This window comes from Canis aureus, chromosome 25, assembly GCF_053574225.1.
Source record: "Canis aureus isolate CA01 chromosome 25, VMU_Caureus_v.1.0, whole genome shotgun sequence".
Lineage (NCBI taxonomy): Eukaryota > Metazoa > Chordata > Mammalia > Carnivora > Canidae > Canis > Canis aureus.
The window spans coordinates 11,983,592-12,055,680 of NC_135635.1; the positions used below are offsets into that span (position 1 = coordinate 11,983,592).

General features: G+C 40.3%; 1 protein-coding gene and 1 long non-coding RNA gene across 3 annotated transcripts; one reads left to right on the top strand and one right to left on the bottom strand.

The window, feature by feature from the left end:
- Positions 1-5,579: 5,579 nt before the first annotated feature.
- LOC144297598 (uncharacterized) lies at positions 5,580-14,637 on the bottom strand. Its single transcript, XR_013364562.1, has 2 exons — positions 14,485-14,637; positions 5,580-5,835 (listed from the first exon to the last, which is right to left on the bottom strand). It is a non-coding gene; the product is annotated as an uncharacterized LOC144297598 (long non-coding RNA).
- Positions 14,638-18,025: 3,388 nt separating this feature from the next.
- Positions 18,026-56,204, top strand: LOC144297599 (uncharacterized). 2 transcript variants are annotated; one of them, XM_077871856.1, is made up of 4 exons: positions 18,026-18,899; positions 30,476-30,654; positions 38,090-38,269; positions 55,900-56,204. In XM_077871856.1, the coding sequence occupies exons 1-4, from the start codon at positions 18,766-18,768 to the stop codon at positions 55,944-55,946; spliced, it is 540 nt and encodes a 179-aa protein (XP_077727982.1). In that variant the 5' UTR covers positions 18,026-18,765; the 3' UTR covers positions 55,947-56,204. The 2 variants fall into 2 exon arrangements, with proteins under 2 accessions (XP_077727982.1, XP_077727983.1); XM_077871857.1 differs by having other exon boundaries at positions 38,090-38,144.
- Positions 56,205-72,089: the final 15,885 nt, after the last annotated feature.

The following is a 72,089-nucleotide window of genomic DNA, read 5'->3' on the forward strand; positions in this document are numbered from 1 at the left end:
GATGTAATCTACTTGTGTTAAAATAACTGCACAGGCTGGATTCAGAAGTTCTTTAGGTTTCTGGTTATCTGCTCAGAGTTGGCCTGCAGCCCCTCCTGGTCCTGCTTCCATTGGCTTGGGAATGCATCTGCCCACTGTGCACCTGGAGACTGCTTTTAACTCACTAGAGCCCACTGCTGCCTCTTGGTCAGTTTTGTCCCAAGAAATGTGACAAGTGGACCAGAACCAACCTACCATGTGTGATTAATATGTAGGAGTTGGCTCTTGGCTTGTCAGGTGGTGGGCTTTTGAGAATTTAAAAAGAATTTTTGATTATAATAAGGGTACTTTTCCAGTTTTTCCTTTTCTTCCATCAACATCTTGACCCTTAAATTATGTTTGACGTTAATACATATTTTGCATAAATCAGTATTAAAATATCTCTCTAGTGAGTTTCTAGCTATAGACACTTCCAGCCACAGCAGGCATTGTCGCAATCACTCGTTCAAATAACATACAGGAGGAAGTGAGGGAAGGCCTTGGGGGCTGGGGGTTGGGGGCTGGGGGAGGGGACCAGGGAAGGGGCCAGAGTTAGCTCTGTTACTGTAGCTTCCTGACATTACAGTAGCTATAAGAGCTGTTTTCTTTTCTTTTCTTTTCTTTTCTTTTCTTTTCTTTTCTTTTCTTTTCTTTTCTTTTTTCTTTTCTTTTCTTTTTTCTTTTCTTTTCTTTTCTTTTCTTTTCTTTCTTTTCTTTTCTTTTCTTCTTTTCTTTCTTTTCTTTTCTTTCTTTCTTTCTTTCTTTCTTTCTTTTTTCTTTTCTTTCTTTCTTTCTTTCTTTCTTTCTTTCTTTCTTTCTTTCTTTCTTTCTTTCTTTCTTTCTTTCTTTCTTTCTTTCTTTCTTTCTTTCTTTCTTTCTTTCTTTCTTTCTTTCTTTCTTTCTTTCTTTTTTATAAGAGCTGTTTCTGAGTCCTAGACATCTGCTATGCATTTTCTTGTCCAATCCTTGGAACTACTCTGTGAAGTCCCCTTCGACCACCCATTTAGAAGTAGAGAAAATGAGGCTTCAGGATTTTCTCAAGGCTATGCAACCCATAGATCTAGGGATTTAAATTCAAACCTGTCTGCAGAGTTTGAATTCTTAATCATCTTGATAGAGTACACATTTTTATGAGTTCATTGAAAAGATAACTGATAACTAATGACTGAAATTTGCCAATGATTCAGTATGCCTTCAATTAATTTTTAAGATTTTATTTATTTATTCATGAGAGACACAGAGATAGAGAGAGAGAAAGGCAGAGACACAGGCAGAGGGAGAAGCTGGCTCCATGCAGGGAGACAGATGTGGGACTCGATCTGGATACCAGGATCACGTCCTGAGCAGAAGGCAGATGCTCAACCACTGAACCACCCAGGCGTCCCTGCCTTCAATTAGTTTGTATTTTATCAATTACACATTGAGAAACACTTGAAAGATAGCAGTATTCCCACATCAAGAAGTAATTAAGGTCTAATTGCCTTGCCCTTAAGTCAGGTTAGCCCTGTGAGTTGTTGGCCAGTAGGATGCGGTGGAAATGGCACTGTGTGGTTTCCCAGCCAAAGCCATAGAAGCCCTGCTGCTTCCATCTGGTTCTTTGTCCTGCTCCCTTTTTTGGGTGCTACCTTTTGCCGCCCAACCACCAAACTGTAAGAAACTCAGACTACATGTGGAGTCCACCTGTGGGTGTTTTAGTTGATAGCCTCAGCTGAGCTCCTGGCTAAGACCCATTAGCAGGCAATCATGGAAGTGAACCATCTGGGATGTTCTAGCCCAATCAAGTCCCTAGTCGGCTGCAGCCATCCAGCATTCCCATTGATGCCATGCAGAGCAAGGAACCACCAGTCAACCCACAGAGTTATTGGAGAGCAATTTTGTTTCAAGCTCCCACATGTTGAGGTGGTGATCGTACAGCGGGTAGGTAGGTGACTGAAACACGCATTCTTTGTGATAATCTGCTTTGTGGGTTCTGCACGCTGTGACTGGTTGCGCTCATACTGATTCAAGGGCCCCTGGCAACCACTCTGTAGTTTCACAAGGGCTTAGGCCTGCTATTTGGGACCGTGGGAGAGATGGGTGGGAAGATTCCTACGGCGGCAGATCCCATGCCTATTGGCTACCTCCATATCCATCCTTGTCACAGAGAGTATTCTTAACTGTCTCATAAGGGAAGAAAAATATCAGGTGTCACTGAAAGTTGAGTTAAAATGCATGCACGCATGTGTGCATGCCCACACACAAACACTATTTAGATGATCTCAAATGAACACTGTATATCTGGGTGATATTTGAAAGAAGGGGCCATTTGGGTTTCTCTCTTCCAAAGACAGGCTGCAGGCTAAATGATGCATCAGTAAGTGCCTTTTGCAGCCATTCTTAATGGCCCTGGTTTACATGCCTGTAATTCTAACATGGGATTTCACAATGCAATAAACAAAGAAGGAAGTACAACCGTTTTATGATATTAAAATAGCGCAAATAATTGTTGTCTGGCAATCAGAATATTTTAAAAGATACTTGATTATAATGAGTGCTAGGTTTTAAATGTTTTTCTTCTCTCAGCCTTGGTTCACTTAGATAGGAAGTTTTAAAATTATTCTTTTTAAAACATGACCTAAACCTTCAGGCTTCAGTTTTAGGCTTATGGTTATCATGAGAGCTCCTATTTTTTTGAGTACCAATCCTTAGTCAACCTTGTGGGGTAATTATTGCCTCCGCTTTATAGATGGGAAGACTGAGGCTTAGAGTGTGTAAATCACTTGCCGGGGGTCACTCCGTTGATGTGTGCAGAACTGGGATTTGAACCACGTCTATCTGATTCCCAAGCCGTCTGCTCATGCTGTCCTATGATGACTGCGTCTCCTGTTGCCCTTCTAAAAAGCTTATGATTCAAAAGGCAATTTGTAATAAAGAGCCAGCCTCGAATTGAGGTTTTAAAAGCACTGCCTGCCCTTTCAGGTATAAAACATTTTGTTAGAAGCAATAACAGCATAATTATAGCAAATGTCTCCACCTTCCCTGTCGCCACTGCACACGGGTCTAGGTTACAAGTTCGAAATTTCACTGATTATTGGCGCATAATTGGCTTCATGTAGATGATAAATGTATTACTGATTGATTATCATGACTTGGTCATATTTGAAATGTCAAAGTAGAAAATTGAATTGTCATATTATCACATGTTCTCATTCAAGCACCAGATAAATATTACAAATGATGATTTTCCTCTGAGTACTATATAAAGAATTTATGGAATATTAATAATACTGTTATCCACAACCTTCATGCTTGGTGGATGACCCCAAACTGAAATCATGTTTGACTTTTGAGAAATAAACCTTAAGTATGATCTGCTTTACCCACTTCTCTGCTGCCTACAGCTTTATAGTGTAACTATTCTTAAGGACAATGCTCGCCTCCCTTAGAGAGAATTGGACATTTACGACCTGCTTGACAATGCTTTTTTTTTTTTTTCCTTCATCCTTTTACTACCTACCATGCTGCATGGCAGTCAGGATATCCTCTGAGGTGAAATCAGATCTTCAGAGAGAATGTAAGAGTTGCTCTGGGACAATCTAGTCTCAGTCCCCGATTCTACACACTGTGAAGACCCTGACCGCTTTCAAAAATGCTGCTGTAAACCATCTGGAGAAGCTAGTGTTTGCTGTAAGCCTTCCCATTTCCAAACAGGTGTAACCTCCCCGTTTTCACTGGGGCATTAGGGACCTCTTTTAAAAGACCAATTAAGGAGAGGAGTCTGGGAGGAAATCCTTTGAGATAATAGGCCAGGGCAACAGATCTTGGCCTGTGGGACTCACCCCTCTCCTCTGGGCCCTTGAGATTATTACGAGCATCTTCTAATTTCCCAGTGCACCAAGCATTGCTTGTAGACTGAATAATCCTTTGATTTAACTCCTTTTAGATATATGAATGTAGATACTGCTGTGCATAATAAAATAGAAGTTAATGTTAAGATAATACTGAATTTATGGTACCTTCAACAATATGCACTTTCTTAACAGATACTAAAAAAATAATGTGGTAGAAGATGCATGGATTTTTTTTGTTAAATTATCTGGAGTCATTGAGCAGGCCAAGGAATCATTTGTTCAACCACAGTTGCTCTGGAGAGATACAAGGGTGGCTAGGAGAAGGCTGTTGCTGCTTCCTGAATCCTGCTAGTTGATGAGGCAGTTGGGAAAACTTATATTCTAGGTTTTTATTATTATTATTATTATTATTATTATTATTATTATTATTATTATTTTATGATCCCTTTGGTCAGACTGAATGTAGAAGCTTCTTAAATGCTCCATGTCCTCTCAGGACTCTGTTTAATCATTCTTTCAGATACTGAAATTTTTAGGTCTCCATGGCATACAGCTTCAGTATTTTTCAAATCTTTATTTCATTTTACATAGTAGGTGCTCAATAAATGTTCATTAATATTGATGAAGCTGCTTTACTGTAAATACTCCAAATCATCATTGTTAATCACGTTTGTATTCAGGGTGGTATTTCTGAAGTGAATGGAGTATGTCTAGGTTAGGAAGAAAGGGAAATCAGTGCTTCATAAATGTTATTGAAAATGTGGGGTTTTTTTTGGCTCCTCCTTCTAATTTGAATTAGCCACCTGGCTTTTAGAAGTGGCTTCTTACAGACCTTGATTTAAATGTCTGGTACCCATTTTCCTTTCTTATACATCTGTGTGTTTGGAGTGGAAATGTCAAAAGGGTATGGATACTCTTTGACTCACAAATAGGCAGTAAACATGAACCCCGGGAAATAAGCATTTTGCAAACTACTATGTTTTCTCTTTGTGTCTGTACTTAATGATTCTTCAGTTATTAGTACCAAAATTCAACTAGTTCTGTAGTTAAGCTACATTATGAATAATCCAGCTTTGGTCAGCTAATTTAAGAGCCCAATAAACGTTTGTGTCTTGCTTTATGAGAAATGTCAGATACCTATCTTTGTAACAAATCTACTTGGAGCTGATGCAACTCTTGCTTGACTCCAAATGTCCTCTGGGTCAACTTGTAATTAGTACACAAATTTCATGCGGGGCAGTGCAAGGCAATATTCTCAAACATTAGTGAGCTTCAGAACCCCCCAGTGCAGAGTCAAACCCCACTTTCCTCAGTTATAGATTCATTTAGTTAGGGGGGTGGGGCCCAGGAAGCTACAAGAACCAGGCACCGGGGGTGATTTTGCTGCCTGTGTTTTGGTGTAAATGGCTGTGGGTGGGACAGGGAAATTGGGAACTGATGCTTTGGAACACGATTAGGATTTGGAGAGAAGGTAAGGCATCCAAGTGTGAGTGAAGTAGGGAGAAGAGCGTTGGAGGTAATAGAGTGTAGAGTTAGGAGAGTGGGCATCGAAGCCTGACAGCTCTGGTTCTGAGTTCCCCTGCTCCCCCGCTGGCAGCTTTTCAGACTTGAATGAGTTACTTCATCTGGCTTATCCCCAGTCTCCTCATCTCTAATGGCATCTATCTCTAAGGGTTGGTGTGAGGATTCAATGAGAATATGCAGTTAATGTGCTGGACATAGACTAGGGCCTTAACTGATATTAGCTTTTATTATGCATACATACACTTATTGTATTTCAATTTTCTTTTTCTCCCTGTAGTCACAGAATTCACATTTTGAGATTTTTTTTTTTTTTTTTTTTTTTGGTTTTATCAGTTCCCGAGTCTGATAGGTTTTTTTTTTTTTTTTTTTTTGTTCATGATAGTCACATGGAGAAGTAGGAAGTACCCAGAGTCTGGCGAAAGTCAGCAGAATTCTTTGGGAAGGTTGTAAAGTCTGTATTCTCCTGGAAAAAAAAAAAAAAAAAAAAAGAGATAAAACTCCTGAAAGTTTCCAGTTTAACATATTTTGAAAAGAGCCAGGGCTGAGCTGAAGGAAGATCTGGGGCAACGATTAGGAAAGACTGAATCTGAATTCCAGCTCTGCTGCTTTCCTGCTACATATATGTCATAATATAGTAACTTAGGACCCCCTCTGTGCCTCAGTGTCCTCATTAATAAGTCAAGAGGACTCTAAGAGCTTGTTTATGTGGAGCACTCTACATGCTTTAGATGTGGGTCTGCGTGCGTGTGTAGTGTAGCGGCTCTGGGGCAGAATTATTTGCACTCTGATCCCTCCTCTGTTACTAACTGCAGCTCTGGGCTACTTATGCCACATTTTCCCAGTGCAGTTTCTTCATCTATAAAATAGGGATAATTAGTAACAGGCCTACTCAATGGAGTATGTACTCATATACATTATGAGTGTATAAACAATTAATACTTGTGAACTGTTTAAAACAGCACCTGGCACACCTGAATCTTTTTTCTGAGTGAGACTGTCCCCCCAGATTCCTATTACACTTATTGAGAGATTAATTCATGCCAGCAAATTGCTCCTCTAGCACTGTCACAGTGAGCCTTCACCACAACCCTGCAGTGTGCTTTAACATCTCTACTTGAAGGCAACTTGCTGAAGATCACATATCTAGTAAGTGGCAATGACTGCTCCAAAGCATGTACTCTTGTCTTCTGTGTTTTACTGTCTCATACACCTTCGCTCTCTACTCTCCATTCCTTTCCCACCCCACCCAACCTCAATGCCTCCCTTCTTTTCAAAACTCTGTTCTTTCTGTGATCCATGTTGATCTGCCTTGGTTTGATCCCCTCAGGGTAGCTCTTTCCTCCATTAGACCTTCTGTTATTCCTAATTGTCTCATCTAGGTGTGTTTCTAAGAGTCTCTAAGTTCTTTGACAAAAGGGTCTACGACGTCTCCAACAGTATAGTTTTACCTCAGACATAGGGTGGTATTATTTGTTAAATTGAGTGTAATATGCACATGTATTCATTTTAGTTTCTACAGCTGCCATAATAGAATACTACAGACAGGGTGGCTTAAGCAACAGACATTTGTTTTGTCAAAGTTTGGAGGCTAGAGGTCCAACATCAAGGGATTGACAAGTTTGGTGTCTTCTGAGGCCTCTTTCCTGGGCTTGCAGTTGGCCACTTTCTCGCCGTGTCCTCACATGGTCTTTCCTCTGTGTGTGTGCATTCCTGATATTTCTCTGTACGCCCAAATTTTTCTCTTTTTATAATGGACTCCAGTTACATTGGATGCCCTAATGGCTTCATTTAACTCATTCACCTCTTTAAAAGGCCCTATCTCCAAATACAGTCACATTCAGAGATCCTGGGGGCCAGTGCTTGAACATTTGAGCTTTGGGGGAACGCTATTCAGCTCAGAATAGCATCTATCATTAAAATAACTCACAATTATACTGAATGTGAAATGTTGATAAAGATTTAGAACTTGAATAAATATGTCATATTATGTATGATATATCCTATGAGATGCATATCTCTGTGTATGAGAGATACAGTGAGAACATCTCATAAGATACACTGAGATAGTCTCAATGAATCAATAGGGAGATTTAATGAAAATTAATTTCAGAATTTACTAGGCTGATTACAATAATTTCCAGGTGTCCAACAGGTAAGCTGATGATAGCAATGTGGCTTGCCTAATCACAGCCCACTGGAAATTTTTAAATAACATTTATTTTATGCAATTAGCACATCTATTGTAGACCAATAAGGCCTAACCACCCACCCACATTGACTCCCTTCTTCCAGGTGTCACATCAGCAGGTGTGAATCAAATTAGTAATTTGTGATGGAAACTGAATGTAATCAATTATGCAATTTTGAGCTGTTCAAATTTAATTCCATTAAATTATATCATGAAACTGGTCCATCATGAAGTAGTGAAAATAAGATGGAAAGAAACATGAATAAGGGCCTTTCACTGGGAAATGCCGTGAGAGAGGTTATAAGAATATAGTCTTTTGGTTCTTTCTGACCTGGCTATGAGTCCTAGATCTGTCATGTAGTAGCTGTAAGACTTTGGGCAAGTGTCTGAACTTGAAGGCTCAGTTTCCTCACCTGTGAAGAGGGGCTAATAAATATCACTGCATAACTGTGTTGTGAGAATTAATGAAATGATGAAAGGAAAAAGCATGAAAGGAGCAGCATGAGAGCAAGGAAGGACCTTGTCTCTTTTCTTCACTGTTGTATCCCTGGTGTTTAGAACAGGCTGGAAAATGGAGGCACTGTATTTTAATAAATAAATATTTAAACAAACACATGCAAATACATAAATATTAAATAAACAAACATCTGTTTACTGAATGAATTAATGAATAAATGAATTAATAAGAAAAAACAAAGAACCCCACACACGGTATTAGTGATAATTTCCATAGACAAGGGCAATGGTTCTAAGTCCAACTACACACTAGAATCACTGGAGGAGCTGTTAGAAAATACTGGTGCAGGGGCCCCATACTTGTAGAACTTGATTTATTGGCTTGCATTCAGCCTCTAGCACTGGGATTTTTTCCCCCTATAACATGTGTCATCTTCTAATATTCTATTATGCAATCTTATGGAATTTACAGTATACCAAATATAATAATATAATAAGTTTTGCACTTATAGTTTATAGTCTCCTCCCTTGTTCGAAGGAGGCGCTTTGTGAGTCCAGAGATTTTTAAATTTTTATTTTAATTTTATTTAAAAATATTTTAAAAGATTTTAAAAATTTATTTTTGAGAGAGAGAGAGAGAGAGAGAGACCGAGTATGAGTGAGGAGAGGGGCACAGGAGGAGAGGGAGAGACTTCCACGCAGACTCTGTGCCCAGCATGGAGCCTAACACAGGGCTCCATCCTATGACTCTATGATCATGACCTGAGCCATAACCAAGAGTTGGACAATCCACTGACTGAGTCACACAGGTGCCCCTGTAGAGATTTTTTTCATGTTTTATATCTTGACATATCCTAGTGCTTAGGATATATTTGATATAATAGTAGATATGAATGATAAATTAATAAATGAGTGACCCAGGTATATTATCCAAATTATTTGGAAGTAGCTGAAGTTAATTATTATTATTTTTAAAGATTTTATTTATTTATTTTAGAGAAAGAGAGTGAGAGCTCGAGCTGGGGGAGGGGCAGAGGCAGAGAATCTCCAGCAGACTCTGTGCTGAGTGCAGGGCCTGACACGGGGCTTGATCTCATGACCCTGAAATCATGACCTGAGCCTAAATAAAAAAATTGGACGCTCAACCAACTGAGCCACCCAGGCACCCCTGAAGTTTATTTAAAAAAAATATATCGTAATCACTTTTAGTGCTCAAAAAGACACATGAATTCAATCAGTTGGTGGTAGGAGGTTGATTAGAAGGGCTATAATCAGAGCTGGTGCGTGCTGGAGAAAGGATCCCATACCACCTGGGATGAGTTCTTGGCGGAAGTTAGACAATGGAAAGCCCGGATAAGTCTGGAGGAAGTTCCAGAGAAGGAATACTTGTGCTTTGCTTCCTGGGTGAAGCCTGAGAAGACAGAAAGCCTCTTAGATTCAGGACCTTCTCTCTGCACCAACTGAATCGCAGTAGATTAAAAATGGTAGAGTGGTTTACTTAAAAAGTGAAGAGTTGACAGCCCACGATCATCAAGTTTCCTCATCCCTGAAGTAGTGTGGAAGAGTAGACAAAATTTTCTTGTCCTTGAGAGGGGTGCAGAAGTGGCACACTTCAGTGGACACTGAAGTTCAGTGGACACTGAACCTGAGAGCCCTGACATCTAAGTAAGAAGGATGCAGGTGAATCAGCATAGCCCAGCGTAGCTCTGATGTTCAGAGGGCAGAGGGGAGCCTGCATGGTTCAGAGCAGCTGCAGTGTGGTTAGTGACCCAAAGAGTAAAAACATCTGGCTAGATATGTTAGTAGTAGACACAACATAAGACCAAGTAGTAGACACAAGATATGACAAGATGCTGTCTACCAGTGGCACACAATGGCTACTCAAGTCCCCATGGTTGAAACAGTCTCTGGGTAACAAAAATTAAAAGGAGAGGGTGAGTAGTCTGAATTGATTGAGTTTTCCTGGAAGTTACTAGACAAAGCTTTCTGCTCCAGGTGAAATGGAGGTTTGAAGGCTATAAGGTAGGTGAATTATAGGGAAATAATTTTTCAAAAGTTCTGGTTTTGTACATCTGAATTTTTTAAAGAAGCTTTTATTTATTTATTCATGAGACACACACACAGAGGCAGAGACATAGGTAGAGGGAGAAGCAGGCTCCATGCAGGGAGCCCAACGTGGGACTCGATCCCAGGTCTCCAGGATCATGCCCTAGGCTTAAGGCAGATGCTCAACAGCTGAGCCACCCAGCCGTCCCCATCTGAACTTTTTTACTACAAAATTCATGCTCATACAGTAGCTATCTTATTACCTTTTATCATTATTGTATACTTGATTCATGTCTGTGTCGTGTTCAGTGACTTTACATCAAGCAGTTTCCACAGCCTCATTACTACCAGTAGAACACTCACATGGCTGACATGCATGGGTGGCTCATCAGGTGGCCCAACTCTGAAAATTCCTGCCAATATCTGGCCATGTGAGCTTCTTGAGATCTCACCCTTGTATGTCGTAGCCTCCAGATAGCAGCTTGTTGGGTGGTCTCTGTGCTGTGTCTCAATTTCTCAGTAAATTTATTGAGTCTATTTGATTTCTGTGGTCAACCCTTCCTCAAACTCCAGGATGGATTTGGAGGCTTTGGAGGCTTTAGGGAACTGAACTGGAGCCAAAATAATTCCAGGAGGATAGTGAGCTGGTCTCTCATGCAAACATAGATCTGACCTGAAAATCTTTTGGTTATTACAAGGTTCAACTCCTTAGAATGACATTTAGAGATCTACACATGCTCCTCTCTAAACATTCCTCAAATACACATGAAATTCTGTTATTTTCTGTGTATACCAGCCTCTTTCAGCTGCCTAAGCTGTCTTTCATATCTGCTCCTTTCAGAGCCTGAAACTCCCTATTTCACCTTTCTACTTCTATTCACTATTCAAGTACCCATTCCACCTTCTTTTTGAAAACTTTCCTAACTTCCGGGGGTGGTTAATTGCTTACTCTTTTGGGCTCTAGCCACATTCTTGTAAAATTTTATTTATTTATGATAGTCAGAGAGAGAGAGAGAGAGAGGCAGAGACACAGGCAGAGGGAGAAGCAGGCTTCATGCAGGGAGCCTGATGTGGGATTCGATCCTGGGTCTCCAGGATCGCGCCCTGGGCCAAAGGCAGGCGCCAAACCGCTGTGCCACCCAGGGATCCCTCTAGCCACATTTAGTACATACTCTCTCTACAGCACTTTCCACATTGTTCTTTATTTTTGTATCTTTTCCTCCACTAGTGTGTGATTTATTCAAGGGGAAGGATTGACCATGTGTCTAATTTATTTTGAATTATTTGCAGTGTGCCCTGCATCTTCCTACGTGTGTGTGTGTGTGTGTGTGTGTATAGAGAATCTCCTGGGAATCACATAGTCCCGAAGTCTTTCTATGGAATATGATTTCATCAGGTCTAGTACATTTTGAATTATCCTGAGCACAACCCCATTCCCACTTGAGTCCCATGAAGGAAGATCTTTATTCCTGAGATCCAAGTTTTTCCCAAAATGTGGTTTCTAGTCCAACTACATCAGCATCACCTGGGAACATGTTAGAAATGCAGATTCTAACCTGTTTCGTATAGAAGAAATTTGACTCAACATAATAAAGGCCATATGTGACATGCTCACAGCTAACATCATACTCAGTAGTGGAATATTGATAACTTTTCCACTAAGATTAGGAATAAAACAAGGCTGCTCACTCTCACCTCTCCTATTTGGAGAGACTGGAGAGACTGGAAGTCCTAGATAGAACAATCAGGCAAGAAAAGAAATAAAAAGCATCCAAATGACAAAGGAAAAAGTAAAATTGTTTCTTCAGATGACATGATCGATCTTCTATGTAGGAAACCCTAAAGACTTCACCAAAAAAAAAAAAAAAAAAAAACTGATCAAACTAATAAATAAATTCAGATAAGTTGCAGAATACAAAAATCAACATACAAAAATCAGTTGAGTTTCTGTAACTAACATCAGTCTATCTGAAAAAGAAAGAGGAGCACCTGGCTGACTCAATCAGTATGGCATGAGACTCTTGATCTCTGGGTCATGAGACCCATTGAGCCTACATTAAAAAATAAAATAAAATAGAAAACAATCCTATTCTCAACAGCAACCTAAACAATAAAATACTTAGGAATAAAAAAATACTTAGGGATATATTTAATCAAGGAGGTGAAAGATCTGTACCCTGAAAACAATAAAGCGCTGATGAAAATTACTGAGGAAAACACAAATAAATACTTTCTGTGTTCATGTTTTCATATTTATAGATGGGAAGCATTCATGTTGTTAAAATGTCCATAATATCTAATGTCATCTGTGGATTCGATGTGACTCCTATCAAAATTCCAATGACTTTAAAGAAATAAAAACAGATATGTTAAGGACCCCAAACAGCTAATGCAATCTTGAGAAAGAAGAACAAAGCTGGACATAGTATACTTCCTGCTATCAATCTCTATTACTAAGCTATAGTAATCAAAACAGTAAGATACTGGCATAAGAGCAGACACATAGATCAATGGAACAGAATCTAGAGCCCAGAAATAAACCCATGCATCTGTAGTCAACTAATATTTGACAAGGGAGCTAATGAAAAGATAGTTCCTTTGATAAATGGTGTTGGGAAAACTGCATATCCATATGCAAAAGAATAAAACTGGGCCCCAATCTTTAACTCGAAATGGGTTAAAGATTTAAATGTAAGATTTAAAACCACAAAACTGGTAGATGAAAACTTCGAGGAAAAACGCCTTGACTTTGGTCTTTTGAATGATTTTTTGGGCATCGTGTCAAGAGTACCTGCAACAAAAGCAAAAATAAACAATGGGACTATATCAAACCAAAAAGCTTCTGCACAGCAAAAGAAACAATCAAGTAAATGTAAAGGCAACCCAGAATGGAGAAAATATCTGCAAATCATATATCTGTTAAGGAATTAGTATCCAAAATATACAAGGAACTCATACAACTCAATAATAGTACACACTTTCTCTACAGCACTTTCCACATTTTATTCCTTAACAGGATTTAGTATCCAAAATATACAAGGAACTCATACAACTCAACAGCAAAAATACAAGTAATTTGATTAAAAAATGTGTAAAGGACTTGAATAGAGATTTCCAAAGAAGACATAGAAATGGCCAACAGGTACGCGAAAAGATGTTCAACATCACTCATCCTCAGGGAAAGGCAAATCGAAACCACAAGAGATGTCCCCTCACACATGCTAGAATGGCAATAATCAAAGAGACGAGAGGTAACAAATGCTCTCGAGGATGTGAAGACAAGGGTACCCTGTACACTGTTGGGGGGAATGTAAATCGGTGCAGCCGTTGTAGGAAAACAGTGCAGCGCTTCCTCAGGAAACTAAAACTAGAACTAGCATATGATCCAGCAATTCTACTTCTAGGCATGTATCTGAAGGAAATGAAATCACGGTCTCAAAAAAGATAATGCCTTTTGTGCTGAGTGAAGTAAGTCAGACGGAGGAAGGCAAATCCTATATGATCTCATATAGTGGGATATGTGGAATCTAAAGAAACGAGACTCATAGTAACAGAGTAGATTGGTGCTTGCCAGGGGTAGAGGATGGGGAAGGTTGGGAGAGATGGGGATCAAAGAGTATAAACTTCCATTTATAAGGTTAATAAGTTCTGGAGGGGGACTACAGCATGGTGGCTGTAGTTAAGCATACTTTAGTGCATCCTTGACAGTTGCTGAGAGAGTAGACCTTAAAAAGTTCTCATCACGCACACATGCAAATGGGCAGCTATGTGAGGTACCACATCTGTTACCTAACCTTGTGGTAATTATTTCACAGTATGTATGTATGTATGTATTTATTTATTTATTCATCCATTCATTCGTTCATTCATTTATTAAGATTGCATTTATTCATGAGAGACACAGAGAGAGAAGAGGCAGATACATAGGCAGAGGGAGAAGCAGGCTCCCTGCAGGGAGCCCAATGCAGGACTCGATCCCAGGACCCCAGGATCATGACCCAAGCCAAAGGCAGATGCTCAACCACTGAGCCACCCAGGCGCCCCTATTTCGCACTATACACGTACATCCAATCATCACAACTAGCACAGTGTTATATGTCAATTATATCTTAGTAAAGCCTGGGGGGGTGGGAGGAAGGAAATGCAGATTCTCGGGCCCTTCCACAGACCTACTGAATCGGGAACACTGGAGTGGGCCCTCGTAATCTGTGTTTTCGGGGGACTCTGTACCTGTCACCCACCACTTTCTACCCACTCTAGGTTATCTTCGTGGTTACCAAGACAGGGAATTGGGGATTGTCAGGGAATGGGGGAAGGCTGGGGGGGGGGGGTAGTGAGCTTCACCCCATGGTGCCTCACACTGAGATCAGGGCTAGAGTAAAATCCCTGGAGGATTAGGTGACTCAGTCCTCCGTCCCCCACCTGTTGCTGTCCTGACAGATTTTCACATCTGAGCGTTTCTGCTAGAATTAGAGCCGTCTGAGGAGGAAATAAAGAGCTATACCATCTTGCCACGGATGAAATCATCCTGCCACTTTGATGGATAAAGTGAGATCCACATTCCGTGAGGACTGGCAGGCTTCTGGGTGTTCTCTGTTGTCAAGGTAGCGCCCGTGGAAGCCTCTGCAGGGGAAGCAGAGCAGCTTGCCACCCCAAGGATATATGCTGTGGCACTCTTGACAGGCAGAAAGACAGGGAAGTGAATGTTTTAGTATTTTATAAATCATTTGGAGGAAATTATGTTTTATTTATGTTCATTTTTGAATGTATTTGAATTTTTATTACCGATATTTTTCAAAGATGCAAGCATTGGAGGCGATCCTGGGGGAACATGCACCTCAAAAGAATGCGGCAGGGGCCGACCCGATTGGCTGAGGGGGCGAAAATTATTCATATTTTAAAGAGCAGTCTGAAGTTGGCTTTCAGAGGGACCAAATCTGAATGAAAGTCAAAAGTTTTTAAATCGTGACTATGAAGTACTTGGTGTTAAAAGGAAGATTTAGTGTCAGTGAATCACAGTGCCACCTAAGTGGTGTGGAGAAAACAGGAGGAGGAATTAAGATGAATTGCATTTGAATGGGCCGCAGTGTAGACCACATGACTGGCTTCTTTCCAGAATTCTTCTCGGGGGTAACTGAGCACGCAGGTGTATCCATTCATCGTCCCTGGAACTCTTCTCAGTGGCACTGACCCTTTCACCGGTCTTTGTCGCCAGTGCTGACCATCAGGGCTACTTCCCCAGTGGATTGGTTGTGTGGTTCTTGGCACCAACCATCGAAATGGGCCAGAGTGATGGTACTGCACGTGTTATAAGGAAATGCGTTTCCCGTGGAGGTGTGACTGGGGTCCCCCTCCTGCTTGACCAGCAAAGGACTTGATGCTTTTGGAACTGAAGTGGAAATTCTAATTTAAAAATCTTCAGCTTGTGATTTTGTCTTTATAAACAGAGGTATACACTCAGCCTTGGCAAGTGTTTAATTTAGGAACATCGTTTTTCTTTTTCCTGATGGTATGAGGTTGGTCATGGGGAAAAATCCATTCTCAATAATGGGGAAGGGCAAAGGGAGAGACAAAGACAAACAGGACATATGACAATCGTTTAGGGTAAAAAGATGCATGTCGATGCTGGATGTTGGTACTTTTCTTATATCTGATTTCGTAGTTCTCCTGATTATGTGGTAGTGCGATAAAAATGTTGGTCCTGGAAGGAAACAATGCCTTCAGAATGGGAAGGCAGGAGTCAAATAATTACATTTTTGGTGATGAAAACTGCACATTTAAGGCACCTGGGTGGCATCTGCCTTTGGCTCAGGTCGTGATCCCGGGGTCCTGGGATCCAGTCCCACATCAGGCTCCCTGCAGGGAGGTTGCCTCTCCCTCTGACTGTGTCTCTGCCTCTCCCTGTGTGTCTCTCACAAATAAATAAAACCTTTAAAAGAAGAGAAAAAGAAAACTGTAAATTAAAAGGTGTTAAAATGGCATTCTGCAACAATGTTAGCTGCCATTTGTCAATGATTACCGCGCCAGAACTTGGCCTTTATTCACCAGTTAGCTCAATGCCTGTTTCCTGAGGCACTACCGTGTGCCAGGCCCGCGTGCACAATCCACACGGTTTGTCAAAGCGCCTACTACCTGTCGGCCACAGCTGAGGAAAGGAAAGCTCAGGGACTTGAAGCCGGAGCTTCTTATCTTTGCTCCTTCTGGAATCTTCGGTTTCTGTGTTTAAAACAAATACCAAGGTCTGGGCCCTACCCTAGCTCACTTGAGGTGGAAATACCAAGGTCGGGTGGGGGGCTTTGCCTTGGGGGCTCTGGTATGCAGCCAGGGCTCAGGCACAGGCGTGGAGGTCACCCTGGGGGGCTAGGGATGGGCGTCTAAGCCATGAAGTCAGGAGCACATGGAATGGGAAGAACAGAATCAGTGTCCGGGCCTCGGTGTTAGCAGCAAGGGCATGTGCTCTGAGGGGGTTCGTTGTTTCCTGGGGCCATCTCTGCTCGAAGCCTCTCAGTTTCTTGCAAAGTCCTGTCAGCTTTCCCAGCCTGAAGACAAATCGGTGCTCCTCTGAAGGCTCCTCACTTAATAGCCTGGTGCCCACCGTGCAGCTCGTGTGCTCTGTCATTTCACTTAAGAGGTTTGTTATCTGTCGTCTAGTAACGGGGGAGGCAGAGACGGCTGAGAGGGAGGAGCGGGCGGCGGGAGGCTCCGTGGGGCCTCTCAGAGGACAGCAAGTTATCGCTTTGTTTTCAAATAATGCAGTTGGTAATAAGTTTCTGGATGTGTGTGAGCTGTAAATCGTTCTGAAAATTGAACTGAAGATACAATATCGTAAATCTCCTCCCCGGTGGGGGAGTATTTATGGGGGGAGCCGTATGATCAGTCATGTGGGTGTGCTGTGCCCGACGCCTGGCCGAGTGGGGCCCTGACCGAGGGTCTCAGACGATTCCTCCAGGTGGGCACGGCGGTGAGGACGTCGGAGGGCTGCTCTGCACGGAAGCAACCAGATGATCCCTTCCCAAAGTCAACCTGGCATGGCTGAGTGGAGCAGGGCGTGAGGTTGGGGGCGGCCTGGTGCGTTCCCTTCCTGGGGCGGCCTCCTCTCCCGGTTGCTGTGGAATTCCGTCCCCTAAATCAATGCTTTAGCTCTAGGAACTCACAATCCTAGGAGAGCGCACATTTCATTAGGTTTGTTTTGAAACTCATTATCGTCACCATAAATCCCTCGGTGCGGAGAGTCATGAATTAAAGCCAAAAGAAACTGGGGCCTCACGGCAGGCCTTGGGGAGCACAGAATGGAAGCAGCAGTAGGCGACTCTGTCAGGATTTTCCCTTCGGATAATTATCATTATTATTCGAAAGAAAAAAAAAATCCTCTGACCCCTATTGGTTTTCAGACTTCGTTGTTGTTGTTGTTGTTGTTGTTGTTGTTGGTAGCGAAACACATTTTCAAACGAAATCTGATTTGCAGCCCCATCGTCCAACACAGATCACAAGTTGAAGCCGGGGAGTGAGTCAAGTCTTTGCCTACTTGGTCTCCATCGAATCTCTCTGCCAGACCCCAGAGGCACCTCCATCGCCCTATGGTTGTCCAGTCACAATTTTCTAACTGTTGACCTGGTCCAATGGAGAGTGACTAGTCTAAGGTTCTCCATTCACAGATGGGGAAACCAAGCCCAGGAAAAGTCAACCGGCAGGGAGAAGACAGGGACCTCCATTCTTGTGTTACTGCCACCAAACCACGTGGCCTGGCCTGGGTTCTCTGTTCTCCTTACACTGTCCTATGTATTTTTTCATAGTACTTACTACCTATCTTCTTACGGTATCATTTGTATTATTTATTTTTGTTTATTGTTTGACACTGCTGCTGCTCCCAACCACCCTCTGTGAGAATCTAAACTTCATGAGGGCTGGGATTTTTTTGACGGGGGGGTGTCTATTTTGTTCACTGATGTATCTCCAGTATTTAGAAGAGTGCCTGGCGCGTAGTGGATACTCAACACATATTTGCTGAGTGAATACATTTTATGAAGACTGATTATAGACTAATGAGATGGTCTCCATAAGCTATGCATGACCATCTCACTCATGACTACATATAATCAGGTTTCACTGGGAAAAAAAAAAAAAAAAGGCTCAGCAGTACTCTCCCTCCAAGTGAAAGGTAATGACCCTCTGAATCAACACTCCCCTACGGAAGCTGTGTAAGGTTTGCTTTCAGTAGCGACTGCCTACTGGGGAGATGAAAAAAGGCAGGAAAGGACCAGGCAAAGGGTGCTTCATTCAGGTCTCCATGAACTTGGATGGGGAAAAGAACACATCCTTATTCTAACTAACCTCTAGCTGAAATTTAGCATTTTCTTCAACAATGTATATAGATGACAAACCCCAAGAGACCTTGTCAGCAATAGATTTTTGAAAAAGTCACAGATTTTTTTTCTTATCATATTCTTGTTGTTGCAGATGTAGCAAAATAATATTTTCACAGATTACCATTTCAAAATTGTGGTAGTTACTATACGTATCTCTAGATTTTATTGTTGAATGCATTAAGAAAGACCTGCATATATTACTGTGTCACAAATTTATTAAAAATATTTGGTAGCTATTATTTCAATATATTTTGCTCCCTTTGTAGTGCCATGTATTTTACTTCATGCCTTCACAAACACTCTAAAAAGGAGTTCATACTTCACCAGATTGATAAGGATGTCCGCTGCATTGTCTGTGCCAAGAGAGAATGCAATGGGAAGGCCCTGCTACTGGACGTATCCGAAGGACCAGTCAAGACCAGTCTCAAAACAAAAGGAGCCAGAATCTTGCTCCCCTCTAAGGAATGTTCTGTAGGTACCAAGTCTGGCCTCTGCAAACTCAGTCCCACAAGGATGTGGGCAAACCCAACACAATTCTGTAGTAATTAGGCTTTTAAGCCCACAAGAGGTGGATCTTGAGTGAAGCCCTCCATGACTACTGTATCTGAAATTTCAACAACTCTCTTTCCATACGTACTTCCTGGCCCTGTGTCTTGTTTAATTTTTACTGCTATTTATCAGATCTGATTATCTCTCCCCCACTAGAAGGTAAGCTCCACGAGGGCAGGGAATTTTGTGTTTTATTCATGCTGTGTCTTCTGTACCTAGAATGATGCTTGCTTGGTACACAGATAGTAAGTAGACATAGATTGCGTCAATGGATGCATCTTGCAGCTCTTACCTTGGAATATGTTGTATGTATCTGTGGGAGACTCCAGGTACCTCTTGGCCTTCTAACTGGCCTTTTTTCTAAATATCACCTTGCTGTGTCTAATACATTAAATGATTAGGTGAGTGCTTTTTGTTTTTTCAGTGACCTCAATTTCCTTCACTGGACTGGATACTTGACCTAAATCACAGGTCACGGGGCTGGAGCCTTAATTCTTAATTTCATTAGTCAAAGCTGACAAATATGGGGCATTTGGACTACTACTTCTGCACTCATGGCAGACATAATGAATCGATCAAACACTCCTTTTTGCTGGCCTCAGGCTTGGTTTCACCATTGCTCCTAGTCTGCTAGTCAGGGAGCTATTATTCTGAGTTGCACACAGGCTTCACACTTTGGTTGAATCCTGAACCAAATCCTCCTCCTTGTACCCTCCAGCTGCTGTCTGGGATCTTATGCCAATTTAAACTCACTCCTTGGACCACTTGCCATAGTCTTTGTCTTCCCTCACCAGGCCCACTTCATTCATTTCACAGACTCTGCTCTAGGTAATTTGGTATAACAGAGTGTTAACGACACAATTTCCTATTTGTTGTGGGGGAGGAACATTAAATGACAAATATAATTAAATTACGGAGTATTTTTGAACATGAGAAATATGGAAAAAACAGGATTTAGGGTGAATAGGATTTAGGGTGAAATTTAGGATTTTCTTTCCCCCAAAGGGGGGGGGGCAGTTTTGTTCAATTGGTCCTGGCCCTGCTTAATCCTGCCTTTCTCTCCTTGTCTTATTTTCCTAGCTCTTAATCCTAGCCTAGTGCAGGGACAGGTTGGGGGGGCACTATGACACACAAGGAGAAGCAGGGCAAAGTGGGTCAGGTCTGTGGGAAGCTCAGAAAGTAGCTTCTGATATGATATATATGTATGGAGAGAAAGGAGAAGTAAGGCTGAAAATAGGTCAAAGACAAACTTTATTCTTGCCACAGTTTCTCCTACGGCTAGTTCCCAGCAAAATCTGTTTAAAAATGGAAAAACTCTAAACAAACCTTCATTCTTTTCCATCTTCTCTATTGAAATGAGCTTCTGACCTTGAGGCTGTTGAAATTAGAATTAATTAAAATTAAATCATGTTAAAAGTTCATTTCCTCAGTCTCATTAGCCACATCTCAAGTGCTCAGTAGATGTGAGTAGATGTGAGTAGAGGCTATGTGCTGGTGGTTACCACACTGGACAGTGCAGATAAAGATCATCACAGAAAGTTCTGCTGGACAGCTTTGCTCTGGCCTGTGAGTGTACGTGGGTCCAGAGCTGAGTAACCACACAAGCAGCTCAAAGCCCGAGGTTAATGAGTATTGGGCTTAGAACCAGGTTTGAGCTGCAGGATAATATGGAGGCAGGAGACTAGAAATGAGCCAAGAAACCAAATGAGGTCAACCAGGAGGGCTGTAGGAGTAACAAGAATGAGCATAACTAGAAATGAGCTGGAGTAGAATCTAACTGGCTGGAATCCGGGAGTGTCTATACAGGGTCCATGGGGAGGACGTGAGTGGACAGACGGTTAGCGACTTCCTTGTCAGTACTCTTCTGCCCCCAGGAACTAAAGCTGTTGTCTCTATCTTCACCTTCCTCCTTCTAGGCATCCAGACCAGACATTTTGGAATGATTTTTGCCTCTTTCTGAACTCCTGCTCCTGCCCCTGACTTCCCTCCTAATCCCTGTGCCTCCCTAGCAAGCAACTCCTCTTGCTTCCACCTGAGTTCAGTCTTTATTTTTCTCTTCCCTGGACTAGTAGAAAAACTTCTTGGGCCATCTCCCTAGCACTCACCTCTTTCCAGTCTTTCTGATGCACCACTATAAAGTCAGTCTTCTTAAACCACAGCTTTGATCCCTGTCTGCTCTGATCCCAACTTCAGCGGCCTCTCCTGCCTCCAAAATCAAGTCCCCGGTCATTCCCCTGCCATTTGAGACATTCTGTGACGTGCCCTGAGCTATCTTTCCAGTGTTATCTCTCCTTCCTCACAAACTTGTGTCCTATTTTACAGCCAATTGGATTGGATTAGTTATGTCTCTTCAACCTGTCTTGCCCTTCCCTATCTTGATCTTGATCTACTCATGCATTCTTTCTACCCTGCATGACTTCCTCTACCCTTTCAACTTCACCTTGTGTATAACCCAACTTTGCTTAAAGGCTCATATTACATTCCACCCCCACCCAATCTTTTCCTAATTTTCCCTTATGTTAAATGTTCTCCACTTACTTTTCCAACCTTCTCCACTCTGGTCTGTGCCTACGAGGCTGGCTTGTATGAGTTATGTCATTTCACCACTGGCTTCCTTTTTTTTTTTTTAAATTATTTACTTATTTATTCATGAGAGACACAGAGAGAGGCAGAGACCTAGGCAGAGGGAGAAGCAGGCTCCCTTCGAGGAAGCCTGATATGGGATTTATCCCAGGACCCTGGGATTACCACCTGAGCCAAAGGCAGACACTCAACCAATGAGCCACCCAGGTGCCCCTCCCCTCTGGCTTCCTATTGGGCTTGGCCAATTGAACAAGATAAGGGAATTTATTCTCCGGGCTCCCTTCCTGTGTGGCTGCAGGTGGCTGACACTACACTCCTTACTGAAGGCTGTGGTCCAATCAGAGGCCCCTCTCTACAGCTTCCACCTTTTCAGGTCCTTTCAGGTCTAGGTGTGGTAATGATACTGTGCTATATTTTTAACCCTGTGGAGCTCCACCATTTTGTTTGTCTCTCTTCATTTATTTCATACCTTTGTGAGTAGTTATTTCATGAAATGCTCCTTATTCTTTTTTTTTTTTTAAATGTTTCATCTGTTTCCCAGCAATGTCCTGACTGGTATGCCCCAAACTAGACACAATGACTCCCTCATTTATTTATTTATTTATTTATTTATTTATTTATTTATTTATTTAATTTATTTTTTTATTGGTGTTCAATTTGCCAACATATAGAATAACACCCAGTGCTCATCCCGTCAGGTGCCCCTCTCAGTGCCCGTCACCCAGTCACCCCTACTCCCTGCCCACCTCCACTTCCACCACCCCTAGTTCGGTTCCCAGAGTTAGGAGTCTTTCATGTTCTGTCTCCCTTTCTGATATTTCCCACTCATTTTCTCTCCTTTCCCCTTTATTCTCTTTCACTATATTTTATATTCCCCAAATGAATGAGACCATATAATGTTTCTCTTTCTCCAATTGACTTATTTCACTCGGCATAATACCCTCCAGTTCCATCCACGTCGAAGCAAATGGTGACTCCCTCCTTCAAATCCCTCTTCTGCTACATACTTTCTGTAGTCTTGGGTTTTACCATTAGACTAAAAACACCGATTGAGCACTTATTATCTATCAGTCATGATTCTGGATGCTGGGAATACAGTGATGGGTAATATAAAGTCCTTGCCATCTTGAACTAAAATAATAGAACTAGCATTTAATAAGTGTTGACTAAGTGCCAGATGCTTCTTAAAGTTCTTTACATGAAGTAAGTCATTTCATTCATACAGTGACCTGGTGATATATATTACAAATGAAGAAATAGAACCTCAGAGAGATTAAGTAATTTGCCGAGGTCACACAACCAGGAAATTGCAGAGCTGTGATTCTAATCCAGGTGGTCTGACTCCAAAGCTCAGACTCAGTCTCTCTATTTTTTTTTTAAATACTTCATCTATTTATTTGAGACAGAGTGTGCACAAGTGGAGGTGGGGTGGGAAAGGAACAAAAGGAGAGGGAGAAGCAGGCTCCCCACTGAGCAGGGAGGGCTTGACCTCAGGACCCTGGGATCATGACCTGAGCCAAAGGCAGATGCTTACCGACTGAGCCACCCAGGAGCCCCTAAAGCTCTCTTAACTGCATCACGGTGCCATCTGTTACTAGCTTAGTGTCTTTGCAATAACTGATGCACAGCCGACCCTCCATACCTATTTGTTGGGCTGCTTTGAGTAGACAGTCCCTGTAGGAAAGGAAGACATCCTGGGAAATGCTTTCTGTAGGCTCAACAAAATTTTGATTTCAATAGCTTTCAAGAATAATTTGGTTTTGTTTTATTTTGTGTTTTTTTTTTTTTTTTTTTTTGAGTGTTTATCTGCAGGAGCAGCTGGTAACAAATAGAGTCTCTTCCCCATTTAACTGAGCTTAATATCTGGTTGCATGGCTGGATCTTCATCACAAACAGAATTGTGTACTCTAACCCTGGGCGGGAGACAGCCTCTCTTGTGACACAGCAGTGCTCAATGGATAGTATTTGCAGCAAATGTTTAGTTACAACAGAATAGCACCCAACTTGTAATCATTAATAGAAACCCCTGTAAGAGTTCACTGCAGCTGTGACTTCTACTACTGGTGAATCATTCTGTTTGAAATATAATGTACTCAAAAAGCAGCAAAAACTGTAGTTAGAAATCACTGTAATGGCTTTCATGAAAGCTATCGCTAATTTAGGGCCCAATTAAAACTAGAAATCCAATTATTGCTGAATAACATAATTGCAAGAAAGTAACTTGAATTGCACGTATGTCAGTAATTAAGGAGGAAGCTTTAATAACAGAATATGTCTGAGCCATTACAAGGAGGGGCCAAGAGTTTGAAGATCTGTTTCGTTTCTCCCCCCAGGGTGGGTCAGAGCAAGAAATGCCTCAGCCGTTGGGTGCTGGAAGTCAGCTCTGAAACTTGTAAACATGGTGTGCTTTTTTATAGCCTAGCTCAGGGGGTCCCAGGGAGAAAAATGCAGAGTCTATGAGCAGCGTAAGGTTGATATCTGAGTCCATGTCCTAGGAACATCAAATACATGGTTAGTCCTGAAAAATTAAATAGTAGGAGGTGCTATACTCTACCACTTTCTATACTACTCTATAGAAAGCAGTTGGCAGTATAAATATCAAATGCTATACCTCTACAGTTCAAGCTCAGGTTTTGTTTTTTTTTTTTTTCTTTTTTTTTCTTTTTTTTATTGGTGTTCAATTTACTAACATACAGAATAACACCCAGTGCCCGTCACCCATTCACTCCCACCCCCCTCCTCCCCTTCTACCACCCCTAGTTCGTTTCCCAGAGTTAGCAGTCTTTACGTTCTGTCTCCCTTTCTGATATTTCCCACACATTTCTTCTCCCTTCCCTTATTTTCCCTTTCACTATTATTTATATTCCCCAAATGAATGAGAACATATAATGTTTGTCCTTCTCCGACTGACTTACTTCACTCCAAGCTCAGGTTTTGACCTTGGAATTATTTTCACTGAATTAATTCTGTTGCTTGCTATGGAGTGGCCAGGCTGTGGAGGGTGTGGGTTTCCAGAGCCACAGACTGGGTGCACCCATTGTATCACCTATTAAGAAGAGGGCTGCCCTGGGTGAGGAAGGGTATGGCTCCGGTGAATTTCTCTTTATATCCTTGGTTTGCAGAGGGTGTTAGCAACATCTTCAACAGGACCTCAGGCAGGTCATTTCATTTTATTGCAGAGGCTATTAAGTGGTGTGAACTTCCACTGGAATATATTGGGCCACCGTTCTCAAGTTGTGTGCATCAGAATTACCTAAAGAATTTGTTAAAATACAGATGCTGGGACCTACCCAAGTTTTGGAGTTGGTAGGTCCAGGGTGGGGCTTGAGAATCTCTATCTCTAATATATTCCCAGGGGAAGCTGATGTTGATCTGGGGACCATACTTGAGAACAACTGCTTAGTAGGGAAGGGAGGGTGCTGGGACCTGGCAGGACCAGGCTGAGGAGGACTGAACAAAAAAGAAATAGCCTCTATCCCTTGTCATGGGTTTTCAACCGTGCCTACACAGTAGAACCATGAGGGACTCTTTGAAAAACATGGATGCCCAGGCCCCTGGGGTTCTGACTTAATTCAAAGTGACAGTGAACTTGTGTTACTGTAAGAACTTCATAGGTCAAATCTATTGGGTGGGGTCTGATGAGAGTGGTGCAGCAATTGGATGATAATTAACATCATGGAGGATAATTCAGGAGGGCAGCCTGGCTGGCAAGGACCAGGAAGGGGCAGAGAGGCCATCAATTTGGGGCTCAGGGTAGGCTCCATGACTAGCCATGTTTGACACAGACAAACAAGACAGGGCGTAAGAGCAGTAGCAATAATAAGCATCATTTCTTGAGTTCCTACTATGTGCCAGGTGCTTTACTGGCTTTATTTAATTCTTGAAATAGCTCTATGAGGAAGGCGAGGAGGGTGATGTCAACTCATTCTGCTGAGAAAGAACTCAGAGCTCTGAGAATTTACCTAAGTGATCTAAGGTCAAAGTTGATAAAGCTACCATTTGAACTTTGTCTGGTCCTGAAGCCTGAACCTTCCCTGTGGAGGAGCACCCATGGGCTCGCTTCTCTCCTTGTGCTTTGAGGCAGGTATCAGCCCAGCTGTTTGAGCAGGTCCTAGAGGGTGTTCACCATTCACTGAGGCACGCGGGCAGGGCTCATGAGCATCTGTAAAACAGCACAGAACGCATTCTTGCTTTACAGCTTATCACTGCATGGCTTTCTCCTCTAGTCAGTTCCTTAGCATCATTTCTATGCCTCTGTCTCCCCCACTCCCCCCACCATCAGCAGCTATCTGCTAATGATTTTTATTTTTCACCCTGTCTCTTTTATCTATCACCTCCTCCCCCTTTCTGCCTTTATGCTGCTTTGGCTTGGCACCATCTTTTGCAAGAAGCACCTTATCTCTGCACCTCCCGTCTCTCCATCAGCTTGTTCATCCTTCATGCAGCAAGCAGAGTTATCTTCCCCCACGTAGGTTTGGAAATGTCAGCTGCTTGTTCAGAAAACTTTAGTCAATTTTTTTTCCCCTAGAGAATAGAGAACTCAAAAATAATTTTAGGATATAAGTAACATGTAGTTATGGCTAATGGTAGCTATAGTCACTAACAGAAAAAAAAAAAAAAAAAAAAAAAAACAAAAGAAAACACAGCATTCAAACTTTTCCATTTGGCCCTGCAGTATCTGAAGCTACATGAGTCAGAGACTTTCCACCTGGGATGAAGGAGGGTTGTTGTCTACCTCCCACACTGGGTCGCCAAGGTCATTTATGAGACTTTGCCTTTGTTAGTTTATGTCCTCCAAATCTGGCTGGTGGAGATTTCTATGAAATCTTTCTTTTTGAGGGTGGGGAAGAAGAGTATTAATGAAACACTTGCTGTATGCATTACTGCCACTACTACTACTACTACTACTACTACTACTACTACTATCACTCTTGACAATGAGAGTGTATAAGAAATTGTTGCTCCTTTATCTTTAATATAGAGGGAATGGCTCATCCTTTTGACTTTTTTTTTAAAAAGACTTTATTTGTTTATTTGAGAGAGAGGGGGAGAAAGAGAAAGAGGGAGAGCTTGAGCACATAAGCAGGGGGAGGGGCGGGGGGAGGGAGAGGAACAAGCAGATGCTGAGCTGAATATGGAGCCCTACCTGGGTCTCAATCTCACGGCCCTGAGATCACGACCCTGAGATCACAATCTGAGCTGAAATCATGATTCGGTCACTCAACTGACTGAGCCACTCAGGTTGCCCCACACCTCAACATTGAAATACACATTTAAACTTACTTTTCCATAAGACTGGGTTTGAGCTAAAATTTGCTTCTAATAAATTATCGAAGTCATTTGTTAAAGGAAGTTTTATTAGCATAGTCCTTTCTAGAACTTCCTAATAGAGAAGCATCAAGTTATTCAGAGTTATCCTTGCTCAAACCCTCCTGGGGGCAGGAATGTCCATGTGGGTTTCAGTGGCTTTCATACTAAGCAAGAACCTCTCCAGCAAGGAGAGAAAACAGCTGCTGTTAATATTCAAAAATGAAATCTCAGCTGATATTACCAATAAAATATCAATAATGCAAGTCATTTTGACTGTTCTACCTACAGAGAGCCTGCTTGGAAATCTTATCCCTCAGGTGTGGTCAATTCTAGGTCACAAGTGGGAGTGCCTGGGAAGAGGAAAGACCTCTGGATAGGAATGAGAAAACAGGAAGACAAATTCCCAAATTGCTTTGCATTTAGAAGCAATAGCTGCTAAAGGAACAGAATTTTCTGATGTTTCATAGTCTGTTCTAGTTTTATCCCAGACTTTTCAATACTAGGGACTTTTTTTTTTCTTTCTTTCTTTCTTTCTTTCTTTCTTTCTTTCTTTCTTTTTTTTTTTTTTTTAAGCAATTGACACCTCCTTCATGTACCTAGTTTTTAAAATACTTTGTCTAGGAAATGATATTATTAAGTAATGACATATATATATATATTTATATATATATTTGGTTAGTCAAAAAACAACACATGGCCGTGAATTAGAATTTCTGATGAACATGAACATTGATATAATCTTTTTGTTGCTGTTGGCTTGTGAAAATGTATTATTTAACTTTCACTGGACCTTCAGAAATAGAAACATACATTGGCACCTTCCCAAATTGTAAGGAATCTAGGAAACCCTAGAATTTATACTAGGTTATTTTATAATCTTTCTAGATAGGAAGTCACCATCCCAAGGTATTAAAAAAGGTTAAGCGTAACAATTTTGGGTATTAGAGTTATGCGGTGGACTTCTGCTGAACGCTGGTCAAAGACACACCAAAGATAACTGAATTATGAGCACTCAAAACTAATCCGTGCTGATCTGTCGGGAGAAATTTATGATTTCATTTCTAGAAATAGGATAAAGAAATGAAATAAAGCCTAATTCCAGTGTGTAAATTAGGGAAATCAACCTCTTCCAGTGTGGTCCTGAATAAACTGCCTTTTATTTGACATGCTCAAGAGCATGGTCTTCCCTTTAATTCACATCGTGAAATAATTGCCCCGGTGGAAATCAGAAACATGCAATGTAATATATTAGTTTTACTCAATGATTCTTGAGAGGTGATACCTCAATTAACAAATCCTCAGGGAAAGAGGCAGCGTTGAAAAAAATATGCTCCAATCTCATCTTCATAAACCCAGCCAGGCAGGACCGCCTCTAGGCACCTGGCAAGACAAAAACACCTCTGAGCAGAGTGGCTCTCAAGTCTTGCTCGGATGGAGACACACAGGGCCACTCTTTGGCGACTTTATAAAACATTTCAAGTTCTGTTTCTCCACGTTCCATTAACAGATTGCCCTCTCCTGACTTATGGAATCCCACATTCTCCTTTTTTCCTTCTCTTCCATCCGAAACTGGTTTTGCAGCAGTTATGTTTATCAGTTAAGACACAGAATCTTAATTTAATGCAGATGGATTTTAATGAATGTGGCAAATCAACCAGGCCTTTGAATTCAAGCCTTTTACCAGCTTTGGGAATCCTGGGACTCAGAACTTCTTGCCCAGCATCTAGCTCTCTACCTGGCAGTCAAGGAACAATCTGCTGTCAAACGAATAGTGAGAGGCTTGGTTCTTTCTCACTTGTAGGAATTCAAGCTGAAGGGATAAGAGAGGGGAAGGCATGAGTGGGCTGGGCACGTAAGGAGGCTTAGAGGAGTAGGTCCCCTCTGAGGATGAACTGCCAGCTTTGCCACAGTGTCTGACAGGTACATGAGCAACAGGTGGGTTTCTTCTCCTTCCTCCATGCTCCAGTCTTTTGTCTCTGGGGAAAACAAGGAGGGACTGTGGGTCCTGGGTCCTGGTACTTCCTTTTATCATTATTTTGCTCCCGGTAGGACCAGCTATATAATTTGTTGAGCCCAAGGTAAAATGAAAATTGGGGGCATTTTGTTTAAAATTTATTAGGAATTTCATGCAAATCAGAACTATAATGAAATACCACTTAACACTCACCAGGATGGCTATAAAAAAAAAGATGGACAATAAGAGTTGGCAAGGATGTGGGGAGGTTGGAACACTTGTACATTCCTGAGGGGAATGTAAAATTATGCTAACGCTTTGCAAAACAATCTGGCAGCTCCTCAAAAAGTTAAAAATGGAGTTCTCATATGATCCAGCAATTCCACTCCCAGGTATATACTGGAGAGAATTGAAAGCATATGTCCACATAAAAACTTGTCCACGAATGTTCAGAGCAGCATTATTTATAACAGCCAAACAGTATTAAAAACCCAAATGTCTATCAACTGATATATGGTTAAACAAAATGTGATATATCCATATGATGGATATGTTATATCCATTCAACGGGATATTATTCAGTAATAAAAAGTAATGAGGGCAGCCCCGATGGCCCAGTGGTTTGGCGCTGCCTTCGGCCCAGGGTGTGATCCTGGAGACCCGGGATCGAGTCCCATGTCGGGCTCCCTGTGTGGCGCCTGCTTCTCCCTCTGCTTGTCTCTGCCTCTCTCTCTCTCTCTCTCTCTCTCTCTCTCTCTCTCTGTGTGTTTCTCATGAATAAGTAAATAAAATCTTTAAAAAATAAAAAATAAAAAAATAAAAAGTAATGATGTTCTGATACACACTATGACACAGATGAACCTTGAAGGCAAGCTAAGGGAAAAAACCAGATGCAAAAGCCATATCCTGTACGATTCCATTTGTGTGAAATGTCCAGAATAGGCAAATCCATAGACGTGGCAAGAAGTAGATCAGTGCTTGTCAGGGTCTAAGAGAAGGGAGGATGAGGAGTGACTGCTAATGGGTAGAGGGTTTCTATTTGGGGTGATAAAAATGTTCTGGAACTAGATTGTGTTGGTTACACAACCTTATGGATATACTAAAAGCACTGTTTGTATACCCTAAAAAAGATGATCTTAGGGGATGTGAATTATATCTCAATACTGAAATTATTAAGAATTCCAAGACAGCACGAGCAGAACGTGAAGCCAAGCAAGGAGCTGGCCCTGATTGCAGGGCCAGGGCAGCTATACAACTGCATGTCCAGGAAGCTGACCCCCCCCCCCACCCCGTCTCGTAAGCCCTTTCACTCTTCGCCTCCTCTTTTCTTAACCCATATGGCCTATTTTCTCCCATGTGTAATGCTGTGTTAGGTGTGGTATACAAACCAGTTGAGGATAGCATGAAAAACCATCCCAGTTTGCTGGGGGCTGAGGGGTTTCCCAGGGTGTGGAAATTTCAGTCTTAAAACGGGGCAAGTCCTGGACCAATTGAGATGAGCTGGTCACCTTAGTGGCCAGTGAACAGTGTCACACTGTCATTTTTGAATGACATTCACTGAAATTCAGAAGCCCATCTTCAGGCCTTATTTCTGCAAGCGATGCTGGCAGTGTGTTGAGGAGCATTGATTCTGGGCCCCATAATCATGCAGGTGGTTGGTGCAAATGCAGAATCACAGGCCCCTGGAGGCCTTCGGAAGGAGAACCCACCTAGAAACAAGATCCCCAGGTGACTCTGGTGTACGTCAAAGGTGTGGAAGGCAGAAGGTGGCTGAGTGGATGGAAGACTTGGGCCATGGTTCTGAATTTGCCCGGAGCTGCACAACCTTGCGTAAGCTGCTTAACCTCTCTGGGCCTCCGTGTCTTCACTTGTGAAATATGGGGAGTTGGAGTCCTAAAGCTAGTGGTCAAGGGATATACAAATATTTGTGAAGTTTGCAGCATCTGGATTTGAACAAACAACATCTATGTGACTCTAAAAACAGACAACTTTGCTTTGGTGATCTACTGGCTTTGTTAACTTCGGTAAGAGTCTTTCCGTTTGTGGGGCTGCTGTGGAGAGCATGTGAGAGGATTAGCATTTACAAAGTGCAGAGGAGACCCTCCTTAATTGGTAGCTGCTATATTTTGTATTATTAGACTCTAAGAGTCTGCCATTAGGATCCATCCTCATTAATAGAGTTGGATCTGGATGTCTTCTAGTAATTGCAAGAATCCTTGTGTCTGGTATTGAAGAACATGTAGAATTTTTGTGTCAGGTGGGAGGATGTTTTTAACCCCAGATTTTTTTTTTTATGTAGACGGTTTCAGCTTGGGGGGTTCCTGAAAATCCAGGAATCTATATCTATCCAATGCCCAGCTTTGGTGTCTTAGGATAGAGTCATCAGTTACAAAGATTAAAAAAAATCAGGACAAATGTCTGCAAGCAGGATGCATCAATATGGTTTCCATGGTTAAGCAAGCTCAGCTTTGATCTTTGAGAGAGAATGGTGACAGAAGTTCAGAGCCTGAGCTTTGCCACCAGACTGGATTTTACCAGTTGACAGCCCTGAGTTTCCAAGGTCTTTGTTGGATATTTTTTTTGTTGTTGTTCTTTGGTCCCAGCACTCCATCAGATTTACATGTTGGAGATATAATTAGCCATAGACTGATTGCAAAGAATCAGCCATAATTTAAAAATATGAATTAACATAAAATGGCAAGCATTAAAAGTTAATGTTAACTTGATGCTCATTTATTTTTGCATCCAAATGAGCCTTATTAAGTTACTTAGTCCATCTAAACATGAGGGGTTTTTCTCATATGTTAAGTTGTGATAACAATTTCTTCTATGCTAAACTCTGATAAGGTTTTCAAAGAACGCAGGTTCAGTCTGTGGCTGATACTCAATTTTCGGTTTCTCCTGTGGCCAGGTTTAACCTGGCACCACTATTTGGCCTGGCATATTAAAGTTCAGAATCTCAATATGGAGACTTTATATTTTCTAAAGGGCTTTCTAATGGAAATTATATTTTGACTGTCAATGCCCTGTGGTTTCCTCCGCTGTCAGCACAATCAATAACTTGGGGCAGGTGGATGGAGTGCAGATGAGGATGGAATGTATGGAAATGTAGCAAGCCTGTGAGACGAGGGCTTAAATAAGCAAATCAAGCCAATTGGCTTAGAATTATGATGGTTGGCTTTCTAATGCATATTCAGAGAGGGCTGAAAAAATGTATGAAATTTAATTGTACCATAAAGCTGTCACAAGAAAATATATACTGAATATCAAGTAGGGTAACACTTCTTCTGGAGAGTTAATCTGTGAAAGTTAAAAAAAATTTAAAGAATATTATGGTTGAATAAATAACAGGAAGAAATAGGTGGTGCTAGGAAACAGTAGTTGGAGTAAGAAAAGGATTGCACAAACTCAAATTTAATATGTAAAACATATTTGATATTTCATAAGCATTAGCAATTCCTCCACTGAATATGCAAAATAAGTTTTGGCAAGAGTTTAAAAAGTGAGATTATTTTCACTTTTCCTAGCCCACAGGTTTAAGAGAATGTATCAACAGTATTCAGAGAACCATTAATATTGTGATGCTACGTGCTAATGGAATGGATGTTTTGCTCCTTTGTATTGAAAACCCAGCTTCTATAAACCAGATTGAAAATGTACCTGATACTTGGTCTAGCAGAGTTTGCTCCTCAAAGTTTAATGTGAAAAGGAGTCCTCGGGATAGGGAGGAGTCTTCTAAAAATGCAGATTTTTATTTTTCATTTTCTTTTGAGGTAAAATTCACATAACACAAAATTAGTCCTTCAACCCCCCCCTTTTTTTTTTTTTAAAGATTATTTACTTATTCATGAGAGACACAGAGAGAGAGAGAGGCAGAGACACAGGCAGAGGGAGAAGCAGGCTCCATGCAGGGAGCCTGACATGGGACTCGATTCCGGGTCTCCAGAATCATGCCGTGGGCTGCAGGCGGCGCTAAACCACTGAGCCACCCGGGCCCCCAGTCCTTAACCATTTTAAAGTGTACAATTCAGTGGCATTAAAAATTTTTTTTATTTAAAATAATAAAAAAAGATTTATATTTATTTGAGAGAGAGAGCACGCATGTGCTCACGAGTGGAGCAGGGGCAGAGGCAGAAGGAGAGAATCTTCAAGCAGACTCCTAGCCAAGTGCAAGGCCCGTCACTGGGCTGGATCTCATGACCTCAGCCAAAACCAGAATTGATGCTTAACCAACAGAGCCACCCAGGCGGCCCTAATTCAGTGCCATTTAGTGCATGACAATATGGTACAACGATCACCTCTATCTAGTTCCAAGACATTTTCATCAAGGAATCTATACTCACAAAGTAGTCACTTCCCATACTTCCCTCTCCCACTGACCTTGACAACTAAATACAAACGTGCTCTCTATGAATTACCCAGATTCTTTATGTTCAAATAAATGGAGTCACATAAATAGGACTTTTGTGCTTGACTTCTTTCACTAAAATCTTGATTCAGAAAGTTTGTGAGCAAGAGCCTGAGATCCTGCATTTCCAACATGCTTCCAGATGATGCCAATGCTGATGGCATGAAGACGGTGCTTGGATGGGGCTCGGCTCCTATGTGGAGGGGCTTCAGCCCTGTGAGGAGCAGGGCAGGTTATAGAACTGACTGGTTGACAGCTAACCTATTGAATCACCAGTGAAATCAAATGTACTTGTCGTCTTATTTATTGAGGATCTCTGGTAGATCTCTTCCACAGAGTGTGTAAGACTTCAGAACGTATGCGCTGCCATTTATGCTTTATTTTGTTAAATTGCTTTTGCCATCTCCATCAGGGATTGGTAAACTATGGCCAGGGAGCTAGATCCAGGCCACTGCCTGTTTTTGTATAGCCTGCAAGCCAAGAATAGCTTTCATTTTTTTCAAATGGTTGAAGAATAATGTTTTGTGGCCCGTGAATGTTAAATGAAGTGTAAATTTCAATGCCCATAAATAAAGTTTTATTAAAACACAGTCACACTCAATTGTTTATGTATTGCCAATGCCTGCAATGACAGCCACCATATGGCCCATGAAGCCAAACATATTGACTGTCTGGCTCTTTAAAGACAAAGTTTGCCAACCTCTGGTCTAAATGATCACTTTAGGCTGTGGGTACCGAAGACAGATGTCAAGATAACCTATAAAGTTATTGTGAAGGAAAAGGTGTGTGATATTAAGCATACAAACCAGCAGTTAAAACATTAGGAAAAATCAGCTCATCAACATGAGTTTTACAAAGTACACCTTTAAAAGAGGTTCTAATTTTCTAGTCAACACAAAGAGCTAAAAATCCGACTTCTGCTCCTGACCAAGCATTAGAATCTTTTTTTCTTTCTTTCTTTCTTTTTTTTTTTTTTAAAGCCATTCTCGGCCATTGCTTTTGAGCCTCCTCACATTTCCGTGGCTGTAAAGCTGTATGTGAAAATGTCAAGTGCTTTTTAAGAATGGATTTTACACTTGCCATTTTCAAGTGCAGTGGATTTACACTTCAAAAAGTCAGACCGACTTCATAATTGAATTGCACTCGATCTTTTCAAGTGCTGGGCACTGGAACCTGGGGTCAAGGACAAGCTCAGAACTAGACTGAGTTTTTAGAAGTTGAATCTATCCTGAATTCAAGTCTTCGAGACCAATAACCGATGACCTCTGTAGCTGAAGTGTAGGAAAAGAGGAAACACTTTCGAATTTGAGCCCAAGTTGTTGATAGAGGTTCACAATATTAATTTTCTTGGGTTATTTTCTAATAGTTAAAGAATAATGGGCCAGGTGACGTAGGGCATATGATATACCCACCAATGCCTGGTGGGGTCACTAGGGCAATCACCAAGGAAGTGATAGACTAAGCTTAGGGATTTTTTTTCAAGTTTTCACACATTAAAGAGAAATGGACTAAGAAACTGCCTTTACCAATGGCCCATGGTTGCCCCTAAGAAATGTTCAGTAGTATTTGCTGACTACTTAGGTACTCAACCACTCAGAAATAGGACATACATACATCTAAACTTTTGCAAACACATAATCTTTGTGGTTCTTTTGGAAAAAAAAAAAAAAGAAAGGAAATGTATCTAAACCCTGGTGTTCTAGGAAGCATTTGTTTTTTAAATGGAACTAATCAGAAAACTAAATGAAATATGTTTTTCTGTGGCTTACTAGAAAGCAGTCAGACAAATATTTTGGCAAAAATTTGTGCTCTTTGCACCAAGGGAATGTACCAATTTGAGTCTTTGAGTCCTTGTTTGCTTCTCATATATTAAAGGAGAAAAAGAGGGGTACCTGGGTGGCTCAGTGGTTGAGCATCTGCTTTTGGCTCAGGTCATGATTCCGGGGTCCTGAGATTGAGTCTCGTATCAGGCTCCCTGCTTCTCCCTCTGCCTGTGTCTCTGACTCTCTCTGCGTGTGTCTCTTATGAGTAAATAAATTTAAAAAAATCTTAAGAAAAAAGACTAAAGGAGAAAAATATTGTGCTGAAATCTTTCTAAGACAAAGTTACAAGTGAAGTATGAAAATAATATATATAAATGTGCCCTAAAGACATACCTTTTATCAGGGCAGTTATACATCTTTGTAAAATCTGAATGTACTGTGCAGTTATTCCTGTTTAATCTGGTGAGTGATGTTTGAGATATGGAAGAAAGAGACCCAGAGCATGTAGTCCCAACCACAAATGAAGAGTTGAAGTTCCACTAACACATTCTCTTCTCATCTTCTTCGAGTGCTCCCTACATGGGGATGGCCAAACAGCAAGGTCTGATGGGACAGTCCTCCATAGAACCCACCTCACTTCACCAATTGCAGGTTTGGGGGTTCTCAAAATCACTCACTAGTTCCATAATTCACTAGAAAGACAAGAATTCCCTGAAACCAACTATACTCATGGTTATTGTTATTACCAAAGGACCCAGGAAATCAGCCAGAGGAAGAGATCCATAAGACAGAATCTGGGAACCATTCAAATATGAAACTTCTGTTGTCCCGAGGACACATTGCCCTCCTGGTATCAATGCATGACAATACATGAAGTACTGCCAATGAGGAAAGTTCACCAGTTTTGCTGTCTGAAGTTTACTGCATTTGTAAGGATGATTGATTGCTCATGCAGTTGAACTCCGTTGCCAGGTCAACAGATACCAGAGACCCTAAGCTCCTATCCCAAGTCACATGGTTGGTCTTTCTGGTTTGGGCACCCCCAACCTGGGACTGCCAGGTGTGGCCAGCCCCCACCCTAAACAAAGACACTCCCATCTTTGACAGAGATGACCTCCCAGAAGCTAAGGGCAAGGCCAGATCTTTGTTTGGGTAAAGCACTTTCAAAATGAACTTCTTTTGCAGTCATCTGGAAGGACTGCCAGTCTTTGGGTTATTGTTCTCATCTACTTCCTTAAGCACTTTGTTTTACACTTGAGATTTGTGAGTGAATGGAGAAGAATTAAGCTTCTCCCGTCTGTCTCTAAGCCCCTCATCCATATCCCAAAGACGAGGGTTTTTACTTGTTTGTTTACTTACTTAGAGAACAGTAAGACCTTTTTTTCTAGGCAGACAGTGTCAAAGAACAAAACAAACCACTTTAAAAAATGTACAGATCTTCCACTGTTATAAGTCCATTAGGATTTTGTGCTCAGTAGAAAATACGAATTAAACTTCCATCCTTTTCATTACTTACAACTTTTGGCGGATAGCTTTGTTGTTTCTGAAATGCTAAAACATGCTTATTGCAAACATTCCAAACCATAGAGGAAAGTAAAAAAGAATAAAGGAACACAATGAGTGATATTCGCTACCTGGAAATAATGTTACTCATTGTAGTTACTTCTTATCATTCTTAAACTGTAGTTGTTCTTTTCACTTGCTTTCTTATCTGTCTTCTCCACGAGACCATGAGCTTTATGAAGGCAGGGAACAAGTCTCTCTTGTTTACCATCAAATCAGTAGCTAATAACAGCACGGCCTCTGGCACAACCCCCTAAGATTTGCTTAATGAATGATTGGTGGACATCCCTCTAACCATATTATTTGCTTTATGCAAATATATATATATATATATATATATATATATATATATATGTTACAAATGGCTACAGAATGTAAGGTCCATGGAGTCAGAGATTTTTTGCACATTTTGTTTCACTTATATATGCCAGTTGTCCAAAACTAATAGAAGCCAAAACTGTCCGGCAGCCTAGTTTTTGTAAATAAAGTTTTATTGGAACATAGCCATGCCCATCTGTTTTAAACTATTGCCCGTGGCTGCTTTCATTCACGATGGCAGACTTGGGCAGGGGCAGCAGAGACCATATGACGTGCAAAGCCTAAAATATTTACTATGTGAACCTTTACACAAAGAGTTTGCCAACCTTTGGTATAGAATGAAGACTGTTACTCAGTAGGTGTTTGACAAGTATTTACTGCACGAATACATTTTGCATGAATTCTACATACTGTACAAGGTGTTTCTTATTAAATTGTATTTCAGGTATTCTGTTTTGAACTATGTTAAATTTTATTTGCATGCCATAGTATATTTGACTAGTTGCCTTTTATTGGACATTCAGAATCTATCTTTCTTTCTTTCTTTCTTTCTTTCTTTCTTTCTTTCTTTCTTTCTTCTTTCTTCTTTTTCTTTCTCTGTAAACAGCATTACAGAGAACATGCATCTTCTATGTGGGCAACCATATCAGAGAAAATTTATCGATGTGGGATTTCTGCATCTAAGGATAGTCACACTTTCACATTTTGGGTATATTTTGGCAGATTGCTTCCAGAAAGGTGCAATTTACTCTTAACAGTAGTACATTTTCCAATACCTGTATTGACACGATATTAGGACCAGAATTTTTATTCAGGCAAGACATAAACGTGAAAAAAAGAGGTCAAATGGCAATCAGATTAACTCCAAGCTTCTTTTGGTAATGAAACTGACTTGTCCTGCCACAATGATGGGAAATATAAATGGTTTTTACTTGCCAAATTAAAAGCATGGTGGTGCCCTTGATTACATTTACATTTACCACTAATTCCCTTAGCTCCTGAACACAGGAGGAAAAATCATTATGATAATGAAGGCAGCTATTTTTAAACAAATGTATGCGTGTACATTTTAGAAATAGAAATGTTAACGTTCTTCTTTAGAGAGGGAAAAATGCTTACATATCATTCATTTGTTCAAGGCAAAACTTAATATCCACAGCAAAATAAAATAATTTTTTTTCTTTTTAAAAATAAAGTCTCCTTTCACCTTTAGGAAAGAAGATTGAGACAGCAGTCCGATTTGGGGGCTCTGTGATGACAGGCTCTAGGTGTGTACTGACAGTGATGTATTTGGACATCATTCTGATTCAAGGGTTCACAAAGACAGGAGCTGGGTTGCCCAATGCTGTCCTGCCTTCCACCACTGAGGGCTTGCTCCTCGACACATTTGGAGGTATATAAACTGCCTAGCTCCAGGGGGCTGAGGGTGGGAGTGGGAGGGGAGTAGAGCCATTCTGTCCTCATCAGCTTTTTTGAAAAGCCAGCTGGAAACTGAAATGGAGCTCCATTAGCAGTGCACCATGAGGGCATGCGGGTTAAGTTCCTAGACTTGAATGCTAAGCTTCTTATGTTCTAAATCTTCTGTCAAGAAGATTACTGACCTTCCCTTTGATGCAATGCAACAGTTAGCAGGTTGAGTAGTAAAATTTCAGACCTCTTAGTCACAGATGAAACTAGTTATCTGGAGGGAAGAAAAGCCTGTCCATGTGCTGAGCTGAGGAAATGGATAACTTCATTGTGCAGCAAAGGTGCTCTTCCCCTCCTGTTTAATGACTAAAGCTGCGGATGCAAATAGTGAAATGGCGTGTAATGGAATTTAGGTAGCTGGGAAGCAGGTGGGTTACTGTGAAGAAGTCAAAGAAAATGGAAGCATAAGGCCTCACTGCGTGGCCCAAGGACATGCTCTGGGCACCGTGCTGTTCTATCCTCCACTGGATTGACTTAGCACAAAATGAAATGGAGGGTTGGAAATTAGCCATTGGATAAGGTAATGAAGAAATACAAAGAAGGCTCTGCAGTGCCAGACACCTGTGAGCCATTGCCACAGTGCAAAAGCCCTGGGAGATGCTGGTGCTCCTGCTTTTGTGAGGTGAAGGCCTGCAATACTTTGTAAGAGAGTTGATGTCACCCTGGCAAACTACAAACAATGCAGAGGAAGGACCAGCTGCCTCATTTGGACTTTCCAACTGACTCTTCTTAGTCTCACTATGCAACTCATTTATTAAGGGGAGATAAAAATAATGGTTTAAAAAATAAAATTAACTATACCTCTTTTGATAACCTTCTAAACTCAGGAGACAGCTGTCATTACCTCTACACAGTATGCTTTGCAGATTGGGCATCACGGAATGTCTTCACTTTAGTTCTACCTGTGGCTGTCTATGCAACAGAACATGAGAAAGAATGTCAGCAATCATCTGGAAATTTTGTCAATGGAAATAGAAAATATTCTCAAACATATTTGACATGTGTGTGGCCGTATACAAACCCCAGATTAGCTGGATAATTGCCATCTTTGTTTCCAACTTCCTCCCAGTTTCTTTTACAAATTACAATTGACAACTAGAACTTAACCAGAAAAGAAAATCCATATGATTGCTGATTAGATCACTCAGGAATAGAGAATATTTATTTGTTAAGTGACTTCCAAAGGTTATTTGTGGAGAGACAGCTGCTAAACTGGAACTCCTAAATCAGTACTATTGACTGTAACTCTAGGGTTCAGTTCATTAAAAACAAGTTAGCAAAGAAACTACTGGATTATTATTTTAGTAGTTGAACAGATGGTAGATATATAAGAATATCTCATTTTAATGAGATACAGGTCTTGGGAAATCGTTCAGCTACTTTGTTGTTAATTCCTCAAATAGTTGATCATAGGGAGTATACCTGAAAGTGACAGGAGTCAAGTTAATTATTCTATAGGTGTTTCATCATGATTGATTTTTTTGGGTAACATTTGCCTTTTTCAGTTTCTGGTTCTTCCAGGCTAAAATTGTGGCGACCCAATTCTTAGAGTAGAATATTTTTACCTCAATGAATGCATTTGTGTGGTAGAGAAGACTTAAAATTACCTTCAAAGGAGAATTTTGTTCCTGCCCCTAAATGCTCCTTAGCTTACCACCAGGTGGAAGTGAAATTACCTTTCTGTGCTTGTCAAGCTTTTCAATTTTCACCTGAGAATGTTAACTCTATCCCTAGCTCAACTGTCTGCTCAAGTATAAGGATCCGTATTAAATTGACAGCATGGAACAGAGGTACTTATGGCTATTTTTTGAGTGCAGTGTTGAACTCACTGCTTTATGCCTCATCTCTCCAGAGCCCAGCAGAGATCAACAATTGTGTGTGTGCAGGCTATGCAGTGTAAACATTCTTCCAAGTGACCTAAAAATACCTGTAGTTTGAGTCAGGCCCGCATAAACCTGTGTACCTGGACTGGTTCATATTGTTCCTTGCAGATTTGCTTTGCTTTATAGTGACTTATGTTGGTATCGTATTATCAACAGGGTGACCAACTGTCCCAGTGTGCCCTAGACATTCCTGGTTTCAGAACTAAGTCCCATATCCTGGGAAATTTCTTACTTCCAGACAAACCTGAACAGTTGGTCACTCTACCAGCCAATGCAACATATCTCCACGAAATTCACCTATGCATCAAATGTAAGGTTGTGAAGATTTTTTTGTGTGTGTGTGTGAAGATGTATATATGAATGCTCAGGAGGTATTTCTCTTTGGTCTTGGTTTTTCCTGAGCAACTGTGTATTTAACTAAACATCTTAAGGCTACTATAAATTATAGTATTGATGAGTTTACTTTCTTTTGTATTGGCAAAAATGAGCCTATTCTGTAGGTTGTCTTTCAGTTTTGTTGACTGTTTCCTTTGCTGTGCAAAAGTATTTATATTTTTTTATTCTTTCTTTGCCACTTCTTATATGTTGTACTCACATACTCATGAAACTACCTTTGGTACTTTTTGTTAAAAGGGAGGCATAAATAAAAATCACTGTGTTTGATCACAGAACTCTAATGTGGTAGGTCAGGTTTTCCAAGAAGCAGACCCTGATAAGGCAATTTGTACACAGGTAGTTAATTAGGAAGCACTCTCAGGATCCCTCTATTTCAGGGAAGAGAAGGAAGCAGGACAGACAGAGAAGTTGGCCTGCTTTGCAGCTCCCAGGTGAGCTCTGGAACTTGGATGGCTCTTCAGAGTTGTCCTGGGTTTGTGCAAGAAGGCTGGTCCTTACACTTTTGCACTCTTAGAGGAGTTGTGGAATGTGGGCTGCCCTAGGAAAAGGCATGACCTTGGGTGAAGGGCTCTCTTCAGCTGAGGAAAAGTTTCGAAGAGGTCCTAAGGTGGCCTGTCAGGCAGCAGCAATCCCAGCAGCTAAGACAGTGAGTCCTCCATCATCACTGTCCTCTACTAGTAGCATTTCTAGCTCTCTATAGCAACCTTCACCTTGACTTCGTGGAGTCACAGAAGGAACAGGGAAGTCTCAGCTCTTTATCTGTAAAATAAGGATAAAATTACCTTCCTTGCAGAATTTTTGTGAAGCTTGATCAGATCACATGTCTATATAAAGAACTTATCACAGAGTGTGTCATGTAATTTTTAATAAATGGTAATCACTGTCATTTCTCTCTCTCTCTCTCTCTTCCACATGGGCCTAATAAATCAATGTGTGCCAATGGATCATTTTACTTGATAATTTGATTGTGCATGAAGGTAGTTATAACAAAAGTTTAGGTTAAGAAAAACAAAACAGGGGATCCCTGGGTGGCTCAGCGGTTTAGTGCTGCTTTCAGCCCAGGGCCTGATCCTGGAGTCTAGGAACCGAGTCCCACGTCAGGCTCCCTGCATGGAGCCTGCTTCTCCCTCTGCCTGTGTCTCTGCCTCTCTCTCTCTCTCTCTCTCTCTCTGTGTCTCTCATGAATAAATAAATAAAATCTTAAAACAAACAAACAAACAAACAAACAAAAAAGCCAAAATGAAAACAGTTTGGAACATGCACATCCTAATACTAGTATCTGTTATAATGTAACAGCGCTCTCTAACAAGATAAGAGCAAAAGAAAAATGACTTACAATATTCTAGGTAGATTATTTCAAAGTCTGTATTGTGGGATTATTTATGAGTCCCTTGAATATTTAGAATAAGGAATTAGGAGAAGCCAGAGGAGCAGATACAAAGGTGGCGGGGCAGCTTTGATACTTCCCTGGCTGTAACTGGATTCCTTTCATTTTGAGAATTCCTATGACCCACTTTTTCGGTCAGGCAGTGTGAAAGCAAGAGACCAAAAATAGAAAAGCACGGCACCTGGGTGTCTCAGTCAGTAGAGCATGTGGGTTTTGATCTTGGGGTCATGAGTTTGAGCCCCATGTTGGGGGTAGAGCCTACTTAAAATAAAAAAAGAATAGAAAAGCAGAAGGTGAGAACAGCGGTGGTCAAACAAAATGAAAGAACTTAAAGAAGGTGAGATAGTCTTAAAGGTAAACAACTTAAAAATAAGATAACTATCATTAGTGACACATCTTTAAATAAAATACTTTTAAAGAGCCAAGTGTAAAAAGCTTAAAGGGCAATTAAACCTATGAGTTTAAAAATCAATAAAATAATGTTCAGTTAAAAATAAGTGAAATTTAAAACAAGAAAAGTTAAAAATGGAGCACAGAAATATTTGAAATTCATTTTAACAGTAACTACAGAGGTGACATTGCATAAATATGTGATCAGAAGAGTTATTTTATAAATCTTAGGCCGAAGATATATAAATTAAGACCAAAAATAATTTAAATCTATGACCATAAAGAAGCTATTTAAATGTATTTACTTTATGAGGTAATTTCAAATTGAATGTCTCATCCTTTAAGGAGTCATTTGGTGCCTGGAATGTGAATTTGCCTAGGAAATGTGAATAAAGTCACTGAATGTTGGCAGAATGACCTTATGTTTAATTCCCTTAAAAGACATTGGGGAACTGACAGGACAGTTAGAAAATATAACTCATTCCTACCACTGTCTCCCTCCCCCCACCCCACTCCTGACCACAGATTTAGCGAAGCAGTAGTTTTTGGTCCTAAAGAAGTGCTTAAATATTATGTACAGATTATTCATTAATCATTTGGGGTGCTTGTTAAAGGCATTACTTTTGGAGAATCTTCTCCAATTTAGTGAATTTTAACTGTAAAAGCTTGAGCCTGGGAATAAGCATTTTAACAGATGTGCCAGATAATGCTGATGTCCATCAAAGTTTGAGAACCACTCTTTCAGGTGACAGGACTAATAATAATCCTGGACTGCGGAGGCAAGAACTCCTGGTGACACGCTGTGCCACACAGAGCAGCTGAGAGGCAGTGAATACGTCTTTAACACTTAGGTTTGAAAAATCAGATGTCTCCAAGCCGAAATTGACATAGAAAAGAAAGAAAATCATATAAGGGATGCTTATCAGATCTGTAGACAACTCAATAGAAAAAAGGGTTAACATGATAAATGATAGCATTAAAACTCAAAAGGGTCTTGACAGGCTGTGAAATAGGATTGAAATTAAGATGTTGAAATGTAACAGGGATAAATGCAAAATCCTATATTTGGGTTGACAAAAAAAAAAAAAAAAATCCTTCACCGCACAAGGTCGAGATGGAAGAAAGCAACTTGGTAAAATTCATAAATGAGGAGCCGGGAGATTTTGTTGACTATCACCATGATGGTAGTGAAGAGGCTGCTCACAAAGCTAAGACATCTGAGAATGGAGAGGTAGAGGGAGGCTGGGTGGGGAGAAGCAGCCTCGGCTTCCCCCATGTTGGTCAGTGTGTACGCCTTCCCAGATGAAACATTTCAAGGGGGACGTTGATAAATTGGAGCTCAACCAGAGGAAGAAGCCAGGGTGAGAGCACCTCATGATTATGCTAAATGAGGGAGGGACTGAGATTTAACTCGGGGAAGGCAGGTGTTGCAAATGTTTGAAGGTGTCCACCGTTTACAAAAGGGAAAAATCAAAGAACAGATGAGACAATGGTGAGATAATCCTCAGGAAGCTAATGGCTGGGGTATGGAAGGACTGAGGAGGACCAAATAGAACAAAGAGTTCTAGAAGAATGGAGACCATGAGAGGGAGATTTGATTCAGTACTGGGAGAGTTCCGTCGAATGGTAGATGCGGGAGATCAAGTGACCGGAGATCAAAGAGAAGGTAGGTGATGACTACATGGAGGCCACATTTGTAGATAAGTTCTAGAATTTTGGCAAAGAAGAGGGGGTGGAAATTGGATGAGTTGATAGAAAAAGCATCAGTCTGAATTGCAGTTTTGTTTTGCAGAGAGGGAAGTCCTGTGGCTATCCTATGGGGAGACCAGATGTAGGGTGACTGGTTTATGTCTGCTGTTCCAGCATAGTGTTAATATACAGATATACAGTCCCCTTTCACTCTCAAAAAATCCTGGCGTGGGCAATAAATATCATGGTTTCACAGTATGTGAAAGCTGAGGGAGGTAAGCCAGTGGACAGAGCATGAGATGCAAGATTTGGTAGTGAAGGTGCATAATGAGGGAGCAAAGCCTGCCAAGTCCTGGCCAGGCAGCAACAGGCCCGGGCTGGCCAGGGAGCCGGGCTGGGAATACATTGGATGGAGAAGCTCTGGAAGGTGCCACGGATCCAGTGACTACATGCCAAGTCTGAAACTCGGCTGGAACCAGCAGGACTCTGGCATTCTGGTTGGCAGGGATGAAGACTTCTGCATTTTAATGGAGGATTCTCTAGAAGAGAAGGCTTCAAGACTCCAGTGGATGTGAGCGGAGGAGATATTCTGGGATTTCTCCAACCAGACCATTCAAGACCAGCTTCAAAGTCCATTAGCTTTCTAAGGCATGCTGCCAGACGCTCTCTTCTGCTGGAGTTTCTCTTTCCAAAGTAGAATGGGAAAGATCTTGCTTCATTGGCAATAGGCAAAAAGTAGAAACCTATTCTATCAGAGTGAGCTGTGTAAGTCTACACTTCGAAACCCTCATACACCCAACCATCGATGAGGGCCACAAACGTTGGGCTCTTTTTGTGAATGTACAATCAATGGGACCATGGATTTGCAAGTCCTGCTGAATCCCCACGTACAGCAAGCAGACAATGCCCTGGGCTTTTCAAATGCAAGGGAACCCAGGATGGAGCCCTGCTAGCCATCCTTTTAACTGTTCTTTCGTTAGCCTCTGGGAGCTCTATTTTTTTCTCCAACATGAAGGGATACTTGCAGAAGTATATAGATGTTGTCTGTGGTTAAGAGCACAGAGACACCCAGTTGGAAGCTCATTTCCATTACTTTCCATTTGTTGCCTGCTTGCCTTTGGGCAAACGACTTGACTTTACATATCTGAGCCTTAGTTTTCTTAGCTGTGGAATGGGGATAATGACAGTACTTCCCAAATTTGTTGTGGGGATGAAATGAGGTAATGAGCGTTAAGCAATGGGCATGTTTGCAGTTACATAGTCAGCGATAATTAATAGGGCTTTTTGCTCTTTTTATTGTTCTTATGCTGCCTCAGGGGAAGATGTATGAGGAAAGCTCAAAATATAGTTAGGGAGTGCTTCATTTTGGGTGTATTCATCAAACATTTACTGAGCACTTCAGATGTATGCCAAGGACTTTGCTCTTCAAGGAAGTTACTCAATAATAAAGAGGTTTTGCTTGTGTTAGTCTAGTGGGTACTGTCCGTGTGCTTTGATGAACCGCAAAACCCTCCTGATGTGGATGTGGATTTTTTTGAATATGTAATAATAATGATAATGGCAATGACAACAATGATCCATACCACTTAAAGCTGTGCAGAGCCCCAGGCCAGGCTACAAGCAACCTCTCTAGTGTTATACATGGACCTGTGCTTTTTAATTAACCAGTGTCTTCAAACAAAAATGTGTGTGTGTGTGTAAAGGTCATTTTCTCATCATAGTAGCCACATGGCAGTGGGCAGGGCAGATGTTTCCTCATTCTTCTGGTTGAAACCACAAGATTTGTGTAACTGCTTTATGAGAATAGGCAAGATTATATCCTGCTTTGTAATCCTTAGTGATTGTTTTGGAGAGAGTTATGAATTCAAATTTGGTAGCAAATTTAATCTATGCTGCATGTCAGATAAATTAAAAATGATTAAGTCCTTCAATGTTGGAATTAGCAAATTGCCACCATTTCTTTTCATTCTTCTTACAGTTAGAAGAGATGCATTAGAAAAGATTGTCTTCTTCCTTCCTTCCTTCCTTCCTCCCTCCCTCCCTCCCTCCCTCCCTCCCTCCCTCCCTCCCTCACACATTTATTTGGTGTTTATTATGTGCAGCTTGGGGTTGGAATACACTGATCAAGGTGCTTTTTAAATATACTTTAATTTAAAATGTTTCTGCAAAGAACCAATGTGCCTTTCCAGCGAGCCTGATTTCTTTTTCTCCATGGGCTTAGTTTGTGGGTCTGAAGCCAATTTGCATAACTGATTAAAACAAGCCTAGATAGTTTGTGACCCATTTTTGTTAGAAATTTTTCTCTCTCTCAACTACTACCATGGCAATTAAGATGGTTTACACTAGTCTGGCTAATGATTTTCGGATTTGAATCTCAAGGAACTGTAGGCATGAGGTTTTCAGAAATGCTTAGAATCACTGTCTTGAGTTCTCTCAGATGCAAAGTGATGCTATTAACATTTTACTGAAATACGTGAATTGCAATTCTTGTTTGATGGCTTTTCAAGGCCAAAATTTTAGCCTGTGTAATTCTTAAAAGTGAACGATGACTAACTTGATCAGAGATTTCTAGGCCATCATTGACATTCCCTTATTAATAGCAGTGCTGGTAGTGAAGCCAGTAGAAATAGAGGAAAAAAGACTCATAGCTATAGCGGCACAGTAATTAACATGTCACTAGCGGTCCTTTGGCGTTACAGTTTGAGATAATAATGAAAGTGTCATTTCAACTTATTCTATCATTTATTAAGAAGTAAATGAGGTCCTCAAAATACAGGTTAAGATCAATAGGTGTTCTTTGAGCCATTAGCCACAGGGTCATTTTAACTTTACTTTGGTGCAAAAGGCACCCTGTCACTCTCTTCCCTTCTCCTGCTACACACTGTTACAGGACACATTTATGCGCATTTTGTTGTGCATTTTGTGTGATACTATGGCCTAGTATACTGAGCAGGGGCATAGGAATCAGTAACGTCAGGGGCCGAATCTAAGTGGTTTACTTGTACATCGTATGACACTTTTAGCTGTTATGAGTCTGCTTTTTTTTCAATAAAGATTTTATTTATTTATTCATGAGAGACACAGAGATAGGCAGAGACATAGGCAGAGGGAGAAGCAGGCTCCTCACAGGGAACCTGATGCTGGACTTGATCCCTGATATGGGATCATACCCTGAGCCAAAGGCAGATGCTCAACCGCTGAGCCATCCAGGTGTCCCACGAGTCTTGCTTTCTAAAATGTAAAATTGAAAATCATACCTTCCTCAGTGTGGTTGTGAGGATTACACATGATGATGCGTAGACGTGCCCTGCCCAAACCATGGGTCACATTTATCCAGTGCCTACTTTATGCTGTTTATAAATATTATTTTTATCCCTCGCTCAAATCTGCTAGAGGAACACTCTCTTTCCATTTTATAGAGGAGGAATCAGAGACATTAAGTGACTTGTGAATGTTATATAGTTAGTGAACAGCCAAGATGGGCTTCAAATCTCAGTCTACGGCCTTCACAAGCATGGGCTGCTCTCATGTTGCCTCCCATGTGGCAGGTCTTCAGCAAACCATAACTCCTCTGCTCCTTCCATGAAGCTTTTCTTCTTTTCTTTCTTTCTTTCTTTTTTTTTTTAAAGCTGTTATTTATTTATTCATGAGAGACACAGAGAGAAAGGCAGAGACATAGGCAGAGGGAGAAGCAGGCTTCCTATGGGACTCGATCCCAGGATCCCGGGATCACAACCTGAGCCAAAGGCAGATGCTTAACCACTGAGCCACCCAGGTGCCCCCATGAAGGTTTTGGACTGAGGCTCTGAAAGAAATCTTTTCCTAGTAAGTTTGCATGTATATGACTTTCAGTTAAAATAAAAATATACAATCTTCTACACTGGCACTCTGTGAATTCAAGGCAGGGATTCTGGGTGTTATCAGTCACACGATCTTAGTGGCAGAGCTCAGGATTGAAGGTCTTGCTAGAGCCTTAGATTTTCCTTGTTTCTTTAAAAAAACTTTTAAATTTTGATATAATTCAAGCAAATTTATATAGAATAGCACAAAGAAATTTCATATGCCTTTTAGTTGGACCCACCAGTTCTGTATGTATTTTGATTCATTTGCTTTCTGATTTTATTTGTGTATCTATGTGTGAAATACATATACAACTTATTTTTCTGAACTACTTCAGAGTAAGTTGAAGACATTGGATACATTATTCTCCTTTAATACTGTATACCTTATGTGGCTTCCCAATGAGCAAGGACACATAAATCTCCTGTAATTCTCAGACTCAGGAATTGTAATATTGATACAATCTAATCATTTAATACACAACCCATATTCAAATATTGTCAGTTCTCCAAGTCCAGTCCCAAATCACCCACTGTTTTTAATTGTCACATCTCTTCACTCTCCTTTAATCTGGAACAGTTTTTCTACCTTTATTTTGTGTTTCTTGACTTCAAAAATTTGAATAGTACAGGCCAGTTATTTTGTAGAATATTCCTCAGGTTGGTTTGTCTGATATTTCTTCATGATTAGATTTAGAATATACATTTTTGGCAGGAAAACCACAGAAATGAGGTGTCTTATAAGTACATCGTATCTGGTGCATTACTTTCATTATTTATTTGGATGCTTAAATTGTCCCACTTTTGGTCCCTGGAAACATCTTAAACTGGCTCCTGTATCCTTTTGGCATGTCCGCATCACTTCCTTGCTTTCTGAAACAAGATGCTCCAGGCTCATCTTGTACATTCCCCTGGTATCAATCTTTTCTCTAGACCTTTGGTTTTTTTTAGTGGCGAATTCGATATAGAAACCAAGATCTGGCACTCTCTGATGCCCAGTGTTATTTACCTTTAGTGTAAATAGCTCTCAGTGTACAGAGCTAGGAAACACACATGCGCGCACACACACACATGTTCCCATCTACGCTTACTGCTCTTGCATTTATCCACCTATATATTAAAAATCATGAGTAACTTCTGATATCTCCAATTCCAACTCAACAGCACAGATGTTTTTACAATAGCTTTCTCCTTCCCATATTTATAATTCCCTTCTCCAACAAGGAAGACTGTCTCCCATCTCCCATCTCCCATGATCCCAAAATATGTACTTATTTACTCAGACTACACAGAAACTAGCTTTAGAGTTCTTTTTTTTTTTTTTAAAGATTTTTTTTTTTTTATTTGTGATAGTCACACACAGAGAGAGAGAGAGAGGCAGAGACACAGGCAGAGGGAGAAGCAGGCTCCATGCACCGGGAGCCCGATGTGGGATTCGATCCCGGGTCTCCAGGATCGCGCCCTGGGCCAAAGGCAGGCGCCAAACCGCTGCGCCACCCAGGGATCCCAGCTTTAGAGTTCTTAACCCACACTACTGCCAAAAGCAAATACCTGCACTAGAATTCAATACTTATATATGATTTTTTGAGGGTAAAAACTATATACAATGAGGGGAGCCTAAGTAGCTCAGTCAGTTAGGTGTTTGCCTTCAGCTCAGGTCATGATCCTGGGGTCCTGAGATTGAACCTCACATCAGGCTCTCTGTTTGATGGAGAGTCTGCTTTGCTCTCTCCCCCTGCTCGTGGTCTCTCTCTCTCAAATAAATAAATAAGTAAAATTTTAAAGAAAACTATGTACAGTGAAAAAAATAATCCAATTTGCCAAGCTTGGCAAATGCATACACTTGTGTAACCTACATTCCTATGAAGATATAGATTTTTCCATTATTTCAGAAAGTTCCTTTGTACCCCTTTCTAATCAGTCTTCCCCAGAATAAACCACTTTTTGGATTCGTCTTGCTTAAAGTTTGTCTTATAAATAGAAATATCAAACATATGTTTTTTGAGTTCTCTTTTAAATTTCTCTAGATTTAGGGCGGCCTGGTTGGCTCAGTGGTTTGGTGCCGCCTTCAGCCCAGGGCCTGATCCTGGAGATCCAGGATTGAGTCCCACGTCAGGCTCCCTGCATGGAGCCTGCTTCTCCCTCTGCCTGTGTCTCTGCCTCTCTCTCTCTCTTTCTCTCTCTGTCTCTCACGAATAAATAAATGAAATCTTAAAAAAAATAAATTTCCCTAGATTTAAAAATTATTTTGGCATTTTTTGTAGTATAGATCTACATGATTATTCCCAAATCTTAATGCTCACCTTCATGTCTAAATGAAACTTTACCCCTATCTAGCAGGGTTGCTAAAGCAATTATAATGAGGCAGAGATTGCGGCTATAAAAGAGTGGAATCCTATTGAACTTAAACTAAAAACTCTTGGATGGCTTGAAATGAATTGTTATGAGACCCAGAATAAAATTCTGTAAATGATCTTATAATGGTCCCATTATAAGATGGGACCATTGATCCTATTGATCCTATTGATCATCATTCAGTTTCCTCAAAATCTACATCAATTAATCAGACATATATTCACTTAGTCTGACATTCATTTACTCATTTAGAAATATTTTTTGAGCCTACCTCAGCCACTTTTCCAACCATTGGAGATTTAGCAGTGAACAAAGTGGGTGATGTTCAAGTTTCAATCTGATCTTGTTATAAACTGAATGTTTGTGTCTCCCTAAGATTCATATATTGAAGTTTTAATCCTCAGTGTGTTGGGATTTGGAGAGGAGGTCTTTGAGAGAGAATCAGATCATGAAGGCAGGGCCTGGGTCTGAATGAGATCAGTGCCTTTCTAAGAAGAGGCACCAGAGAGCTTGCTCTCCATCTGTATGCCATGTGAGTACACAGCAAGGAGGTGGTCATTGGCAAGCCAGGAAAAGAACTGTCTCTAGAACCTGACCCTCTAGACTATGCACATGGACTTCCATCCTCCCAAACTGTGAGAAAATAAATCTCTGTTGTTTACAATATAGTGACTTAATATTATAGCTACCCAGTCTATGGCATTTTGTTATGGTAGCCCAAGAAGACTAAGGCAGATATCATATTCCTTCTGCTTGAAGAGATTCCTTTAACATCTTGTACTAAGTAAGTAAGTATACAGGCAATGGTGTCTCTCAGTTTTTATTTATCTGGGAGAGCATTGTCCTTCATTTTTGAAAGATACTTTTACTGGGTATAGAATTTTCATTAGCAGTTTTTGTCTTCCAGCATTGTGGACAAGTCACTCCCTTGTCTTCTGATTTGTACAGGTTCTGATAAGTCTACTATAATTTCATCTTTTCTCCTTTTTACATAATGTGTCTCTTTTCTGTGGCTACCTTCAAGATTTGTTTCTTTTTCTTTTCAGCCATTTGACTGTGATATGCCCTGTGAGTTGTGCACCAGGGAACTAGAAGCCTTATTTTCTTTATTTATGGCAAGAGCATTCCACTAAGAAGCTCCCCTGCTCTTTAACATATGTTGATCCTTTGCTTATGGTGCTCATCCCAACCTCCAGTTATCATCAAATCCTATCCAGATATTAGGAACTAGTGCACATAAATATTTCTGTGGGGCCTTCCTAGCAGATAGGTAACATGACCCCCAAGCTTTTTGTCTTTTGGTTGAGACACATTTTAGACAAAACCCACCGTTTCCCTGTGAAATGGTTTCAAGGTGCTTTACCATTTACAACCTTCCTTTAGACACACTTTCTTCTGAAAAGCACCCTATTATTAGAGCAGGCTGTTTTTATTGTTGTCATTGTTTGTTTTTTTGTGGAGTGTCTAGAAAATCTCTTCAAGCATTTTCTCTATTAGTGTGATTACTTTCTTGAACTCACATGATTCATTTGGCCCTAAAAATGATGGAGCTGCATCCTGGGTTTGAGATTAATATCTAAGTTGGGAATTTTAATAGCCAGAAGGTGATATAAAGATATTAGGTGGGATCCCTGGGTGGCGCAGCGGTTTGGCGCCTGCCTTTGGCCCAGGGCGCGATCCTGGAGACCCGGGATCGAATCCCACGTCAGGCTCCCGGTGCATGGAGCCTGCCTCTCCCTCTGCCTATGTCTCTGCCTCTCTCCCTTTCTCTCTCTGTGACTATCATAAATAAATAAAAAAATAAAAATACAAAAAAAGATATTAGGTGTCTTGGGTAGACAGGAAAGGGACTGCAAGGACGTAAACCCAGTCCTGAGACAGCATTCCAAATTACTGTAATTCAGGGCATTTCGTGTATGGGCTATGTGTGAAAAGGCATTAGTAGTCGAATTTCAGAAATGTGCTAAGGAGAGTTAAGCCAGTTTTTTTAAGGATAGGACTTCTTAGTCTTTAATTTGCAGCATTGTGACTAACCCAAATGGGATGTCATCTGAAGCATCTGAAATTCATTTAACTGTGGCTACTGGCTTGGGATAGCAAGTGGTCTTTGGGTTGCAGTTTGGGGACACAGCTTGAGAAATGGGGAAAATAGTTCCAGGCTCCCAGGGCAAGGAGGCTTGCTACTACCAGTAGCTTTGGGAACTGAGCTTGTGGATTGGTTAGTAGGAAGAATGGAGTCATTGTCCTTTACTGGTGGACCAGAGGCATTGTTAGATGTATGAATCTGCAGCTGGTTTTATCCCCATTCCTACCACCAAATACATTCTGGATCATGTCTTTTTTTCCTTTCCACTTTAGGATTGCCCTTCAACTTATATTTTAGTCAATTTTTACCCTGATGAAAGGTGATTGTTAAATCATATATATGGATCTGTGATGTGCATGACTCCATTGGAAACTATGGAGTGATACTCTCTAAGGGACATAAAAAAAGGAGGAGACTTTGCCTCTGTGATGTAGATGCACAAAAATATTTATTACTAAATGAGTAAGAGCTGTGATCAGAGTCTGGGTCCTTTCCTCTTAGGGGATCCCTATGCACAGTGTATTCTGTATATTCCATTATACCAGCCCTGGCTGGGAGCCGTAGAAATAGCACCATAAGTGATCCCATATTACCCTCTAATGTAACCATCAGCCTTACTCTATAAATCAGCTGGAAAATAAGCCTGCACTTAAGAAGCTTGTGCCTAGTACACAAGAGACCACTAAGAAGTGGGTTAGTAAAGAGGGGAGGAGAAATGGTGAACACACACTAGGTGCTGTTTGGAAGTCGGCATAAGTTAGAGAGTAGATTGCCAGTGAGTCTTTATTATGTACCGATTACTTGCAGAACATATTTAACATCTAGTAATAGCATGGTTTTGAAAATTTAAAAAATTAAAAAACTAAATAGATAAAAATTACCCTAACTTTCTGAAATTCTGATTCAGTTCTATGGGTTGGACCTAAGGATCTGAATTTTCAACATTTCCCAGTGATTCTGATACAGGGAGGTCAAGAACTACAAACTATTGGAAAACACTGATATGGGCAGTAAACTAAGCAAAAAGCATTAAAAATGTACTTCAAAGTCACATGTACTTCTCAGTCCGACCTGAGAAACAGCAGATGTTAATATAATCTGTAGAACATTTTTGTAGTCTGATTTTCCTTACAGATCTTCTCTTTTTTAAAGGATATTTTTGGTGGTAAAATAATCACATGCCTTCATTAAGATCTTGTGCTGATGCTCTTTTAATTACATTTTTATTTCATGATCACTGTAACTTTTAAAAACTATTTTTATGTGTTTTTGGAGGAAACCAGTCATACGATAGACAACACATTGGAGCTAAGAAGTTCCACTTCTAGTTTAAAAGACCATATGTATGTTTGTGATTTAAAAAATTGTGCTCTTCATGGAATGTCTTAAGCAATTAAGGTGAAGTTTTTCCCACCAGTGAGTTTTAAAATTCAGCTTTGCATTATCCCAAATTGTCCAATATGTTCTTATGAAAACAATTTTAATAAACAACCATATACCCAGTGCCTTGATTCTACCATTAACATTTTACTTTATTTGTTTTCACACATATCTGTTTGATTATTTGTCCTCTTCTCATCCTTTAGTCCATTTTAATTTTTGACACATTCCAAAGTAACCTGCAGATATTGGTACACAGCCTGCAATATTTGTTTATAGTTATTTTTTTGCTGTAAAATTTACATTCAAAGAAATGCACAAATCTTAGGCGTATATTTATTGAATTTTGCCAAATGCAAATCTCTGTATAATGCAAACCCATATCGAGATAGAGAACATTATACCATCTCAGACTGTTCCATCATGCCCTATCTCAAGCAATCCTCACTTTTTGCTAATTCCAGGATTTCACATAAATAGAATTCTATAGTGTATAGTGCCCTTCTTTCAATCAGAGAAATGTTTTGAGACTTATCCACGCTGTTACATGTGTTAGTAATTGGTTCCCTATTATCGTTGAGTTGTGTTCCACTGTTTGTTTATCCATTTTCCTATAGGTGGATATCTGGGCCGTTTCCAGGTTTTGGCCGTTATGAATAAAAGTGCTATGTACATTCTTGTTCAAGTTTCCTGTAAACATATGCTTTGTTCTCTTGGGTGAAAACTTAGGAGTGGAATTCCTGACTCATAGAGTATGAAAGTTCTGTTTATTCCATTTTGTTGGCAATATTTGATGTCAATTTTTAAATTTTAACAGTTTAGGTGATGTATAGATTATCATTTTAATTTGCATTTTTCTGATGACTAACGATGCACACTTTAATGTGCACTTATTGACAATTCATTTATCTTCACTTTTGAAGGGTTTGTCCAAGTTTATTGCCCATTTTTTATTGGATCTCCTTCTTATTATTGAGTTTGAAGAGTTATTCACATATTTGACATATCAATACTTTGTCCAATATACATTATGCAAACATTTTTTTTTCCCAGTCTGTGGCTTGTCTATCTCATGCAATTCTTAAAACTCACATATTGAATAGGGAAGTAAAAAAAGAGAGATAAGTTGAAATTCAATGGTAAAAAGCATGATGATTGGTGGCTGGTGAGACATGAGGTCAACATTTGTTGGGAGAGGTAGTCACTGAAGCAAGTAGTAGGGGAGACTGTACTTAGGAAATGGAACTAAAATTTTAGAGGGCATTCTATGGATCACTTGACATACATATCTGATTTAAATTTCTCAGCATTTCTAGGAAGTAGGTCATATTCTTAAAATCAAAGTTCTGGAGAATATTACTAAGTTGTCCAGTCTAATAGCTTCAGGCCAAATACTTTGATTCTCGAGGGTCTGTCTGATTTTTTTTTTTTGTTACTCCACCAATTTTTTCTCTGCCAAAGAAAACAGATTTTTACATGATTTAATGATTGCTTGTATTCAGTAGTAAGATTTATTTATTTTTTTAAAATTTTATTTTTTAAAAGGTTTTCTTTATTTATTTGAGAGAGAGAGAGAGAGAGAGAAAGAGGGAGAGGCAGAGACACAGGCAAAGGGAGAAGCAGGCTCCATGCAGGGGGCCTGATGTGGGACTCGAATCTGGGACTCCAGGACCACACCCTGGGCCGAAGGCAGGCACTAAACCGCTGAGCCATCCAGGGATCCCCATAAGATTTATTTTGATAAAAGATTTGTACTATTATTTTACTGCCAGATGAAAAAAGATGTGTATAATTTAAAATGTGTTTAAAATAAAGTTCAGAGGAAACCATGTATATGATATATCAAGCTTTGTTTTGAATGGAATCTTTGTTCCAGATACTTAATATAAAAATAATGTTTTGCAACTTTTATTTTTTATTATTATTATTTTTTTTTGTTTTACAACTTTTAAATCTATCACGGGAATTCTAAACTGTGGATTTAAAAGTAGACTTACATAATCTTAAATCAGTATCAGTCAGAAAATAATACAGATCCAACCACATAAAATCTCTCTTACAATGTTAATATAAAGATAATTAACAATTTTCTTCTTTCTTTTTTTCTCCTTTTCTTTCTTAAATTTCTTTACCTATCTCTAAATCTTCTAGTAAAGTGGACACTCCAGGAAGAAACTCCATGTTCATTTACACCATGACTGTGTGCCTTGGAGGTGGTATACATACCCTTGCTGGAAAAGCACACAAATGGCAAAGGATTCAGGATTGTGTTCATTGGATTTTCTATTCAACAAGTTCACTATACTTTTACTAGCAAATCACTGCACTATACACTAATGATATAAATTATGAGTGTTTTACTGTGTCTACTACATTTTATTTCTGATACTAAACATTTCTATATGTATTAACTCACTTTATCCTTCTGCAAACTTTATGCATTATCTCATTTTAACTCCCCGTTTTGGAAATAAAGAAACTGGGGCCCAAGGAAGTGAAAGAGCTTGTTCATCATGACAAAATTTGCAAGAGGAGGATAGAGGATTCCACCCCAGGCCTTGTGACTCTATGCCTTCACTCTGAATTATGATTGCACAGATGACCAATCATCTCATCTCATTATAGCAAACATCATGGTGATATTTGTTGATTTAAGAGGAGTGAAAGTCAGGAGTGAAAGCAAGTAATCTGAGTGTGGACAGAGGAAACATCCCATTTTATAATTTCCAGGGTAGCATTTCCCCCTACACCCCAAATTTTCCCTTCATTCTGTCCCTTCCCTTCATTCTGTCCCCAGGGTAGCATTTCCCCCTACACCCCAATTTCCCTTCATTCTGCATCATAAGACCAGTACAAGGTCAGACCAGCCTGGCTGTCCTGTGAGTTAGAGGGCTGAGCAGCCCAATGCCTAAGGGTAACTGATTTCCATGGTGTTCTATGTCTCAGCTCACCATTGAGAAGAGCAGCCAGGAGCACAGATTCTAGGATTTATGATTTCAGGAGGGTGATAAAAGCCTCCAAAAAAAAGTTGCTTGTTTCATTGCAAGGTCTTTCTTCCATTTAGATCCAAACAAAGCTGCTCCTCTGAGAAATATTTTTAACTTGATAGTCGATATTTATTTGTTTAAGTCATTTACAGCTATGTTTTAAAAGGCATTGCCAAGTAGAGATGGATATCTACTTTGGCTAACATCAAGATTTATTCTTCTACGAAGTTTCAGATATATTGATTAGAATGAAGCTATGATACTTGATTCATCTTAATGCTTTAAAAACTTCTGCTTACAAACCTGCAGTAATTCCTGGTTGAATACTGCATTAGATGGATGCATCTCCATTTGATTTTCTAGAATTCTAGTGCTACTCTAGCTATCCAGCCCTTTGCCTCCCCCACTATTACATGCCCAAATCAACTTTCTTATATTGGAACCATCTCCTCACTCTCCTGTAACACGTACATTCTTTCCTGCCTCTTGGCTCATGTGGGTTCCCTAATACATTTGCTCAGATTATTCAGAATGAACCATTCCAGCTTTAGTCTCTTGGGCTCTTTGAACAGTTCCTGGCACGATAGTGGTTAAGAAGGCAAAGTCTGGATTTAGAGACACTTGTGTTTAAAACCTCGTTTGGCAATTTATTTTACCTTTCTAGGTTTATTTTTTTACCTATAAGGTGAGAATAATAGTAGTGTAGTAGATAGTCTTTTAGGGTGGCTCCCATCATCCCTGGGGTTGTTGTTTACACCGGGTATAATTCCCTCCCTCTGAATGTGGGCGGGGTCTGTGACTCATTCCTAACCAATAGAACATGACAAAGGTTACTGGTTTTATTGAATTATATTTACACGATCATGTTACATGCGATTGGAACATCAGTCTTATTAGTAATTTCTCTTCCGTGCTGGCTTCGAAGAAGTAAGTTGCCATGTTGTGAGTTGCCATCTGGAGAGAGGTCCATGTGGCAAGGAACTGAGAATGGCTGACAGCCAAGGAGACACTGAAGCCTTCAGTCTGGGAGCCTGCAAGGACTGAATGTTGCCAACAACCACATAATCCTGAAAGGCAATCCTTTATCTGTCAAGCCTCATATGAGAACCCAGTTCTGGTCTACCCCTTGATTGTAGAGGCCTGGACTCCTGACCCATAAAATTATGAGATAATACACATGTGTTGGTTTAGGCTTCTAAGTTTGTGATAATATTGTTATAGCAATTGATAGCTAATATAAATTAGTATCTACCTGTGACATAATAGGAAACATATATTTGGTCTCTGTCCCTGTTTCCCACATAAAGCTCCTAAAGCTCTTGGAATCTCCAAAGTGATATGGTCTTTTTGCATGCTACCAGGGTGACTGGTGACTGAAGGCTCCTGGATAGCCTTAGGATGGTTGGTAGAGGAATGAACCATTTGATGAGAAGGGTGGAGGTTGAGTCCATCAGCAATGGCCAATGATTTTAGTCCATCATGCCTAAATATAAAGCCTTCATAAAAATCTTAAACAGTGAGGTTCAGAGAGTTTCCAGGTGGTGAACATATCCATGCTTTGAGAAGGTGGCACATCCTAATTCCAAAAAGTTCCACTTGGAACCCTCCTGGACCTCACCCTCTTCAGCAGCCAACTATGTACATCTTTTATTATTTTCTTTATAACAAACTGGTAAACATAAGTAAGTGTTTCTCTCAGTTCTGTGAGGTGTGCTAGCAAATTATAGAACCCAAGGACGGGGTCAGTGGAAACTCAATCTGTAGTCGGCTGGTCAGAAGTTCAAGTGAGAACCTGGGACTTGCCTTTGGCATCTGAAGTTGAGGCAGTTTGTGGAAGTGAGCACTTAACTTGGGGGTTCTGATGTTAACTCCAAGTAGATAGTGTCAAAACTGAATTGAATTGTAAGCTACTCAGCTGGTGTCTCAGAATTGGTCAGTGTGGAAAAATCTCCCACACATTTGGTGACCAGAAGTATGAGTGTTGTGTTTAGAGAGGAGGAAAATGGTGGGTTTTCCCTTATACTATCTTATATGATTGCTGTGAGAATTAAATGAATTAATGCACGTAAAGGCTTCGTAGAACCACGGCATGCAATAGATACTCATAAAGGTTTGTCCTCTGACTTCTACCCTCTGCCTTCCTCTTCTCACTGATCTAGCAATAGTTGAATCCCTGTGGTGCTTACCAGCATTGGAAGAGGCATTTAAGTTTACTCAATCTCACCATCCAGCTGGTATTTATATTCCTTTTACAAATTTCTTTTTTGTCTAGTCTTTGCTTAAATAGCTCTGGTGACAGGAAGCTCACTCTTGAGATGTCTCCTTTTACAAAAGTCAAGGCCCCAGCATCCTGGGCTAATTAATTAGGACATTGTAAGATGAGAGCAGATCTCCATCCTGGTTCTTTGAAACTTCAGTCTTTCTCAAGCACATCGTTGAGCTTTGTTACAAAAATGAATATTCCAATAGCCAATGAGTATGTTAAAAGGTGTTCAACATCACTGGTCATTAAGAAGTTACAAATTAAAGCCACAATACTTCACCACTGTAGCTATAATTAAAAGACTAACAATACCCAACGTTGACAGGTATGGAGGGCATGTGAAGCTACATCTCTAAGAGGTAAGTGGTTGGTACAACCACTTGAAGAGCTGGTAGTGTGTGTCAAAGCTAAACAGATACCAACCTATTAATTATACATATATATACGCCTAACAGAAATGTGTACTCATGTCTATCAAAGACATGTACGAGAATGTAGCTTTATTCACATTAATTCAAAACTGGAAAAAAATCCTAATTTCAAAAGAGAATAGATAAATAACTATGGTATATTCACACAATGGCCTACTAAACTGCAAAGAAAAATAGCAAACTACTGCTCCATGCAACATGGATAAATGTCACAGACATACTGCTGAGTGAAAGAAGTTAGACATCAAATGGTAGAGTACTCCTCATTTATTTTTATTTTTTAAAAGATTTTATTTATGTATTTGATAGAAAGAAAGCATAAGCAGGGGGAGCAGCAGGCAGAGGGAAAGCCCCTCACTGAGCAGGGAGCGGGATGAGGGGCTTGATCTCAGGACGCTGGGATCATGACCTGAGCCGAAGACACATGCTTAATCAACTGAGCGACCCAAGTGCCCCAAGTACTCTTCATTTATATGTAGCTCAAAAACAGGCACAATTATTCTGTTGTGGTAGAGGTCAGAATGATGGTTACCTTTGGGGGCAGTATTGATTGGGGGAGCATTCTAAAGTGCTGGAAATTTCTAATCTTGATCTGTGTGGTGGTTGTATGGGTATATACTATGGAAATGAAGAGTTCACTGAGCTATATACCATTAAAATTTGTGTACTTTATAATAAGCTATACTTCAATGAAAAGGTTTATAAGAAGTGTCTGTTGGGTGCTAAGCATCTGGATATTTCTATCCATCAATTTAGGGAATAGTAGATTATTATTAAAGCTAGGCTAGATAAATTGTGCAAAATAACTGAGTTTTCAGTATGTAGATCTCTTTTATATTGTAGTCTCTTGTATGTCCCTAATTGGTTCACACATATTATCTTTTCTACACTGCTAATAAGTCAGAGACCATGTGCAAAATATCGGTTTAGTCAAACCACCTAGTAAAGAACAGGGCACACATATATGTTCAATAAAGATTTCCTGACAGAGACACTAAGAAGAAGCAAACTGTGGCTCGGCTGGCAGGCATTCTGTTGTTCAAGAATCGCCTTGTGGTATGTCGGAGTTTTTACCACCTTCTGCAACCACCTGTCTTTTTTTTTTTTGGCATTAATTTTTTTCCTTAGAATTGATTTAACATGAATTTAGGTGCTATTTATTAAATGCCCAAACATCCCTGCCTGGCCATCATCTTAGCTTCACTGAAATAGCCCCCATGAGATTAGAGATAATAGGTAGATTTAGATTTCTTTTAAGGCAGCTTGGCACATTTTACCCTGGAAAAAATGTTCTCAGAAACAAATGAAGGTAGAACTAAACTAAACCAAAACACAAGAAAAAGTTGAAGTCAGGTCTCAGGTTAAGTCTCCTTATCAGTTTGCTCCTATACATGGTGGGATCTTTTTTGTTTTTTTAGACTTGGACTTAACCCTGGAGGCATAACCATCCCCTAAAGAGCATGTGGCTGAAGGTGACTGTGATTGGAGTCGCTAGAAATCCCACCTGTGCCCTCAGCAAACCATGTGATCTGAGAGCAGACTATCCAACCTACTTGAGAATCTGTTTTTTTTTAATTTAATTTTTAATTACTTTTATTTTTTGTATATTTTTTATTGGAGTTCGATTTGCCAACATATAGTATAAGACCCAGTGCTCATCCCATCAAGTGTCCCCCTCAGTGCCTGTCACCCAGTCACCCCATCCGCCCACTCACCTCCCCTTCCACTACCCCTTGTTTGTTTCCCAGAGTTAGGAGTCTCTCATGGCATCTGGCATCAGTCATCTCATGGCATTCTGTCTCCCTCTCTGATATTTCCCACTCATTTTCTCTCCTTTCCCCTATAATTCCTTTCACTGTTTTTTATATTCCCCGAATGAATGAAACTATGTAATGATTGTCCTTCTCTGATTGGCTTACTTCACTCAGCATAATACCCTCCAGTTCCAACCACATTGAAGCAACTGGTGGGTATTTGTTGTTTATAATGGCTGAGTAATATTCCATTGTATATATAGACCACACTTTCTTTATCCATTCATCTTTCGATGGACACCGAGGCTCCTTGGCCACAGCAACTTCTTGTAAGATACATCTATCTTGCAAGAAGGCAACGGAAACAGAAGCAAAAATGAACTATTGGGACTTAATCAAGATAAAAAGCTTCTGCACAGCAAAAGAAACAGTCGACAAAACTCAAAGACAACCTACAGAATGGGAGAAGATATTTGCAAATGACCTATCAGATAAAGGGCTAGTATCCAAGATCTATAAAGAACTTATTATTTTTTTAAAATTTTTTTAATTTTTAAAAATTTTTAAATTTTTTAAAAGATTTATTATTATTATTTTTAAAGATTTTATTTATTTATTCACGAGAGACACAGAGAGAGATAGAGGCAGAGACACAGGCAGAGGGAGAAATAGGCCCCATGCAGGGAGCCCGACGTGTGACTCCATCCCAGGTCTCCAGTATCACACCCCGGGCTGAAGGCGGCGCTAAACCGCTGAGCCACCAGGGCTGCTCTATAAAGAACTTATTAAACTCAACAGCAAAGAAACAAACAATCCAATCATGAAATGGTCAAAAGACATGAACAGAAATTTCACCAAAGAAGACATAGATATGGCCAACAAGCACATGAGAAAATGCTCCTCATCCCTTGCCATCAGGGAAATACACATCAAAACCACAATGAGGGGGATCCCTGGGTGGCTCAGTGGTTTGGTGCCTGCCTTCGGCCCAGAGCGTGATCCTGGACTCCTGGGATCAAGTCCCACGTCGGGCTCCCTGCATGGAACCTGCTTCTCCCTCTGCCTGTGTCTCTGCTTCTTTCTCTCTCTCTGTGTCTATCATGAATAAATAAATAAGACCTTAAAAAAAAACAACCCACAATGAGATACCCCCCCACACCAGTGAGAATGGTGAAAATTAACAAGACCAGAAACAACAAATGTTGGAGAGGATGTGGAAAAAGGGGAACCCTCTTGCACTGTTGGTGGGAATATGAACTGGTGCAGCCACACTGGAAAACTTTGTTCCTCAAAGTTAAAAATAGAGCTACCCTATGACCCAGCAATTGCACTACTGGGAATTTACCCCAAAGGTACAGATGCAGTGAAACAGCAGGACACCTGCACCCCAAAGTTTATAGCAGTAATTTTTTAGTTTTTAAAAGATTTTGTTTATTTATTCAAGAAAGAAAATGAAGAGAAGCAAAGGGAGGAGATGCACATTCCCTGTTGAGTGAGGAACCCCACATGGGGCTCAATCCCCAGACCCTGAGATCATGAGCTGAGCAGAAGAAGGCAGACACTTAACCACTTAACCAACTGAGCCATGCAGGTGCCCTGAGACTGTTTTTTTGTTTTGTTTTTTGTTTTTTAACAGGGAAGAGAGAATGATGATATGTTCTTGTAGATGTGAGGAATTCCATCAGGAACTGCTTTAGGGTAAAGTGAGCCTCTGAGTGTCTATTTCCATGTGATCTTCAGGTCCCACAGCTGGAGTCTCGAATGGATGAAGGGACCCTGTCTCTTTTCAACAGAGCACACTAGCTATGAGCAAGGAGCAAGGGCAGGAACCTTCCTCCGGGGCCTAAGGGATGGAATTCCTTTTCTCACCTTTACTGTTGGCTTTCTAATTCTCTGATTTGCAGATGCCTCTGGTGCCCAATGTCACTGTTCCATTAGCATGTTTTGCACATTTTATTGCTAAGCAACAATTAGCAGTGTGAATCCTGCCTTCTGTGATTTCAATTTGGGCTTCACACATGGAATTTTGCTTTCATCTTTGCAACACAGCAACAGTGTGCACTGTTCAGTGAAAGCTGTTTTAGGAGAACCTCAGAAAAAAGATTGAGGAGCAAACAGCAGGTATTTGGCCATGCAGTAGTAGTTCAACAGTTTTGAAATGTTATTTATGAAAAAAACCTTCTCTAATTAGATACCCAGTAATTTGAAAGTAATACTAAAGGTCGGAGATAAACTCAAAGCAATTCAATTGCAGTTTTATATAAAAACCATGCGGTGGGCTTAAGGGGGAACTGATAACGGCGGAATAATTATGGAAATTCTGAAAGAGAGCAAACTAAAGGTTCACAGGAAAAAGAAAAACATCTTTTGTCAAAAAAAATTTCTCATGATAATAATGAAAGGAAATGCTTTCCTTCTAACCTCAATACCTTGCAGGATTCTTTTCAGTGAGTTAATGGAATATTATGAAATTTTAATGGGAACAATAGATCTAGGAGAAGTAAGTAAAAGAGTAGAGACAACGGGAGGCGTGGGGGAAGCTGATTCAATGACACATAAACTGGTTCTTCTTTACCTATAAGAGAAAAGAAATGCCCATGTTTTGCTTTTATGACAATGCAGTTTCTTGTGAAATATTCATGTTAGAAAAATAAAATTACTAGCAGTTAAGAATGTGTAAGTAGAAAAATATACTTATTTTTCTACAGCTTTCTGAAAATCACACACGCAAAAATGTTTTAAAGGGAACAAGTATTTATAGGAGATTAAAATTTTGGAGTTAAGAGATATTGGTCACAAAGAGCCAGATGCCCTCACAATGTAAGACACACTTTGACTAAAAACTCTGCCTCTAAAGATGATGAATTCACAAGCATTTGGTTCTACTGTGAACAGCAATTGCTTAAATCTTTGCGTTTGGCTTTGTTGAACAAAATCTGCCTCTCTTTAACTTTACCTCCCTTCAGTTTGACAAACATTTATTGAATTTACTATGTAGTCTCCATGCATTTATCCAATAAATAAAAGGCTTCTTGTCCTCAGAGAACACACTATCTAAGACAGATAGGTAAATAAAGTTGCGCATCATGTTTAAGTCAAGGATGGAGAATGGCACTGGTGCTGTGATGGTACAAGAGAAGCTTCCTTAGTTCATTTGAGGGCTCAAGGAAGGATTCCTGGATGTCTGACATTTGAACTGCTTGATTTTTATATAAAACTGCAGAGGCCCCTGGGTGGCTCAGTCAGTTAAGCGTCCGACTCTTGATTTTGACTCAGATCATGATCTTGGGGTCCTGAGATCATGCCCCATGTCGGACTCCACACTCAGCATGGAGTCTGCTTTTCCCTCTCCCTCTGCTCCTCTCCCCACTCTCTCTTTTGAATAAATGAATAAAATATTTTAAAAACTGCAAATAATCTATGGATAGACCTTTGGAGCTGTTAACAAAGATTATTCTGGAGGAGAGGAGTTGGAGGGAGAAAAGAGGGGTGAGTAGGGACTATCATGAAGTGAGAACATATTCATGCATAATAAAAAGTACATTAAGAGATTTTAAAAAGAGAGAGAATTTTCTCTCCCTTAAAATGGCCCTTCAAACATTTCAAGATGGAATCTTCTGCTCCAGACCCAACCCTAGCTCCCAGAATTGAACGGCATAAGTGAAATGCTCTGCAAAGTGCTAATGAATGAGTCAACGAATGAATGTTTGCTTCCACCCTCTTTTGTTTCCTTCTGCCAACAGAAGGGCACCATCCTAGACTTTTCCTTTGGGTCATCTTTTTGTTTTTTAGGGCTCTTTTAACATGTGGCTAGATAGCTCCCAGAAATGGAGCTATCTCTTCAGGGTATCAGTGGAACGGATTTGATCTGAGATACAATCAGTTGAGCACAGCTAAATGTAAGACTTCTAGTGATGTCCACTGTATTGATTAGGGTAGGCTAAAGTTGTAGAAACAGAAAGATCCCTTAACTTAGTAAGTTCTCTTTCATGTAGCAGTCGGATGTGAACATTCAGGCTGGTAATCTCATTGGTTGAAGCCGATTAGCAGCCATGTGTGGGTTCTAGTTAGAGAGAGAGGAAAGGATAGCAAGGGGAAGGCAGGCCCACTGTGGGATCAGAAGTGGCACGCAACACTTTCAGTTGGGTTCCTTTGACAAGAAAGTCATGTGACTACACCCACTCCAAGAGTGGCATGACTACTCCCATTAGGAGTAAGGAAGAATGAGTTTTATTAGACAGCTAATAATTTCCACTGTACATCTCAAAATTGCATTAGCCTTCCTAAAAAAACCCCACACATTTCATTTATTAGCTCCTATTGAGTTTATAATAATTATAAATAAAATATTCTTTTGGTTTTGTACTTCTTTGGTATGGTTTACTCAAGAGTTATGTATGCACTTAATTTTACATAAAATTGTTACATCAGTTTATGTCCTTTTTCATGTATCTTTCTCACTTAACATTATCTGATGTACAAATTTTCTTCTAAATTCACATCTCATATAGTTGCCCTTAATGCCGTACAATGGTACTCCATTATCTCCAGGGGTGCATATCATCAGCTACTAGTTTGTTCTGTTCTGTTTTGTTTTGTATTTTCTCACGTTCTTTCCTTTAATTCAAGTAAACAGCCTGCACTCCCCTTGTCGCCTTAGTAGAGAGGTATGTCAAGGTGAAAGTAGAAGGAGGGCACCTGGGTGGCTCAGTATTTGAGCATCTGCCTTTGGCTCAAGTCATGATCTCGGGGTCCTGAGATCAAGTCCCGCATTGGACTTCCTGTGGGAAGCCTGCTTCTCCCTCTGCCTATGTCTCTGCTTCTCCCTCTGTGTCTCTCATGAATACATAAATAAAATCTTAAAAAAAAAAAAAAAGAAAGTTTGAAGAAATATATTGTAGACTTCTGGACTTTTCAAAAGCCCAAGCTCATAGTGAAACTTAGAATGCTTGGCAGCAGAGCCAGGGAGGTTGAAAACAGGGAGAGCTCAGACTCAAGAGTTCCGAGTGTTTGCAAAGATCCTAATGGCCTAGAGTGCCATGGAGCAGGGGGCCCCTGGGTCAACACAGGTGTGCAGAAGGATGACAAGGGATAGGAGGGGCAACACTACTCCCCAAGCCTTGACACTGTAAAGAATTCCCAGACCTTCCTGGGTGGTGAAGAATCTTCAAGAGTGACTGAGATTAAATTTTCTGCCTGCTTGGCAGATTTAGGTCTCTAAATCATAAGTTAAACAGAGTAATAGAAAGCAAATAGATATTTCCTGCACATCTGTGTTTGGTGACTGACATACATATCTGTTGCATAAGTGTGGTCTGCTTAATTATTCTTTGGCTGTGTACAGTTTTTTCCCCCAATACGCTATCGAAAAAAAATGGGGCCCCCATTCTAAACTTGTATTATTGAGTTTTAGAACTTAAATGCAGAGTTTAGATTAAATCCTGCTAAGTTTAATCTTCCATCTATTGGAATAATTTCAAAGATTGGTTTTGTCATCTGAAATATTATCTGTCTCTCCCGGTTTAGTGCTATCTTCAGAAATGATTAACATGTTTTCTGTTTTCATTGAAATAGTTATTAGAAATGTGGAACAAGCTAGAAACAGAGACCTAGCTATGTGGCATGCTGCTGTGGTTCTTTCTCCATTTTTAACATTTATTAATTATTCCTTTCTGTGTTTTATTGCTTATTCAGTTTTGATTCTACATATGTGTACTCTTATCCAGCCTATAGTCCTTTTTCTTGATTTTAGATATTGTGAATGATGTTGTTTATTGCTTAGGTGATAAGCATCTGCTTATCCATCATCTGTTAATATTGGGCAAAACATGAGTGTTTGTGGTAGTAGGAGATGTAATGTGAATAAACAGTGTATCAACACAATGATAATGCCCTGGGGGGAAAAGTTCTTACTCTTATAAAGTCTCAAAAATTCATGGAATCAGCCATATACCTGGTGTATTTCATGACACTGCCTGATGGAATTTTGCATCCTAAGGGACAGTTAGAAAACTGCTGAGAGATGTTTTCTCTGGGGGGGGGGGTAGGATTAAATTTTACATTATAGAGTGTTTTTTTTTCTGAAATTCTTGAATTACATTTATCTCTTCACTCACTCATTTCTTCATTAAAAAATATAGTGAAAGGGCAGCCCTGGTGGCTCAGCGGTTTAGCGCCGCCTGCAGCCCAGGGCGTGATCCTGGAGACCCAGGATCGAGACCCACATCGGGCTCCCTGCATGATGTCTGCTTCTCCCTCCGCCTGTGTGTCTGCCTCTCTCTCTCTCTGAATAAATTAAAAAAAAAAAATATAGTGAAAGATTGTATGTGCTAAGTGCTAGGGATACAGTGGTGAGCAAAGTCAGATACAGCTCCTTCCCTCATGGAATTTATATCAGACTATATGCCCTAGTGGTTAAGAGTGAGAGTTCTGGAATCAGAATGCTTGGATTCAAATTCTGGTCTGCCACTTTTAGCTATGTAATCTTGGTCAAGTTCCTTGACCACTTTATGCCTCAGTGTCTTCATTTATAAAATGGGATAATCATTGTTCTTCCAAACCTTTATGCTTAATTGAACTATGGTAAGGATGTAATGAAAAAAAAAATAAGGGTAAAATAATTAACATAGTAATTTGTTGTGTATTAAAAGACAGACATCACTATATATTTATATAACAAATGTAAAATGGTGATCGTGACAAGTACTTCATGCAGAGATATATAGTACCCTTAGAATGTTGTAGTTCCTCTTATGGGAATAAGGTGGGGGATCTTATCGGATCAAGGAGGTGTTCCTGAAGAAGTGATGAGTTAGCTGAGGGAAAAAAATGTTAAGAAAAAGAATATTAAGATTCCTTCTAAAAAAATAGGTAGGCAGCAAGCCTGGAAATAGGTTGTTTGGTTATTGCCTTTTTGTTAGTATCTGCTGCTTCTCTGAGCTTTTATGCACAGTGGTCTTTGGTGAATTCTATGAAGGATGGAGAAAGAGATCATAGCACAAGAGAAAAAGTCAGAAGGAATAAAGTGAGAGGACCAGGACCCCAGTCTGTTGGCTACAGTAGGGTGGATTCGTTACCGTTGCAGCAGGCTGATACCCATCACGAGGTAATGTAGCGGCTGCAGTTTGAAGTTCTCAAGGGCCCTCAGTATTCTAAGTATAGCATCCGGATATTAGATAAAGGCACAGGAGCCGCAAATTATTTCTGCCATATGTGTAACTGGGAAGGAAACTTCTAACGTAACTCTTGCCAAAGCATACTGCAAAATCACTAATTTATTGGATTTAACAGGAATTTAAAAAAAAAGTTTTAGGAAACGTGGTAAATTTTAAACAAGTTTCTTTATTGTAAGCATTTAAAACACTTAATATGTGAATAGCCATTATGAATCTTCTAAAGGGAGGCTCTCAAATTTAAATCATCAAATCCTCTTGGTCATAGGAAGTCATGGATAGTCAAGGGCTAGTTACAAGAAGCATATACGTGGGGAATACCCTAATATGATGTCAGGGCTGGCTCTCGGTGGCCTATGGTCAAATAGAGCTTTGGAAGGACCCGATAAAGAAGTGGAGTGGGGTAGAGTAGAACACTGGTGAGGCTGGAAAAGACCAGTAGAGGGGGATTGTAGAAGGCTGTGAAGACACAGAGATGCTCACAGAGTAAGCATCTGGGGAAAAAGGTAGCTCCAGAAAAAAAACAGTGAATTATGTCTGAACTCCCAGATGTCATCAGTTGTAAGTAGACTGAGCTGGGACTCAAAGACCACAGTGCTGGAGCCTTTGTGGCCTCTGCATCTTGCATTCATGAGCACAATGAAGCTCACATCGAGGGGAATGGTGGACAGACTAAAAATAAAAGCCCATTTTTTTTTCTATCACCTTTTCCAGGTTTTCAAAGCCATCAAGTCAAGAGTTTCTCTGAGATATTGTGCCCAAGGGTTTGAGATTCCCATAATTTTGAAAACCAGAGCTTTTTAGCCTCTAATGTTTCTGAGTCCTCAGGTCTTACTGATACTGATTCCATCACTGCAACTTCTGGGCCTGGGATCTTGGCTTTATTTAGTAGTGACTTAAAAGTCCTTTAAAACAGCCTCAAATGTCTTGGGCTCGTGTTTTTGTGTTTGTTTTTACTTTTCTATTTTTATTTTCTGTTGATAAAAGTAATAAATGTTCATTGTTTGAAGCTTTATAAAAATACAACATAGAGAGAAAAAATACCCATAACCTTACCAATCACAGACAACCATCTGGTATTTTTTCCTCTGATTTTATTTTTTCATAAATCAAGATTATTTGTGATTCAATTTTGTATCTTGCTTTCCCCCCACTTAATCTTATGCCATGTTTTTTTCCATGCCATTAAGAACTCTTCATAAACATAATTTTTAGTGGTTGCCTAATATGCTAAAGATGGAAGTACTGTAATTTACTTAGCTGTTCAATTTCCTGTTAACCATATTTGTTCTTTTCCTAATCTGAATGTCTTTCTTTTTTGCTGAACACAAAGGCTGTTGGGTCTTGGAGTCTCTTCTTTCTCAGTCTTTTATTACCACTATGCAGTCTTTCTCAAGAAGTGGGTTTATTCCTTCTTTTCTCATTGATTTATCGAACATGGTTAACCTTTGTGTTGTCTTAGCATTTTCCCCTAAGCTTCAGCTTACTGTGCTATTTAACTTTCCTGTCCTAATCTTACAGATGCTACTCACTTGCCCTTTTTTCTGTCTTTGGTACATGCCCTTTCAAAACATCAATCTATCTGAAGTTTTCTTGTGCAAACGCTTTGGATGGTTCTAGTTGGTGCTGAGAAACATACTACCTTGTACAGTCCTCCCTAAAAACCTTTCAGCCATTTGCCATGTAACATACTCTTTCCTCCATGAAAAGGATGGACTTTTAGGCAAATCATCATGAGGAAAGGTTGAATTTGCAGGGATTGGGTAGTTTTGTGTCCTCAAGAAAGTACGCATGCATTTCAACAAAAGGAGGTATATTTATCTGCTTGGTCTGCTGTAACAAAATATCACAGACCAGGTGGCTTTAACAGCAGAAATTTATTTTTCACAGTTCAGGAGGTTAGAAGTCCAAGATCAAGGTGCCAAAAAATTTGGTCTCCGGCGAGACTTCTCTTCCTGGCTCACAGAGAGCCATTTTCTCTCTGTGTCTTCACCTGGCCTTTCCTCTGTGCATGCAGAGAAAGAGAGTGAGCTCTGGTATCTTACCTTCTTCTTCTTAAAAGGAACCCATTCCTTTAGGATGTGGGTCCTGCCCTTATAACCTTCACTTACCCTTAATGACATCCTTAATGTTTCTATCTCCCAATACGGTCTTATTGAGGGAAATTCAACATAGGAATTTGGGATAGGAGAATACAGTTCAGTCCACAAGAGGTGACACAATGTTATTATCTTCTGCAGTTTTTGTATCTGTTCTCCAACATGAGATTTTTTTTGTTTGCTCGCTTGCTACTTGGAATATATATATTTTATCTCTCATTGCCCCCAAATAAAAGGATGATGTTGTCAAATGAATGAGCCCTGCCAATCATCTGAGGAATAAAAGATCCAACCTGAAGCATCCTGACAGATTGACCATGGATAAATCTTTTTCTTCACTCTTTTTGAGGCTAGGGGTAGGGATTTTAAGTGCTTGGATATATGAAACACTTCAAGGAAAAACATTGCTTGTAGAGGACAAAGAAACCAAGGTGAATTATCTTGAGTATTTAACCAACACGTATTTTTGAGGTCCTACTGTGTGACAGAGAGGCACTGTTTCAGACACTTAGGATACAAAGGTGGACAAACAAAATCTCTGGCTTCAGTGGGCCATCCTTCAAGTGAGGAAACAGGCAATAAGCAGATAAATAAATATAAAATATGTTGGTGAATAAGAGCTATGAAAAATAAAATATGGTGAGTGGCTAGACAGTTACTAGGTTGCCATACTAGACAAAGTCCCTCCCAAGATGTCATTTGAGAAGGAGCTTGAGTGAAGTGAGAGAGTGAGCCATGCAGATCTCTGGGGGAAACGTGTTCTCCGGGGATGAACTTGCTCCTAAAATGTTTCTGATGTTTGCTTCTTAGAAGTCCTTGCTGTTCAGAGGATCCCTGGGTGGCGCAGCGGTTTGGCGCCTGCCTTTGGCCCAGGGCGTGATCCTGGAGACCCGGGATCGAATCCCACATCGGGCTCCCGGTGCATGGAGCCTGCTTCTCCCTCTGCCTGTGTCTCTGCCTCTCTCTCTCTCTCTCTGTGACTATCATGAATAAATAAATAAAAATCTTAAAAAAAAAAAAAGAAGTCCTTGCTGTTCATTCATTGCCAATAAATAGAATCTATTATAAATATAAGATATTCCTAGACCTTTGGCCAAGAACTTCCTCCCAATAAGATCCTCTTCCAATTTTCTGATAAGGACACGTGCTTTATATGTTCTCTTCTGGGGGCCCTGCCCTGTGGTTTGTAGAACACAAGCATCTTTAAGTACTTATAACAATTTAATTATTATTATTATTATTTTTTATACGGAGTGAGTCCTGAAAAAAAGTTTGTGCTTTGTCCTCACACTCTAAACAAGTGTTTTACTGAGTTTTGAATTGTGAAAGGCCTGTCTAAGGAGGAGCCCCCCACAAAGGTCCTATGATAAAATGGATTGGACTATATCCTCCTCTCGGTCATCACAGTGTTACATTAGCATAGCAAAGGCTCTGAGAAGTCTTTTAGTAAAATGTTTAATGTTGCTTCATGTGTTTCAAACTTACTGATTATGGGACCTTAAATCTGCAGCCCACATATTTAGAGTAGATTCTCTAGGGTTTAGAACTTCTGCACCAAAGGGATATAAAACCTGAAACTCTTCATATGACATACAAACCTAGCATCACTTATAATGTTTTATTTCTAATTGGCAG

Coding starts and splice junctions, on each gene's coding strand:
- LOC144297599 (XM_077871856.1), top strand. CDS start 18,766: ATGTCCGCTGCATTGTCTGTGCCAAGAGAGAATGCAATGGGAAGGCCC. Junction 18,900..30,475: donor TCCCCTCTAAGGAATGTTCT/GTAGGTACCAAG, acceptor ATAATCATGCAG/GTGGTTGGTGCAAATGCAGA. Junction 30,655..38,089: donor CCGGAGCTGCACAACCTTGC/GTAAGCTGCTTA, acceptor TTTCACCTTTAG/GAAAGAAGATTGAGACAGCA.